General features: G+C 37.1%; 3 protein-coding genes and 3 pseudogenes across 5 annotated transcripts in view; 4 read left to right on the top strand and 2 right to left on the bottom strand.

Annotated features, from left to right (window-relative positions):
- The window catches only part of LOC143538585 (AMSH-like ubiquitin thioesterase 1), a 3,416-nt pseudogene extending 455 nt beyond the window's left edge, over window positions 1-2,961 (top strand). The window contains exons 3-14 of the transcript XR_013136271.1: window positions 1-4; window positions 96-171; window positions 257-513; window positions 673-778; window positions 861-907; window positions 998-1,268; window positions 1,533-1,622; window positions 1,688-1,750; window positions 1,813-1,887; window positions 2,161-2,223; window positions 2,559-2,611; window positions 2,707-2,961. The exon at window positions 1-4 is cut by the window's left edge and continues 61 nt beyond it. The product of XR_013136271.1 is annotated as an AMSH-like ubiquitin thioesterase 1 (transcript). The remainder of the gene's footprint in view (window positions 5-95; window positions 172-256; window positions 514-672; window positions 779-860; window positions 908-997; window positions 1,269-1,532; window positions 1,623-1,687; window positions 1,751-1,812; window positions 1,888-2,160; window positions 2,224-2,558; window positions 2,612-2,706) is intronic.
- A 553-nt stretch (window positions 2,962-3,514) lies between these two features.
- Window positions 3,515-5,415, bottom strand: LOC143538586 (uncharacterized). Its single transcript, XM_077032103.1, has 5 exons — window positions 5,335-5,415; window positions 4,381-5,115; window positions 4,110-4,310; window positions 3,845-4,040; window positions 3,515-3,770 (listed from the first exon to the last, which is right to left on the bottom strand). The coding sequence occupies exons 2-5, from the start codon at window positions 5,110-5,112 to the stop codon at window positions 3,586-3,588; spliced, it is 1,314 nt and encodes a 437-aa protein (XP_076888218.1). The 5' UTR covers window positions 5,113-5,115; window positions 5,335-5,415; the 3' UTR covers window positions 3,515-3,585.
- Window positions 5,416-24,952: 19,537 nt separating this feature from the next.
- LOC143538587 (sucrose synthase-like) lies at window positions 24,953-28,742 on the top strand. The gene is made up of 9 exons (XM_077032104.1): window positions 24,953-25,113; window positions 25,232-25,706; window positions 26,229-26,834; window positions 26,929-27,045; window positions 27,123-27,289; window positions 27,368-27,592; window positions 27,668-28,231; window positions 28,315-28,453; window positions 28,538-28,742. The coding sequence occupies exons 1-9, from the start codon at window positions 25,016-25,018 to the stop codon at window positions 28,568-28,570; spliced, it is 2,424 nt and encodes an 807-aa protein (XP_076888219.1). The 5' UTR covers window positions 24,953-25,015; the 3' UTR covers window positions 28,571-28,742.
- A 5,212-nt stretch (window positions 28,743-33,954) lies between these two features.
- Window positions 33,955-34,296, bottom strand: LOC143538562 (auxin-responsive protein SAUR77 pseudogene; annotated as a pseudogene).
- Window positions 34,297-39,453: 5,157 nt separating this feature from the next.
- Window positions 39,454-40,460, top strand: LOC143538563 (peroxiredoxin Q, chloroplastic-like). Its single transcript, XM_077032092.1, has 4 exons — window positions 39,454-39,645; window positions 39,713-39,850; window positions 39,934-40,023; window positions 40,111-40,460. The coding sequence occupies exons 1-4, from the start codon at window positions 39,454-39,456 to the stop codon at window positions 40,327-40,329; spliced, it is 639 nt and encodes a 212-aa protein (XP_076888207.1). The 3' UTR covers window positions 40,330-40,460.
- An 11,039-nt stretch (window positions 40,461-51,499) lies between these two features.
- Window positions 51,500-56,196, top strand: LOC143538564 (auxin response factor 19-like; annotated as a pseudogene). The gene is made up of 12 exons (XR_013136265.1): window positions 51,500-51,622; window positions 52,028-52,116; window positions 52,193-52,288; window positions 52,384-52,440; window positions 52,510-52,665; window positions 52,737-52,821; window positions 53,435-53,525; window positions 53,616-53,780; window positions 53,847-54,042; window positions 54,096-55,696; window positions 55,772-55,962; window positions 56,055-56,196. The product of XR_013136265.1 is annotated as an auxin response factor 19-like (transcript).
- Window positions 56,197-60,948: the final 4,752 nt, after the last annotated feature.

Here is a 60,948-nt window from a genome sequence, read left to right on the forward strand (position 1 = left end):
TAAGGTAACTAATTACCATTATTATTATTTTTATTATTATTCCATTCCTAGTTCGATGATTCATTAGTTGATATATAGTTTTCATTTCATTTCAGTTTGGCTACAGAAACAATACCCTCTCATCGAGATTTTAATGCCTCTTCTCAGAGGGACAAGATTAACCTCAAGAAGGTACTGTATTTCTTTCTTTCTTTCTTTCTTAGTTTTAATCATGCCGCCACCACCAATCTCTATTTTAATAATGAATGAATCTCAGAGATCATTGAGTGCTGTAACTGAGCTAGAGGAGTTGAAGCCTGCTGTACGACTCAAGATTCTTGACTTATCATCCACAAATAATCCTCCTCCTGCTCTTCATAAGGTATTATTATGCTTAACAATATTATTTGATGCATATAACAACAACAACCTCGTGTGTGTATTTTCTCTATAGCAGCAGGCACCCCCACCACAAGTTAATGTTCATCAACATCATATGCACTCATCTCCTTATCTTCAGCAGACTAGCCAATTGTAAGTGTTTTCACTTCACTTCTCTATGTGTATTATATAAATCAGTTATATATAGTATTTACCACATTATAAGTTGTTTAGAAATGGCAAATTGGATTTTTATAATCACAACTATCTGTTATTACTTGTTTATTTATGTATGTTTTGTTGGTGCTCTAGATATGTAAATATTCCTCGTGCAAAGGAAGAAACTCTCTCCAGACATTCTATTTTAGGCCCAAATGGACTTTCTAGGCAACGCCAACCCCCTATCATCAATGTTGCAGCGGTATCCCTTCTTCAACTTCTTTTCTTATATTTCTTTTTATTATAAGCTAAAGAGGGTTTCATTCTTGTATGTATCGCAGGTTCGTTATCCAAAGAATATTGATTTGACACCTGTGGAATTTCTGAGGTAACTTCTTTACAAAAAGAATTTTCATGTCACTATTGCATTTTAAGTTTTTAACCATACAATTTTTGGTATTTTGATTTTGCTTGCTAGTGAGAAAAAGTTGCTTTCCCTGGAGCATGAAAAAGTTAGTAGCAACTTGGAACATGAGAAATTAAGTATAGAATCAGTTGACAATAACAAGCCAGGAGTTGATTCCTTGATTTCTTTTGAAGAGATTCCGTCTGATATTATAAGACAGCCTTCCCCACCTCCTGTTCTAGCCCAAGTCCAAGATTTGGTTTCACCGGATACAGGGCCTGGACCTGGGCCTGAAAAATCCACTGATAGTGTCTGCTCGGAATCTCCCCTTGAGTTACACATTGTAAGATTCCAGTCTTTATTAGGAAACAGAATAAAATGATTAATTTATGTACCAGTGATCTTGTCGAATAATATTTATATTTTTGAATGCTATCGTTTAGGTTTTCTTCTTTAGAAATATCTTTTCCCTTTTAGCTGCTGCTACTTTATTTTACCCGTTGATCTTTTAGAGATGAACTGTAACATGAATGGGTTGTTCAAATATATATTTACTTTGTTTAGCAAAGGCAAAACAAAACACTAACTATGGGTGGGTCTTGTGCAGTCGTCGAAAGTGATGGATCACTTCATGAAGGTGGCAAAGAGGAATACGGATAAAGATTTAGAGACATGCGGTATTCTTGCTGGGTCACTTGTAAGTGTCGTTGGTTTCTATTATTTGTTTTTCAGTATCTGTCTAATTGTTGGTTATTTTGTTAGAAAAATCGAAAATTCTATGTTACTGCACTCATCATTCCAAAGCAAGAAGGAACAGCCAACTCGGTAAAGTATTATTCTCTTACTTTTTTTATGAAGACTTTCTTATGATCTTTTGGTAAATACAGTGTCAGGCTATTAATGAGGAGGAAATATTTGAAGTCCAGGACAAACGATCTCTATTCCCTCTTGGATGGATACATGTGAGTCATATATGAAAATTAAACTCCAAATAACAGTCTTAAATTTGTATCAGCTTTCTGGATGTATGTGGGAATTTGTGAAGGAATTGGAATGTTTATGACAATAATTATAGTTTTTATTTGAACCTTTAAGCTAAACTAACCTATTTGACTGATTCGAGATAAAGCATAACTCCAATTGATCATGTTGTGTGTAAATGTGTTGGAGTGATTTCATCATCCTTTGTTCATGCTATTATTTACTTCATCCTGATGTTTGTTTGTATCTTGCAGACGCATCCTACACAATCTTGTTTCATGTCATCTATCGATGTTCATACACACTATGCATATCAGGTAACATTTCCTCTGTGCTTGGTTTTTATAATTATATAAGGAAAATGTTTCTTTAGTGCAGGCCAAATAGATTCACACAACTCGAAGTAATTACCATCAAAATTTGTGATAATCCATTTAGGAAGTTACTCTAGGCTAATGGCTTCTATTTGCAGAACAATAATTTTCAGTAAATGGGGAACTCGAAAGTAATAAATAAACATAAGGTTTAGGATAATGCTATTACGCCCTTGAAGAAATATCTGCGTCTGCAACTATATATGTGTTTACAATCTCGGTTTTTTGTTTGAATGTTGAATTATATCAACTCTCAGCTTTGCTTGTTTGTTTTCCAGATTATGTTGCCCGAGGCAATTGCTATCGTCATGGCACCAAGAGATAGTTCAAGGTTTATTATTTGTACACTTCATGAGGGTCTATTAGTTAGTTATATATCAACTGGATGATCTGATTATGATTTACGATTATTATTATGTTTTACAGAAATCATGGCATTTTCCGTTTGACTACACCTGGCGGTATGGGTGTCATAAGAAACTGTCCTCACCGGGGTTTCCATGCACACGATGCACCATCAGATGGTAGTCCAATTTATAAACAATGTACAGATGTTTATATCAACCCCAAGTTGAAATTTGACGTCATTGATTTGCGGTGATGCAAATGCTTACTTTGTATATACTCAAGTAAGATGCAAACAAAAAAATTCCCATTTAAGGAGCATCTTTTATTGCACAAAACCTGTTTACTGTAATTTAGGTTTATTGGTTTTAAATTGGCTTGTTTGATTCACAAATGCAATGTTTGTATGTTTGACCACTGTGGTTGATTTAACTTTCTCAAGGCAATGTATCTTTGGGTTTGATTTTGGAGATGCTATTGAGTTCATGCAACTATCATATACGCTCATAAGATCAACTGAGCAACCATACTTTGAATATGGATGCAAATCAGATTTACAGATAGTGTAATGCTATGTGCTAATTACATAAAGACTTAGCTAAGCTGTCCTGTCGGGTCGGACATTCCACCCATGTCAAAACGAATGTGGGTCAGCACAGGCCAAACACTAGAGATTAGAATCCAACTTTTAGCCTCTTTAATGCAGTTCGGATCAGAATCCTCTAATTGGATGTAAACATTTATTCCTCTACTAACATGTACAAAATCACAAGGCCAAATTTAATTTAAAAAAAAAATGTTTACTGTAAACATTTAGAATCCAACTTTTAGCCTCTTTAGCATGTGTTGTAACAAATTTACAAGCAATTGAAGCTTAGAACACTGGTGAAGCTTGACAAGTGTTTTCAAGTATTATTGGATTTTATGTACATAAGAGTTTGATTACAAATGAATAGAAAGCTAAGAGACAAGTCTAGAGTAAAGGTCATGGAGAGCAGAATACAAGGGTTCAGCAGCCTTTGGTCTATCCACAGTCCCAAGAAGTATATCGGCAGTTGTGAGATATGGATCGCCATAAAAGTGAAGATTAGTGTCCATCCTTGTTGCAACAATGTTCCCTTCCAAGGACACTCCAACAAAAGCACCTTTTAGAAAGAACAGCACTCAATTATTATACACAGTATTCAGTTGTTTTGTAATAAAAATGAGAAATACCTACCTTTGCTACAACTGTAAGTGTAGCACATGCCAGAGCCTTTATCACCAGCTCGAAGATCAGCTTCCAAAACTCTTCCAACAGGCCCCGCAGCAGCACTGCAACCAGCTCCAAGAGAAAAATGCAGGCGACTACAGAATGTTTTCACAGCTTTAAAGTCATGAAGTACGATTATGAAGTCCATAAGCTCACCTCCAACCTATCAAAACATTATTTAAACAAGTATATGTATGGGTTTTTAATAATTTTAAGAGAAGGATAATTTTACCTGAGGACCCCATCCTAGACCAGCTGAAACTATAGCAGAAGGTGCAGACCAAGAACCATCTGCTCTTCGAGCCATTACCAAACCAGTACCAAGTTTGTATGTAAGTAGCATCCCGACCTTAGCAACAGTTAAGATAGCCAGACCTTTAGCGCCTTTCATAACTGCTGCAGGAATAGACCTTTCAGGATTTAACCTGGCAACCTGCATAGATGATCACATAAAATAAAAACATAAACATATCATGTAGGAAAAGACCCTGAGAATCAGGTACCTGACAGTAATTCCTCAACGTATTAGAAGATTTATATATTTCGTGTTCCATAGACAAACCAACAGGAAGATTTAACCATCCCCTTGTGCAAGTCCAATCGGTGACATCATGCTTGGCCACCTGTACGGCGTTGCTGATGGTGTTGATCAAAACACCTTGCAACGGGTCGAGCATATCATAGCAGGTGTCACAGACCCTCTGTGGATTCCTGTCTCTAAACTTAACAGGTAACAAGCATCTTCCCATTGAGCAAGCCCTGCAAAAGATTCCTCCGCAGAATCGACAATGATGTCTGCCACGTGTGAGGGCAGTGAAGGGAGCATTGCACTGCATACAGACTTTGGTAGTGCTGTCCCGAAGCCACTCTGGGGGTTCTGCTTCCAAGACTTGTTTGTAAGCATTATAGTTAAGTGGTTCAAGGAGGGGCGGGGCACTAGGAGTGTAGACAGATGGGTGCAAGTAAGTATTGTTCCCAGACGAGCCGATAAAGGCAACGTTTGAAGAAGCAGCAGGAACAGTAGTATCATATTTGTTGTTGTTGTTACGACCGGTAACGATTGCAACAATCCCACTCAATACATTTTTCAAATTGACCTCAGGAACATCATCAGTAGCAGTAGCAGGAGGTTGGTTGTAAGGTGCTGTAGGGTGGTGTTCTGGAAGAGCAGTCCATTCAGAATCGTCATCATCAATGAAGTATTGGTTGCCGTTGTTCTTCTCCATAATCACCATCAGCTGTTTAGTTTAGAAAAATAAATAAATCCATATATTATTATTATTATTAGAAGAAGAAGAAGAAGTAACATCTAAATAATATTAGTTGGAATGGAAGTCGATCGATTGTGAATAATAATTAATCATCATCATCATCATCATCAGCCTAGGTGGTTTAGGGTTTAATTGAAAACCTAATTACGGAATGAATAATCGAAAGAAAGGAATGAAATTACGTACCTAATTGAATTGATTGATATCTTCTTCTTGTTCGTAGGAAGCGTAGCGTGAGCTGCTAAGGATAAATGACGACTATCTTGTCTTTCCTTTCTTTCTTTCTAAAATCAACAAACCACAACGCTGCTCCTCTTCTTTTTCGAGTCTATTTACAATAATGCTCCCTCACTTATCTCTTATCTAACATTTCTTACTAGACCCTCTTTTTTCAAAATAAACGTCTCAAGTGGGAAACAAGCCAAGTCCGAGCTTTTTCCAGCTCTACTTGAATGAATTTTACCTCGTTTAGACTTAAATGTATTGATTTCAAACCGTGCATCCGAGCTCCATTCAACAAACAATGTGACCTAAAATAATGGACATATATCTTGATAAAATATCAAATAATTTGAATTAAAACTACATTCTAACACCCTGTTCTTTCTGTATTAGCATCGAATTAAACAAATTACAAACTACTTAAAACATCTAACTATCTAAACAATCAGTAATCAAAAACAAAAACATATATAGAAATTTATTGAAGCCGAATAATCATATCAACCGGCCAAACTTAGTTATTACAACATTAATTGTGTCTCTTAAACCAAACACGTACAGATAGTTTCAAGCCATACAAGGACACACTTTTTTGTTTCAAGATTATATTTTGGCACACTAAGGTGTTTTGTACTCTTTATCATGTATACACATGCACTTTCTTAACCTATATATTAATTCTGTTGCATTTCATCTCTATATTATAGCATGTGTTGTTATATATATATGTTTGTGTATTTTGATTACTCTTAGCTGTTTCTAGTGATTATGATGAGAAAAGTTCAAAACATCATCATACTGAGAGAGAATCCCTTGTAAAAGAAATGATCCTATTGAGGAAGATGACATTTTTATAGGAAAAGGAATCGATGATGTATATGAATCAGAGCCCTCTTTCACAAGACATGGAAGAATCTCCACCAAGGAAGGAGGAGGAGAGAGCTTCCTATTTTGATGAACTTGTTGTTTAGAACGGATATGACGACGCAAATAGGCTATCAATCCTGAACAACCAAACATAAAGATGGTAACAGTTGTTAATGACCCAAAGATCGGTTCAGTTTTCAAGCGAGATGACGTGAGAATGCTATTATGGCTATCAAGAATACAATCATGAGGCTGTGGATAGTCATGATTGTAGGAACCGTTCGGTATAAAATAAATAAAACACTTTTAATACGATTACAATACAAAGAATGAACAAACAACACCTATCTAGAAAGCATTAAATTACAGTACAATTACAACGGAAAGAAATCAAAGTACAAAGAATCGGGTAGAAGTAGAAGTTGGTGACCGAGGATCGTGTTGAACTCGGGGCCCTTAAAACAAATTCCAAGTCTCTCCTCGTTTTGTTTCCTAGGGTACAACGGCCGGAGCAGTATGTACTTCCGGAGTTGACTATGCACCCGAATTGGATCGGTTCGTACCTTCTTGGTTGTGTTGGAGAAGATGAAGAAATGTTGGAGAATTTGCAAACTCTTCAAGTTGCAAATGGTGTGTCTCAAACCCAAGTCTTGCCTTGGTATTTATAATGGAGCTAGGATCAAAGACTCAAAACTCAAATTAAATGCATTAAACGTTTTTAATGCTTTTTATTTTGACTTTGAATTCAATCCGTAACTCCCATTGAAAAATAAATTGCATTAAACGTCTTTAATGCTTTTTATTCTTATTTCGATTTTCCAACCACTCATCTTTGAGCTTCGATATCTCATTCATCTTAGCTCGGTTTTGGACATGGTTTGACTCGTTGTGATGCTCTCACATAAAGGATAACAAACCCGTAAATAATTATTTATAATACGCAAATATAAATTTAATTATTAATGTCCAAAAATGAGCAACCTCATTTTTTGCTAACATTTTTCCAACAATGATGAATATGATTTGTCCAAAATGGACATGTAAGTGCTGGTTGGCTGTCTGTGTTTCTTTCTCTAAGTTTTGATTGGTATATGAATATTTGTGTTGTGTTTTAGGCCAAGGTGGGACTTTTAGACAGAAGAGGAGTGGGCGACATACAACGAGTAGAAGGAAGCGATGCCTAAGGCTGCATTTTCAGTTTGGTGTGAAGATGCAAGACGAGAAAGCAGAACGATACTGGCCAAAAAGAATATGCACAAAGGCGATGGCGGTAAGAAGCCCAGGTTGTAACCCCACCCCTTTTATCTTATCACATACGTACTTAAGCGTTCTCCTTTTTCATGTAATGGTTTATTACTTTCTTGTTAGTATGAGTAAACTCCTTGCTTGCTAATCACCAGTACCATATAATATAGCTTGCTGCTGTCCTAAGTGATTTTGGGCATGTGTGCGTAGATTATTGTCTGTTTGTTGGTTTTAAGATGTTCAATTTTGTAACGAACGTTATCTAGTTAAGTTTAGACCAAAATGCCCTTTATATAAATTAATAAAAATAAAACTAAATTTCAATTAAATTATTATCGGTTGATAATAAATGAACTCTAGAACGCAGTTCTTTTTCATCTTCGTTAGGGATAACAAATGGTGCCGGGTATCAGTACCAAAATGATTACCGTTGGTACCAATTCGGTACTAACTATTTGATGTTTCGTGATCGATATAGTACCCGTATTTACCGAATCGAGTATTTTCGATACCAATACCAAGTTTTCAAGAAATTTGGGATCGATACCGTATGGCACTAGCTCATCTCTAATCTTCATCACTTTCTCTTGTAACACATGAACTTTTGTTTCTTTACTACCATATGAACTATAAATCATCCAGATACATATAAACATTCCACCTAAAATGACATGAACAGACATCAATAAATTGTAAGATCATGTGTAGTGGATGAAACCTCTACGGGGGCGGTATGTGTCATGTGACATCACGTCACCATAGGGGCTTTATATCTAAAATAGGTGTAGTGGATGGAGCCCCTTTCAATAATTACCTCATTATTTTTTATTTTTTTATTTAAAATAATGCAAATAACATTTCATTAAATAAAATTATATTAAATACAACCATAAGAATAAAACTTAAAAATTATAAAAGATAAAGTTTAGGTAAAGTTTTTAAAAATTATAAATTTAAGGGTAAAAACTATAAAATATTTGGTTCAAATAAAAAAGAGTTTGTTAATGTTTAACCATAATTCTCTTCTTCAGCTGCCTCCCTCCATCATCTTCTCCATCCTCTTCTCCATAGATTCTTTTGGTAATTCTCTTCTCAATTTTTGATTAAAAATAGCCCTGCTTGCGGTGCGCACATATGATGTATATATGTGTGAACCATCGGGTGGGCAAAAGTGAAATTGCACTAATTTTGACGTTATTTTACTAATCTCGTGAAAATAACGTTAAAAGTGACGGACGGTTAATCAGGCATCATGTAGTGGCGTTGATAGCTGAAAGATAAGGGTACATGCACCGATCAGCCGGTGTCCCGATGATTGAGTGCTATGTGCCTTATGTCCAAGGCTTGATGCAAAACTACTATCGAGCCGGGGGTCTTACCGGAAGCAGCCTCTCTATCCCTATGGGGTCGAGGTAAGGCTGCCTACATCTTACCCTCCTCAGACCCTACCATAGTTTTGCTATTGGTGGGATATACTGAGTACGATGATGATGATGATGATGATGATGATGAATTTTTGATTAAAAGACATAATTAAACATAATTAACCAACCAATCAACCAAAGACAGAAACAGGAAAAATTGTTAAGCACAAGAAGACGTGTATTAAGAATCAACACGCATTCATTCCTTTTGCTTTCGATACATTTGGGTCTCTTGCCCCAGATGTTGCTACATTTCTGAAAAGAGTTCAGCGGGTCGTGCACAGTAACTCAACGACGTCGAAGAATGATAACTTTGTTTTCAGTATGATTGGTTTTGTCATTCAAAATGGGGCGGGTAGCGTAGCTTGTTGACCACTTATCTGCTTCAATTGGATCATTTAATTATTTTATTGGGTTTGTTTTGTTTAAAAAAAAACTTTTAAGTATGCAAGCTAGAGACTTTATAAGATTGTACAATTTGTTTTACTTAAAACTCTTATATATTATGTAAAATTACTATTGATATATGTTACATTTTAATATAAGGAGTTAAGTGGAGAGACATACAGATGATGAGTTTTATTTGTACATGTTCCTGTTGGTCTTTCTTTGTTTTCGAATGACAGTATAGTTCGTATAGTGTGGATGGTGGTGTTATGTTTGGTGTTGGTCCATGTCATGCCATCTCATGGCACTTTGTAGTGTTTCAAAAGGAAGGTTTCAACTTAATTTCATTTTCAAGAACAAGATGTTTGGTGCGTAGTCAATCAACGCAGGTACATGGCCCTTTTCAATTACCATACACGTACTCTTAACAAGAGAACATGTACATGCTCATGTTATCCAATTAATGTGCCTGCTTAGTCTAAATTCATAGAAAAACCCAATTTGATACAAACTTTAACTGTTGCTAATCACTTTGTCGTTTTCGCTAATAAATCATATCTATTATGTACTTAGCGAGAAAAATGGGCACCTCTATTTTAGCAACATATTTAGCTCTAAAATTTTGCAGCTGATTTAGCTCGGAAATTTTACTACATAATTATTGCTATAATGGCTACATAGTTTTTTCTACTCTACTATGAAATTAATTAGCTACTTTGCTACGGATTTTGTTACAAATTTAGCTACCAGTTTTTGTCTAGAAGTTTTAAAAATTACCTTTTAAAAATTACCTTTTAAAAATTTTACTACATAATTATTGCTATAATGGCTACATAGTTTTTTCTACTCTACTATGAAATTAATTAGCTATAACGGGCATTCTCAGCTCGTTTCCAATAAATAAATATGTGAGTGGGTTTTGTAAATCATATGCATGGTGTCGTTATGAGCCATTGTTAGTAGAGTAGAAGAAAAATGTTTTGTGAGATTGTTGTGACTAGATAAGAGAAAATAATATAATGAGAAAGGTATAAAACTTACAGTATTATTTAATTAAAATTAAATAAAATAACTTTTACTATAATTATATGGATATTGATAAAAAATCAACCGTGAATGCTCTTATTTATGTTTCTTTCATGTGAACAATGTATTTAAACTCCCATGAATATATAAAAAATCATCTCTATTAAAGTACCTAACAAATTAGAATAAAATATAAAGATATTTACAAGTAATACAATAAATGATAAAGAATATATATATATATATATATATATATATATATATATATATATATATTGTAACATCCTAAAATTTTTATATTGATAAATAAAAGAAAGTTATGTTTAGTAAATTCACGTTTTAGTTATTTAATGTCGAGTAAGGAACGGGTCTTGGGCTTGGTTATTTTATGAACTCGGCCTGTCTCGACCCGTAGGAAGCCAACCCGAGCCTAACCAAACCCGTAGTATATAAACGAAAGTTCTTGACACTTCCACCATTTTTCACCATCTTCCTTCACTTACACCCACCCAAACACTCTCATTTCTAGAGAGAGAAGCTAGAGAGAGAAAGTTCTCAAATCACAAATCCGAGTCCACAATCTTGTTCCTAATCGTTTTTGGTAAGTCCCTCTCGAAAATCATCCGTTTTCATAACCATTTCGGCCTCAAATCGAGCAAAAACGTAACTTGAGTTTTCGGGTCAAAAACCGCCTTGTTTTGGTGTCAAAATGCAAGCTTTTGTGTTTAAAAGTACTAGGAATCGATAGCCCTTTCAATCCCGAGCATTTCCATGTCAAAAACTTCGATTTTGGGTCAAAAATCTGGAAAATCTGGAAAACCCGTGGGTTTCTCCGTCGCCCAGCTTGAAGGAGTCGAATCAGACTCATTCGATCGAACCAGTCGATCGAATCAGTCCATTCGATCGAATGCGTAGATCGAACAAGTCCAGTCGACCGAATAGGGAAGCAACCGAATGGTCTCCAACTCATTCGATCGAATGAGTTTTGTATTCGATCGAATGAGTGTTGTATTCGATCGAACGTGTTCCTATTCGATCGAACGTGTTCCTGTTTGATCGAACGTGTTCCTATTAGATCGAACGTGTTGTATTCGATCGAACGTGTTCCTATTCGATCGAACGTGTTCCTATTCGATCGAATCAAGCCAGAACCAAGCTGTTTCCAAGTTCGCCTAAGGTTTAACTTCGCCTGAAGCGAAGTTCGTCTATAAAATAAATTAAAAACCTAATGGAAAATGTGTTAAGGCAGTTATCGAAAATAAAATTTTTCCAAGCTGACCTGGCAGCTTAACCCCAGCCAGGGGCTCTGCCCCTTGGACCCCGCTAGGGGCTGCCGCCCCTAGAACCCCGCTGCCAGGGGCGCTGCCCCCGGACCCCCGTTCGTTGTGGGTCATATATAGATAGAAATACAAACGAGTAGCAGTAGTTAATTGATATGTGTAAATATTATACAGTTAGCCGAGCCCAGTTAAAGAAAGGAATTACGATCAACGGCGAGCGTAACAGGATCCAGGTGAGTTTCTAGCCCCATTCCTTGTTATGTTTTCGGGGCTGTGTGCATACTTGATGTGTTGTTAATACATTTATCCAAAGTGATAAGTGTATGCCATAGGTGATATATGTGATATGTATGAATGATTGCTTGATGGTTCGTGAACGATCTTCGGATATTGCACGTACTGTCAGGTTGTAACGTTATAAATATGGCAAGTATGATATGTATGTTTATGTGTATGAACGTAAGAAAGTTAATAAAAGAAGGAAATGACGGTTGTATGGTTGTATGGTTACGAAAGGGGTACCGAGCCCTAATAATACTCGAGGTATGATGTATGGTTGTATGGTAACGAAGAGGGAATCGAACCCTACTAATATTCGAAAACATGGGACCAGACCCTAATAATATCTGTGATGTTAGGGACCAGACCCTAATAATATCTGTGATGTTAGGGACCAGACCCTCATAATATCTGTGATGATAGGGACCAGACCCTTATAATATCTGTGATGTTAGGGACCAGACCCTTATAATATCTGTGATGTTAGGGACCAGACCCTTATAATATCTGTGAGGTTATAGGGCGAAAGGCTCTTTAAAACGTATGATTATGAATGTAAAGAAAGTATGTAAGTAAGAATGAAGGTATGAGTACTTATGTGTGTATGAAAGAAAGTTATGAGGTTAAGTACGTATGTATGTAACAAGGTATTGCATGGTAGTGTATGATTAACTAGAACTCACTCAGCGTAGCTGACTTTTAGTATGCACGCAGGTGAGTAGGTTGAGACAGCTGGCTTGAGTGGAGGACACATGGCAGAAGACTAAAGCCTGGCATCTGAAGATCCGATATGTTTTATAAGTTACGTTTTGATTTTGAAAGACATGAGGAATGTTTAAAGACATGATTATGAATTGATATGTAATGTTTTATGAAAGTTTTATATTCCGCGTAAAGTTTTTAATTAACTCTGATATTTAGAACTGTGTTTATGAGTAAATCCAACACGAAAGTAGGGTTACCGGTAACGGGGCCTTACAAGTTGGTATCAGAGCAAAGTTCGAGAGATTTAAGCATCCTACATGCTTAGACTCGAACAGAGAATGGGATTTAAGTAAGAAAGGAAAGAAGATGCCAGTTCAAGAATGCCATGTGTCGCTCAAGCAAGATCAGTAAAGGTAAAGTGCATGATTAAATGATGTATGTTAATAAGGAAGAAAGGATATGTGAACGATAGGGATAGGAATAATTGACTGTTTAAATTGACAAACTGCTTAAGTAGAACCAGCACAAATAGACTCATAAAGGGAAGTGTATATGACACGGAAAGTAACGTGATCAGCTAATCACAACTGGCCACTGTTATTACCTGTTAGCCTTACTATCCTTGTACTAGATAGTTCCTTGAGTGATGATGTTTGTGTTTTCTCATATAGGATACTGATGGCTGGAGCTGGAGAATTTGTTGAAGCTGGGGGTCGCACTGGACGTCGTGGCAGGCCTCGTCTTGTCCGGCAACCCTCGGTAGAAGAAGCTTCCCACACCGAAGATGAAGGAAGCGCAGCTGGGGGAGACCAGAACAACAACGAGGAAGTTCAACTTAGTCCTGCAGTTCAAGCAGCCATTGTTCAGGCTGTAGTTGCTGCTGTGAAGAACCTGAATCCCGAAGGATCTGCTGGAAGCCGTGAACGAACTGCTGAAGGGGCGGGTGGTGATGGTAGAAAGGATGGGGAAGGTGAAAGAGGGGCCTCGAGTGGGGATAAGTCTGTGAAAGTCGATGATAGGAGAGGAGGACAAGGTGGGTGCAGCTATAAGTCCTTCAAAGGTTGTGACCCGCCTAAGCTGACTGGTTTAGGAGACGCAGTCGCTACTCTCCAGTGGATAACCGCTATGGACAAGGTTATCCGCATTAGCGAATGCCGTCCCGACCAAGCTGTGGGCTATGCTACTCAGTCATTCGTAGATGAGGCTATGTATTGGTGGGAGAGTGTGGAGCAGAGGAAGACCCGTGAAGAGATCAAAGAGATGAAGTGGGAAGATTTGAAAGAGTTGGTAATGAAGAAGTTCTGTGCAGATGCCGAGGTTGAAAGAACGGAGATGAAGTTCCAGAATTTAAAAGCCGGTATGATGACGCATCGTGAGTATACCACGGAGTTCAACCGACTATCTAGGTTGGTGCCTGACATGGTTGACACTGAAGTCAAGAGAATCAAGTGTTATGTGAGGGGGTTGCCACAAAAGGTCCGCATGTTAGTCAGGGCGGTTCAACCTGCTACTTTTGATTCGGCTGTTGGACTCGCGGAAATGGTCTATGCTGACGTGGCCGCGGATGATAGGGTGGAAAGGGACGAAGAGAAAGAGAAGAAAGGGGTCACTCCTGCTAAACGACCCGGTACTCAGTTATGGAACTCCAGGGATAAGAAACAGAAAGTGTGGGAGAAGAGATCGTGTAAGACCTGCGGAAAGAGGCATGGTGGTGAATGCAAGTGGGGTAAAAATTCTAATGTTTGTCTCAAATGTGGAAAGGCTCATGGTGGAGAATGCAGAATGGGGTCGAATGCCTGTTATAAGTGCGGGAAGGTAGGGCATTATGCCAATGAGTGCAGTGCGAAGCCAACATGTTACAAATGTGGCAAGACAGGCCATATGTCAAGGGAGTGCACTGAAGGTGCAGCTGGAGGTAGTGGAAAGAAGGATGCCGATCAAGCTAGGCCCAGAACTAGAGCCTACATGCTGACCCAGGAACAAGCCAGGCAGATTCCGGATGTCGTCACAGGTACGTTTCTAGTGAACGATGTTTCCGCTTCTGTATTATTTGATTCTGGTGCGAATAGAAGTTTTGTAGCTACGACGTTTAGTAAACTAGCTAAAATGAAAGGCTGCCGAGTGTCTGAAACTTTTGTAGTAGAAACCGCAAGTGACACTTCGGTGAAAATAACAAAAATGGTGAAGAATTGTAAGATAGAGTTAGAGGGACATGAGTTCCCTGTTACTTTGTATGTTATGGCCTTAGGAGGGTTCGATGTAGTCTTGGGTATGGATTGGTTGTCGGAGTTTGAGGCTCAGATAGTATGTAAAAGTAAGATGATAAGGTTAAAGTCATTGGATGGTAGTGCGGTGACGGTTTATGGTGATAAGGAGAGTTATGGACTTAATGTCATTTCGATGATAAAAGCCGAGGGTTTGTTAAGGCGAGGGTGCGGTGCCTACCTGGCGTATGTTGTCAACGCTACGGCCGAGACGAAAGAAATGAAGAATGTTCCTATTGTGCGCAACTACCCAGAAGTATTCCCTGAGGATCTTCCGGGGTTGCCACCTGAGCGAGAGATAGAATTTCAGATAGATCTAGTACCAGGAGCCCAGCCCGTCGCGAAGGCGCCTTACCGTCTAGCACCGTCCGAGATGAAGGAATTGATGTCCCAACTGCAAGAACTCCTCGACAAGGGTTTTATCAGACCGAGTGTTTCTCCGTGGGGCGCACCGGTTTTGTTTGTGAAGAAAAAGGATGGAAGTATGAGAATGTGCATAGACTATCGTGAGTTGAATAAGCTTACGGTAAAGAATAGATACCCCTTGCCTAGGATTGACGATCTGTTTGACCAACTGCAAGGTTCGAGTTGGTTCTCACGAATAGATCTCAGATCAGGCTACCATCAGCTGAAGGTGAAAGAGGTAGACATCCCTAAAACAGCGTTCCGAACGCGGTATGGACACTACGAGTTCCTTGTAATGTCATTCGGTCTAACAAATGCTCCTGCAGCATTTATGGACATGATGAATAGGGTGTGTCGACCGATGTTGGATAAGTCGGTTATCGTCTTCATCGATGATATATTGATTTATTCAAAGAGTGAGTCTGACCATGCCGAGCATCTGAGAGAGGTATTGGAAGTTCTGAAGAAAGAAAGGTTGTACGCCAAGTTTTCGAAGTGCGCGTTCTGGTTAAGAGAAGTGCAATTTTTAGGTCATGTGGTTAATCCGGAGGGGATTACCGTGGACCCAGCTAAGATTGAAGCGATAACGAATTGGAAGACTCCGCAGAATCCGACTGATATACGAAGCTTCCTAGGGTTAGCTGGCTACTATAGGAGATTCATCGAAGGTTTCTCCAAGATAGCCGCACCGCTGACCGGTATGACCCGAAAGTCGATAGTATTCAGTTGGGGAAAATTTCAAGAAGAAGCCTTTGAAGAATTAAAGAGAAGACTCACGCAAGCTCCAATCCTTACTTTACCCGATGGTGATGAGGATTTTGTTGTTTGTGCTGATGCCTCGCATCAAGGGTTAGGTTGCGTGTTGATGCAACGAGGGAAGGTGATAGCCTACGCGTCTAGACAGTTGAAGGTCCATGAGAGTACTTACCCGACGCATGATTTGGAGTTAGCAGCTGTAGTGCATGCTCTTAAGATATGGAGGCATTATCTGTACGGCACTAAGTGTACTATCTATACCGATCATAAGAGTTTAAAGTACTTCTTCGAGCAGAAAGAACTGAACATGAGGCAGAGAAGATGGTTAGAATTGATAAAGGATTACGACTGTGAGATTAAGTATTACCCCGGTAAAGCTAACGTGGTCGCTGATGCGTTAAGTCGGAAGAATGAGGAAGTCCTTGCAACAGTGAAGTCATACAAGTTGATCATGAACCCGAGTCTTTTTGAAGAAATCATCAAGGTGCAGTCAGAAGTGTTAATAGATGAAGGGTTAGTAAAGAAGGAAAGGATTTATGGCCAGCAAGATGAGTTGATGGAAAACACTCATGGAGTTAAAACTAGATTTGACCGTATGTGGATTCCACGCCATGGTGATCTTAGAAGTCGAATCTTAGATGAAGCTCATAAGTCAAGGTACTCAATCCATCCTGGAGCTACAAAGATGTACCAAGACTTGAAAAGAGATTACTGGTGGCCAGGAATGAAGAGCGATGTAGTGGATTATGTTGGTAAGTGCTTAACTTGCTTACAAGTCAAAGCCGAACACCAAAAGCCTTGTGGGAAGATGCAACCGCTAGAGATACCTGAGTGGAAATGGGAACACATCACCATGGATTTCATAACTAAGCTACCTCGTACAGCTAAGCAACATGATACCATCTGGGTGATTGTGGACCGTTTGACCAAGAGTGCTCACTTTCTGCCCATACGAGAGGCCATCTCGTCAGAAACGTTAGCAAGCTTGTTCATTAAAGAAATTGTAACCAAGCATGGAGTACCGTTATCGATCGTGTCTGATAGGGATACACGGTTTACTTCGAGGTTCTGGAAGAAATTTCATGAAGCTATGGGGACGAGGTTGAACATCAGTACGGCGTATCATCCTCAAACCGATGGACAGTCTGAAAGGACGATCCAAACCCTTGAGGATATGCTACGTGCTTGCGTTTTAGATTTTGGTGGAAGTTGGGATGATCATCTGCATCTGGCAGAGTTCTCCTATAACAACAGTTACCATTCGAGTATTGGTATGCCACCGTTTGAGATGCTGTACGGTAGACGATGTAGAACCCCGGTGTGCTGGGGTGAGATTGGTCAGAAGGAAATGGGAAGTATAGAAGTGGTTCAAGAAACGTCTTCAAAGTTCGATCAGATCAAAGCAAGAATGAAAGCCGCTCAAGACAGACAAAAGTCTTATGCGGATAAGCGGCGACGACCAATTGAGTTTAACGTTGGCGACTATGTGATGCTTAAGGTCTCGCCTTGGAAGGGGATTATCCGTTTTAGGAAAAGAGGGAAGTTGAGTCCGAGGTACATTGGACCGTTCAAGATTGTAAAACGTGTGGGTGAAGTAGCTTACAAACTGGATTTACCCGATGAGTTAGAAGGAATTCATTCAACCTTCCATGTTTCTCATCTGAGGAAGTGTCTAGCTGATGACACGTCTCACGTGCCCTTAATGGACATCGAGGTTGATGAACAATTGAACTACATCGAGCAACCGATAAAGATCGTTGATCGCAAGGAGAAGCAGCTTCGTCACAAGATTATACCCTTGGTCAAAGTGATATGGAAGCACCGCAAGGGATCTGATGCTACTTGGGAAGTCGAGGATGAGATGCGCAAGTTTTACCCTAGTTTGTTTATGTAATAGTTAGGTTTCGGGGACGAAACCTCTTTAAGGGAGGAAGACTTGTAACATCCTAAAATTTTTATATTGATAAATAAAAGAAAGTTATGTTTAGTAAATTCACGTTTTAGTTATTTAATGTCGAGTAAGGAACGGGTCTTGGGCTTGGTTATTTTATGAACTCGGCCTGTCTCGACCCGTAGGAAGCCAACCCGAGCCTAACCAAACCCGTAGTATATAAACGAAAGTTCTTGACACTTCCACCATTTTTCACCATCTTCCTTCACTTACACCCACCCAAACACTCTCATTTCTAGAGAGAGAAGCTAGAGAGAGAAAGTTCTCAAATCACAAATCCGAGTCCACAATCTTGTTCCTAATCGTTTTTGGTAAGTCCCTCTCGAAAATCATCCGTTTTCATAACCATTTCGGCCTCAAATCGAGCAAAAACGTAACTTGAGTTTTCGGGTCAAAAACCGCCTTGTTTTGGTGTCAAAATGCAAGCTTTTGTGTTTAAAAGTACTAGGAATCGATAGCCCTTTCAATCCCGAGCATTTCCATGTCAAAAACTTCGATTTTGGGTCAAAAATCTGGAAAATCTGGAAAACCCGTGGGTTTCTCCGTCGCCCAGCTTGAAGGAGTCGAATCAGACTCATTCGATCGAACCAGTCGATCGAATCAGTCCATTCGATCGAATGCGTAGATCGAACAAGTCCAGTCGACCGAATAGGGAAGCAACCGAATGGTCTCCAACTCATTCGATCGAATGAGTTTTGTATTCGATCGAATGAGTGTTGTATTCGATCGAACGTGTTCCTATTCGATCGAACGTGTTCCTGTTTGATCGAACGTGTTCCTATTAGATCGAACGTGTTGTATTCGATCGAACGTGTTCCTATTCGATCGAACGTGTTCCTATTCGATCGAATCAAGCCAGAACCAAGCTGTTTCCAAGTTCGCCTAAGGTTTAACTTCGCCTGAAGCGAAGTTCGTCTATAAAATAAATTAAAAACCTAATGGAAAATGTGTTAAGGCAGTTATCGAAAATAAAATTTTTCCAAGCTGACCTGGCAGCTTAACCCCAGCCAGGGGCTCTGCCCCTTGGACCCCGCTAGGGGCTGCCGCCCCTAGAACCCCGCTGCCAGGGGCGCTGCCCCCGGACCCCCGTTCGTTGTGGGTCATATATAGATAGAAATACAAACGAGTAGCAGTAGTTAATTGATATGTGTAAATATTATACAGTTAGCCGAGCCCAGTTAAAGAAAGGAATTACGATCAACGGCGAGCGTAACAGGATCCAGGTGAGTTTCTAGCCCCATTCCTTGTTATGTTTTCGGGGCTGTGTGCATACTTGATGTGTTGTTAATACATTTATCCAAAGTGATAAGTGTATGCCATAGGTGATATATGTGATATGTATGAATGATTGCTTGATGGTTCGTGAACGATCTTCGGATATTGCACGTACTGTCAGGTTGTAACGTTATAAATATGGCAAGTATGATATGTATGTTTATGTGTATGAACGTAAGAAAGTTAATAAAAGAAGGAAATGACGGTTGTATGGTTGTATGGTTACGAAAGGGGTACCGAGCCCTAATAATACTCGAGGTATGATGTATGGTTGTATGGTAACGAAGAGGGAATCGAACCCTACTAATATTCGAAAACATGGGACCAGACCCTAATAATATCTGTGATGTTAGGGACCAGACCCTAATAATATCTGTGATGTTAGGGACCAGACCCTCATAATATCTGTGATGATAGGGACCAGACCCTTATAATATCTGTGATGTTAGGGACCAGACCCTTATAATATCTGTGATGTTAGGGACCAGACCCTTATAATATCTGTGAGGTTATAGGGCGAAAGGCTCTTTAAAACGTATGATTATGAATGTAAAGAAAGTATGTAAGTAAGAATGAAGGTATGAGTACTTATGTGTGTATGAAAGAAAGTTATGAGGTTAAGTACGTATGTATGTAACAAGGTATTGCATGGTAGTGTATGATTAACTAGAACTCACTCAGCGTAGCTGACTTTTAGTATGCACGCAGGTGAGTAGGTTGAGACAGCTGGCTTGAGTGGAGGACACATGGCAGAAGACTAAAGCCTGGCATCTGAAGATCCGATATGTTTTATAAGTTACGTTTTGATTTTGAAAGACATGAGGAATGTTTAAAGACATGATTATGAATTGATATGTAATGTTTTATGAAAGTTTTATATTCCGCGTAAAGTTTTTAATTAACTCTGATATTTAGAACTGTGTTTATGAGTAAATCCAACACGAAAGTAGGGTTACCGGTAACGGGGCCTTACATATATATATATATATAACTAGTTCGCTAAATTTGCTAGATTTGTAGCTAACCATTTTGTCATTTTGCTACGAAAACATATTTGTCACGCATTTAGCGAGAAAATTAAATTGCCATCGCTATTTTAACAACGGATTTACCTATGAAATTTTGTTGTTGATTTAGCTATGGTCATCGATATTTAGCTGTGAGATTTTGATGCTAATTTGCTATGTATTCTATTAATTACTTCAAAATACTTATTTTAGTTGAAATTTTAGGATTCCAAACTAATGTAGGTTTTTATTCTGATGTTTTCAATCTCAAGTTTCTTTTGATAAGGACTTGAGTATTAAGAATTTTCTTTTATCGTTACTAATTATGTTCAACACACTAGTATATATACCTTATCATTACCTATCCTACACAATTGTCCCTTCAAGGTTTAGTATTTATTATAATCACAGTAATAATTGATTGATGTGGATAAATAATACATGGTGGATAGTGCGGTAGCTGGCTGGGGCATGTCATAAAGAAGCTTGGAATTTAAGCTTCATTAAAGCGAATATCCATAATCTGGTAACCACTAATTAAGAAATTACAAATTTGGTGGCGCCCCACAATCCTTGATTAGTGGTCATTTAATCAATAGTTAATACTTGCTTTACAAAAACATTATCCAGCGAAATTATACGCGTATCTTTATTCTTTTTTACCTTTGAAGTTATACTTATATACTGCACCATCTGATATTTTCAACTTCTATTCTATGTACTTCGAACAAAAAGATAACATACACCAAACATTCACCTTTCCCCTCAATAGTTGCTTGCTTCGCATCAAAGAATCAAATCACGCAATTATATAATCTTTTTAACCACATATACATCCATTTACAAAGAAAACTACTTAATCAGTAAATTGAAGGTAATACACAAAGCTGCCACACTTTATTGACACAATAACACAACGTACGTTGTACGAATTAATCTACTTTTAAATACTCCTATATGAAGGATATCTTGATTTAACATATGAACGGGGTTAAATATGAACAAACGAGAAGTATAATGTGTTAATTGAATAATGAATTTGAAGATAAAAATTAGAGTTTAAATTAAATATTTTTATTTGAATAAAATGAGAATAGGAAATAAGTTAAGGTTAGTATAATAGAGATGTGGGGTCATTGAATTTGTGTCGTTTTTATTTATAATAACATATTGAAAGAGTCAAACAAGTTGTGTCAAATATTTTGTGTTGTTCAAGTTTAAGGCCTCATATGCATGTGATTTAAACTCCTCACAACCATGCTATGTTCTTTGGGGCCAAGTGAAGCATTAATTGAAAACGGACTTTAGAATTTATTAATTATGAAATTGAAATTGTTGGGTTTATTGTATTATATGTAGACATTTGTTAGTGGTCATTATTGGCAAAACAGAAGAATTTATGACGTTTGAGGTCATTTGTTGTTTGAATTGAGTAAACCATTTTGTAACAATTAAAAGCCAAGTAACTTAAAAGTTACCTAATTATCCATATTGTAAATTAACCTATTTCATATTCATGTGTTAAAAGTTACCTTAATATCTTTTTTTTAAAACTAAAAACTTCAAATGATTGGGACGGTTGAAATCATGTGAGATAGACATTAAAAAAAAGTCGCTAAAAGAAATTTAATTGAAAGCATGTAAAAGCACGTACGTAGGGGTTGTGCAAAGAGTACGTGGATGATCCATGATTTATGATTGGGCAAAGGAGTTGCAAGAAGCCACACGGCATTGCATGCATAGACTATACATGTGGCATCCACTGTTGAAAACATGCAAACCGCCACCTGATAAGTATTCATGGTTTTGGGTTCAATAACAAACAAACCGCACTGTGGGATGGTAAAGGCTTTGGCCTTTGGGTAAGAGGTCCAGGGTTCGATTCCTGGCATTGACGATATAATGTAAATAGTAGGAGGAAAGCTTGAACATTCAAAAAAAATAAAAATAAAAAAATAAAACCGCACATGGTTTTCGCCCTGCCCAACATAGTCAACACTTGTACTTTTATTTCTGCCTTTTCTTTTCACACAATTTATTAATTTTTCTTCTTCTTATTATTGTTACTAATATAAAGTTCAAAGTTTGAATTTTTTTTATTGTATACTAATATAATGGATTGCGATGGAAAAAAAATAAGAAAGAAATCATTTGATTTGTCAATTCAAAAGGTGGTAATTCTTATCGCATAGCATACACTGTGTACAACAAATAATTAATTACACATATTATTACAAGTGCATAAAAGTATATATTTAACTCTTTAGGTTTGAAGTGTTTAGAAGAAATGATCATCTTTGTAAAAAAAGCCGGATATAGTTATTTAGATAAAAGATAGAATACGGTAATCATTAACGTATCTTAACGTACGAGAATACATGTATTCACGAAATTGTTCCTTGAAATCACATCACAAGATCTCAGAGTAATCAATTATACATACTCAATTAATCATCGATTCAGCGAAAAAGAAACAGATTTGATCGTTAATCGATCACTTTTTTACTTTTCTTCACAAAACTCTTTTTGAGCATATTATGATTTTCTTGAACGTTTTTGTATTTTGTCTTTGAGTGTTTTTGTATTTTTGGCTTTGAGCATTTTGTTTTTGGCTTGAACGTAATTCGCGTACGTTTATGTTAACCTAACTCTAGTTATGAAAAAAATATATACAATAGATGGCATTTAAGATGAATTGACTAAAACGAATATCTAATTTATTGTTAGATAAGATTTAAGATGAATTGATAAACACGTATTTTAAGTTAGTTAATAAAAAAAACATCAGTTTTGTCCTTGTTACGCATGCACCGTTGATTTGCAAAACCTGTACATTGATGACAAATCTATAATATATAAAATGAATAAAACACTCGTATCCACTATTTTAAAAATAATCCATGACCTGATATATTTATTATCCTATAACACAAGTCTTAATTAATTGTTTAACTTGATATAAAAACTTTTTTAAATAAAACATATATTATAAATTTATCATCCTTATTTTTTGTTAGTTATTTATCAGCCACTTATACATGATGCAGGTGTCCTTGTAGTTCAAGTATAGGTATGTACATTGAAAATTAAATATTAAAAAACAATGTTAGAATTTATAGGATAGGACTGGTGGGTCATTTCATTCAATTTGTTTATTATTTTCTTATTATTTCTTCCGGTTTCTAATTAAACAAGTCAAGTGTTTCTTTTTACCGTCTAACAAAACCATACCTGCCACAGGTATTAACTTTGAAGTCGATATTTACAAATATTATATTTTCTTTCTTATCCTCAAAAAACATCAAATTCTGGAATATATTTTAAATTTTTAACGAATAATATATTTTCTTCTGGAATCAAAAGTGATGGTCAAAAATAGTTGTTCAAAGCGTAGGAGTAACGGCCACGTGTTTTTGGAATCAGTGTACACAATTTCTTTTGTTAACAAAATTTTTTATTTTTTTTAAATTGCTTTATTTTTTTTCTTATTTGACTTTTAAAAAAGTAAAAACTACTTTTTAAAATCTCCAATTTAAAGTTGTACATGAGTTTTGTCAAATATATTTTACTTTTCAATCAGCAAACAAACAAATAAACAAGTTTTAAAAGCTTATCCAAACACTCAATAAATAACAACATGCTTAATTACTTAAATTTATTTTAATATTAAGAATTACACAAACATCCTACCGCCGATAAAAAAAATTACACAAAAACCTATCATAAATTAATTTCATGAAAGCAAATTCTTATGAACATGTATTTCACATTTTTATTCATTTACTTACTACGTGTTTAGCACATATATATTTTTAATGTAAGATAAATTTGCCTTTCAGACCTGGGAATATAATTATAATAACACATTTTGTAACCAACTTGTTTCTATAACAACATTAACTACTTTCAATATTCAGCTTTAGCACCGGATCGAGAAATAGTGGACTGCCATTTAGGCGACCATGAAATCAAGTTGTTGCCAAGGTGCATGCAATATCCTTAAATGGATCGACGTTTGGAAAACCTCCCAGGTTGGCGTCAAAGTAAGTCGTGACGGCAGTGAATGTATGGTTGTGGTGTGGTGGGGGTTGTTAAATTTGTATGTATTTCAATTTCAATAAAAAGTTTTAACATTCTTTTGTGATTTGATTTGAGGAATTAACTAATTTTGTGAATTCATTTTAACTTTCTAAGAAAAACATGTGACGATGACGTATAAACAAAAAAATTGAATAAAAAAGTACAAGTGATAGTAGAGAAAAGCAAAGGTGGCAGGAAAAAGTGAAGAGTGCGTGTTATCCACTTTCTGCTTTGCGTTTGCCTATTTAAACTCATCGTCCTACATCTCATCTCATCTCATCTCATCTCATCTCATCCCATTTCATTCTTCTTTCTCCCATCCTCTGTTTCGTTTCGTTTCGTTGTTTTTCTTATAAACCCACCCGTGATTACTACTCAGGCAAGTATAGTTATTATATTCATTTTTCTTTCTGCATATTTTAACTTGATGTTTCTAGAGAAATAATTTAGCTATGCATTCTATTTTACCTAATAAATAAAATAAAATGTTTGGTGGATGATATTACAATTACATAATAATAATAATAATAATAATAATAATAATAATAATAATCATATATTGACTTTCGTTTTGAAAAATCAATCAATCAGTCCATCTAGAAACCACACTAACAGTTCCGTGCACTTATAAACATACTCTTGATCGATCCGTAAACCTCCTCTGTTATTCTGCAGTTGAATATTAAAGAAGAAGATGGCCGAACGTGTACTGACTCGTGTTCACAGTCTTCGTGAGCGTCTCGACTCTACTCTCGCCACCCATCGTAATGAAATCCTTATGGTCCTTTCAAGGTATGTATGTATGTATATTGCTTTTGTATAGGCTTGATGAGACGGCCTTCAACACTTATATATTATTATTATTACTAGATATTAATTATCAGAGAATATATATATATAAATTGTTTAGGATGGAAAGCCATGGAAAAGGAATACTGAAACCCCACCAGGTGATGTCAGAGTTTGAAGAGATCTGCAAGGAGGATCAGAGCAAACTCATCCACGACGGCGCCTTTTATGAAGTCCTGAAGTCGACTCAGGAGGCGATTGTGCTGCCCCCATGGGTGGCCCTTGCTATCCGTCTCCGACCGGGTGTATGGGAGTACGTTCGAGTCAATGTCAACGCCCTCGTCGTCGAGGAACTGAGTGTTCCCGAGTACCTTCACTTCAAAGAGGAGCTCGTTGATGGAACCTCCAACGGCAACTTCGTTCTCGAACTGGACTTCGAGCCGTTCACGGCCTCCTTCCCACGCCCCACCCTCACCAAGTCCATTGGGAACGGGGTGGAGTTCCTCAACAGGCATCTTTCTGCTAAGATGTTCCATGACAAGGACAGCATGCACCCGTTACTTGACTTCCTCCGAACCCACCACTGCAAGGGCAAGGTATCATCATATTAATTAGGGGCTGTTTAAAACTTGTTTATTTTTATTGCTTTTTTAAAAGCAAAATGTGTTTGGTAAACCTCCTCCAAAAGTTTTATAAGAAGTTGTTTTTGCTTTTCAAAAAGCAAATAAGCAAAAAAAAGTAATCATAAAAGCTCCCCCAAATACCCCTCAGGCTATGTGTATTGAAGGTGCTACAAAATGAGTCGTTTTACGCCTTGTGATGTCCAGTCAGCAAAGAATAGGTTTTTGTGTTTGGGGTGTAATAGTGTTGTATACAATATACCTATATGTATACAAACACATATATATATATATATATCTCACACGCACCTATATATAATAATATTAAACATACACACACAACAGGCGACAACTATTTGTAGCCCCCACATTTCGCCCCGAAAATCGTCCGGGCGGTGTTCGCGTCCCAATTCGCCCAATTTCGCCCTTTATCGCACACCACTACCAATGATGTTGTGTTTTGCTTTCTTTTACAAACAATGTATTATTATTGTGCAGACAATGATGTTGAATGATCGTATTCAAAACCTGAATGCTCTCCAATCTGTGTTGAGGAAGGCCTCAGAGTACCTATCAACGCTGGACGCATCGACTCCATACTCTGAGTTCGAGCATAAGTTCCAAGAGATTGGGTTGGAGAGAGGTTGGGGCAACAAAGCCGAGGGCGTGACGGAGATGATCCAGATGCTGCTGGACCTTCTGGAGGCCCCAGACGCCTGCACGCTCGAGAAGTTCCTTGGAAGAATCCCGATGGTGTTCAACGTCGTCATCCTTTCTCCCCATGGTTACTTTGCTCAGGAGAATGTATTGGGGTACCCGGACACCGGTGGCCAGGTGGTTTACATTCTCGATCAGGTCCCTGCCTTGGAGAAGGAGATGCTGAAGAGGATTAAGGAGCAAGGCCTTGATATCGTTCCTCGCATTCTCATTGTCACAAGGCTCCTCCCTGATGCGGTGGGAACCACCTGCGGGCAGCGTCTTGAGAAGGTGTTTGGAGCGGAGCACTCTCACATCCTCCGAGTCCCCTTTAGAACCGAAAAGGGAATTCTTCGCAAATGGATCTCTCGCTTTGAAGTGTGGCCGTACATTGAGACCTTCACCGAGGTAGTAGCTAATTCATTAATTCAATGTTGCTTGTTTGTTAATTAATAAATAATCAATCAATCTCTAAATGGCTTGTGTGTGTGTATATATATAGGATGTTGCTAAGGAAGTTACAGCAGAGCTGCAGGCAAAACCAGATTTGATAATCGGTAACTACAGTGAGGGCAACTTGGTTGCCTCTTTGCTGGCTCACAAGTTGGGTGTCACTCAGGTACATATTGTTGCTTGCTTGCTTGCTTTTTAGATCATATATAAATAAGAGACTAAATTAGTTAATTTGACATGCAGTGTACCATTGCTCATGCCCTGGAGAAAACCAAGTACCCTGATTCTGATATCTACTGGAAGAACTTTGACAACAAGTATCATTTCTCTTCTCAGTTCACAGCTGATCTTATTGCAATGAACCATACAGACTTCATCATCACCAGTACTTTCCAAGAGATTGCTGGAAGGTAATAAATACATACATAGTTTTCAAATTGCTATTGCTTACCATGTGCTGATATATGTATATATGTTGTTGTTTTCAGCAAGGACACAGTTGGACAGTACGAGTCTCATACCGCCTTCACAATGCCTGGGCTGTACAGGGTGGTCCATGGGATTGATGTTTTTGACCCCAAGTTCAATATTGTTTCCCCTGGTGCTGATATGGGGATCTATTACTCTTACACTGAGAAAGACAAGAGGCTCACAGCCCTCCACCCTGAAATCGATGAGCTTCTCTTCAGTTCTGTTGAGAATGAAGAGCACCTGTAAGTTACTTAGTTAGTTAGTTGGATGATTCAATATTTACTTGAAACATGTGATACTAATGGAATGGAATGCAGATGTGTGTTGAAAGACAAGAGTAAGCCGATTCTGTTCACCATGGCCAGACTCGACAATGTGAAGAACCTAACAGGACTGGTGGAGTGGTATGCCAAGAACGACCGGCTTCGTGAGCTGGTGAACCTTGTTGTGGTGGGTGGTGACAGAAGGAAGGAGTCTAAAGACCTTGAAGAGCAGGCGCAGATGAAGAAGATGCACGAGCTGATTGACAACTACAAGCTCAACGGCCAGTTCAGATGGATATCTTCCCAGATGAACAGAGTGAGGAACGGGGAGTTGTATCGTGTGATCGCTGACACGAGGGGAGCGTTTATTCAGCCTGCGTTTTATGAGGCCTTTGGGCTGACGGTGGTGGAGGCCATGACCTGTGGGCTGCCCACATTTGCAACACTTCACGGGGGCCCTGCTGAGATCATTGTTCATGGGAAATCTGGGTTCCATATTGACCCGTACCATGGGGACCAGGTCACCGAGTTGCTTGTCAATTTCTTTGAGAAGACCAAACAAGATCCTTCGTACTGGGAGACCATTTCCAAGGGCGGCCTGCAGCGTATCCAGGAGAAGTAAGCGAGCGATTAAACCTACTTACACATGATCTTTTAGTACCGTAAACGTAAACATGTATGTGTATGTGTTTGTTTTGTAGATACACATGGCAGATCTACTCGGACAGGTTGTTGACATTGGCAGGAGTTTACGGATTCTGGAAGCATGTGTCAAAGCTTGACAGGCTTGAGATCCGTCGTTATCTGGAAATGTTCTATGCTCTCAAGTACCGTAAACTGGTAATTAGCAAGGCCCCAGATATTTAATCAATAATATGTAAGTATAGTTAATTAAGCAAGGCATGGTGATTTGTGTGTTTGCAGGCGGAATCTGTTCCTTTGGCTGTTGATGAGTAAGCAAAAGGAGGAGGGGCTGGGGTGGTTTGTGGTCCATGATAACATAAATATAATAAAAGTGGAGCACAAGAGAAGAGAGCATTTTGAAAGGCTTTTTGTTATGATGAGTTTGATTTTGTGTATTTGTGTGTTTAATTTCCTTTTCATTGCCAGCCATTTGTGTAATTGACTCCCAAATTGGAATTTCCTTATGAATGTTTTTTCTAATACTTATTCTCTCTTTCACACCTCATTCCTTAGTACAACAAAACAACAACCTCTCATTTAGAATAATATTAGAGCCACTATATATGCCTCTCTTTTTTTTATATAGTAGCTTTTTGCCTTATATTAATTTAATTGCAATTTGAAGTATGTAATTATAATTTACTTCAATTCCTCCCAACTTGAAATTTAATATCTCTGCCTTTTACATTTCCAAGCACCAAGGGGACCTTTCAGGACATGTAGATATACAATTAAGAACAAAACAGTAAGTAATTATTAATCAATCCTTTTGCATAACATCTATCAAGATAACATCAAATAAATAAAACCTATGCACCCTGGATAATACATACAAATAAATACCCAAGAAGAGAATGCATATACTTAACACACCCAAACAGCCGATTTAGTTACACACACTACTCAACTAAAACTTGACAATATTTAAATATCGAAAAGCAAAGCCATGTGATATAAAATGAAAGTGAAAGCTAGTAATGAAGATTAGTGTGTGTTGTGTTGTGTTGTGTTGTGTTGTGTAGACAAGATAATGAATTTGTAGTTTTAGGTTTGTTGAATCCAACTGCCCTAAGTCATCGATAGAGAGAGAGAGAGAGATTATTGCCCAATTAAACTTAACCCACCGAACATTATTATGATAAATACTAAAATATATATCTCGATAGCTACTGTGTCGGTTACTTTACCGAATTTACTATAAATAATAATTAAATAAAGCCAGCATTTAATATATCCCATATTTCTACTTTATAATAATAAAGTACAGACACTGAGTGAGAGAGATTAATGGCTCAATGTAAAAAGACTTTGATCATTATGATCTTTAGTTTGATTTTAACGATGTTAGGGTTTTATAACATGTATGCCTTTGTGTTGGTCGATTTTCCACGAAACTGGAGATGACTTGATAGTGCTTAAGGGTTCCGTATGACTGGCGGTAACCTTTTGCCATTGAGTAATCCTGTACACAATACCTAGACAAATTATTTGCTTGTTGACCGTTCAAAAGAAAAACACGTATCTAGCATATGCATATTGCTTTCATTCCGCATCAATAATGATGTACTTATAGACAAAAACAACCATAAAGAAACTCTAAACATAATGTTGGGGGTGAAAAAAAAACATTAGCATTGTGAAGATGGATGAAGTGAGAAACACAAATTAAAAAAAAATGTATATAAAGAATTAAGATATTAGTGTTTGCAATCATATTCTCATAGTAGAGGGCATAAATTTTTCAAAAAAAAAATAAAAAAAAAAAAATGGATGTTAAGTTGAAACGAGACTCGATTGTGAATGGATTTGTGAAGAAGGTCGTCAAATTGAAAAATATATCAACAAACGTTCTACTCCAAAAACTCGAGGACGAGTTCTTTTCAAGCGAGTGAAAATAATGGTCGACTTATATAAATATGGTAAAATATAGCAAAGAGACATGCCAAATTGCCAACAACTCTAAAAAGGAATAACCCAACTCTCATTCATAATACCCAAATCAAATTAACCAACCTAAGATCATTGCATATTTATGCCCGTAGTTATTGTGCCGGTTACCTAGACCAAGTTTAATGTTTAGGGGCTGTTTGGCAATTGCTGAATCATTAAGTGCTGAACCATAAAGAGGTCTGAATGGTTAAGAGAGTCTGAACCAGTAAGATCTGAACAAGTTAACGTCTGTTTGGTTGGACATCTGAATAACTATACAAAATGACTATCTTACCCTCTGAACTGTTTTATGCTGAATGAAATGTATATGTTTGTTTAGAACTCCGAATGATAAATAAGTATAAAAAGAAAATACAAAACATCATAGAAAATCCAAATTACACATTATTACTCAAAATCCATGGAAACATATTAAATCCAAATACAAGTTAATACTTCGTATACAAAATTAATTTAATTAATTTGAAATTAGTTGAGTAGCTACCTCGTCACGCAAAGTAGTCATATACTCAATGCCTTGTGAACCACATTCTATGTCGTGAACGAATTGACCGGTTTGGGCGGTTTCACGGTTTCAAACCGAACCATGAACACCGGTAAAAAGCCATGCATATGAAATTTGTCTATTACGAAAAATTACTCTTGTAGTTTTATGTTCTTAAATTTCTTAAGAAACAAAAATATGCGTCAATAGTGTTTAAAACCGAACCAACCCGAATCGGTTGGCCTTTTAACACACATACCCATACAATAAGCTAACATTTTAGACCTGTTACACAACCGACCAACCTGTGACTCTTGTCTGGTATGCCAAAACAAACGTATGATCTTCAAAGGGTCAAATATGAAGTAAAAGTTCATGGTAGTGTGTATGTAGCATATCTTTACCTCACAAAGGTGTTTGATATTATAATCATAAACCAACATATTAAACACCTCATTATAATTAAGTATAATACATACATTAACATAAAAATGCTAATTTGGGATGAAGAAAAATGCTTGGTGTGAATTATGAAATATTTATTATATTTAATAGAAATGAAACATTTCTGTTTGCAAATGTTATAGATACATAAACAAATAATACATATACATCAGAATCATAAATAGCAAGTCATTAAATTAACAATTAAGTAATTGGGTTACGAAACTAACATACTCCGTAAACCTATAATGAACCTTCGGTCTCTTCAGATCATAAACTCCATCGGCTATAACCTGGATCACCTTCTTGAAAGCAAAGCGCAGACAACTCGAGAATACAATCCACCAAACACTTTCGTATACAAAATCAAAGGTTGGATCAGATGCCTAATTTGGCAACGAATAGCACCATTTAAATATGCGTTACAAAATCCATTTTAAAGATAACAAACCTTGTCATAGAGAGACCCATAGTTAAAGTAGATATCAGGAAACGAAAGTGTGCCACTAAAATAACTAATATGACATCCACACTTGCATATACAACATGAAAAATATAAGTTAGAGTCGTTAGACTGTAGAAACGAGTAAAGAAAATTAATAGATGAACACATAAACAACCAAAGAAAAATTAATATTCATGGCCCAAGTTCACACACAAAAAATATATTATAGCTAATTAGTTTTGAGAAGGGACAGTGACCTTTGTAGTCAAGTATTCAATAAAATTTTGTACACGAAAGCATTAAGTAAAACATCACACCCAATCAAACTACTAAAACGAGAATGTAGCGCCTAAGCGGACACATAAACAGAGCTGTTTCATTTTATACCGCCATATTTTGACCCATTTCATTTATGTATACATAGTTTGGCCCGTTTCAGCTACACATACATGTTAGACTACACCTAACCTTCATCAATCACTTAATTTCCATATGAAAAACACCTAATCAGTAATGTATTAATTATACATAAAATAGTCTGCAGCACTAATTATGTTTATTATCAATAACCAAAAGTAAAACATGCCTTTACATCTGTATAAAATTTGGAAAGCAATTATGAAATTCAAGTCAAATTCAACATTCTAGCCTCATGAAGACAGATGTAAAACATTCTACAACACTAATTATGAGAGACCAAGAATATGCTGTGGCATAAAATGAACTTTGAAAAATTTAGGTACCGCAAGCTATTAACTAAATTAGCCACTACCTATCAAATTTCTAGCAATTTTTCAGCAAACAAGTGTAATTACAACAAAACCAACACTAATTATACAAAACATTTATTTCTAGTCACATATGCAAATAATCGTAATCTATGGCATTCAATTAAATATTCTAGGTTACATCTTCTTTACTTTAAAGATTAGAGTTTCAAGAAGACGTGCCTCATTTTTTTTTTTTATCTCTAACTACATATTAGGCATTCGAACCAAATTGTCAAAATAAAATCAAGATTCAACCAAAATCGAACATCAATTAGCCATTCGAACTATAAACCCTAGCTTCTAGGCCTAGTTATTCGAATCCTGAAGAGAAATTGACGAAGGTGGGGGAAACATAAGAGCATAAATCGAGTAGGGAAACAAATATCATAGCTTGGAATTAGGCTGAAATCATGTGATTTTAGCAAACCAAACATGATGGATCCAGATTTCATTCAGAGCCTAAGCCCCTTAGTCTAGTATATAAATATTTATAGACTCATTAATTTGTAATGGTTGGGACAATTTTTGATATATTTGGGTTTTCTAGAAATGCTTGGTAGAACGTATCTAGCACATTCTTAGCACCTCCGCACCGGGCCAAAAACTTAAGGACGAATTCTTTTTTAACTGAGGGAGAATGATTACTAAAATAGTCAACTTGTAAAATAATTGGTTTTGGTTTTGGTTTTGTTATTTATTTCAACTAAGTCTAAATCTAGAATGTTAGTTTATGTTTACCAAAATTAATATTTCGTTTACATTTGCTTATTCATTTAAGTCTCTTGTTACTGTGTAGACTAATGTGACCGAAATTAACGGATTAATCAGTTTCGAGAGTAGCAATAAAATTTCTCTTATGTGTTACATCTAAATATTCGCTAGAACGTATTTCTGCATCATTTTCGTGCCACTTCGACATAGTAGTATACACAAAGAAACATCATGCATGTTGCAGCAAGGGAAGCATGAAAAAACATCACAAACTATTCCTAGTTGTGTTCACTCCACGTCCAAGTGCAATTTCTTTAGGTAACCATGAGCAGGAGAACAATATTAGAACATATCTTGTTCTTTAAGCAACATCAATTATTGTTAAAAGCCATTGAGCTACAAACCTAATCATTTTTATATTTTTATTCTCAAACAAGCCAAAAGAGGCACACACAAAAACCATGCAATTAATACATGTGTATAGCAGCACTGTGTCAATAAAACATTAATTGTATATGTATTATATATCTCTTCATGTGCAACTACTATGGATTGTGAAACCTCAACCAAGAAAGCAAAAGTGTTGGAGATACAATTATGTTAATTTAACCCCTCAAAACAATTTACTTGTCCCAAAAGTAAACTCTAAGCAATTAATCTCTTTTGAAATAGGATATTAATGGCTGTAAATCTACAAAGTGTACACCATACATCCACAAATGGGAAGCCCTTGCAGCTTACAAATTAATACAATTAGCTAGGGGTAACAGAAAAAAAAAATATTGTATGTAGTATAGTATGAGAATTTGAAAACAAATTAAGCCAGCCAGCCAGCAACAAATAAATGAATTAGCTAGCAAGCATACAAGTCCACGAGCTCTTCTAAAGAGTCCGGTTGGGGGTCCGCGTTTTCAAGCATCCATAAGAGATGTTCGAAGAGAACCACCTCACAATCCACCGTGTCCCTGTCACCAGAACGTTCTAGCAGCTCCTGGAACACCGGGTGCTCCGCCACCTCTGAGCTTATATAGTAGCGGCGTCTTGACTTGCCAACATAGACCGCATGGCATTGATTAGGGTTATGGTAGTTGGCCACAATGGCACTATTGCTGCTACTACTGCTGCTACTAGGCTTACCGAAGGAGTGCCATTTCTTGAGCACCGATTTAAGCTTTGTTAGCTTACCTCTAGCCATCTTAATATTATATATATGGATGAGATGAAGATGAAGATGAAGATGAATATGAATATGAATATGAATATGATGAGCAAAAGTGGGAAGGAATTTATGAGAGAAATATTGGGTTGTATGCTTGACATTATATATGTGTGTACATAGGATAGAAAAAAACAGCATGTTTGGGGTGGTGGGGACCATGCACATTGTTGTTGAGTATGGCTGGCTGGCAGGCAGGTTGGTGACACTGACAAGTTGGAGGATATACCCATTTGAGATTTGGTCTGGTCTGGTCTGGTCTGGTGTCTATTAGTTGTTGATTAATATTTCATTGACTGTATGTAGCTAGTTTTTGGATGTTGGGGCACAATTGTTGGTTGTCTCTTCACAATCATAAAAACCTTCCTTTTTTTAATAAATATTATATGTAGAGCATGTTATATTTTTTAATTAGTTCCATCTTGTGATTTAGTAAACGATTGAAACCTTAAAATAAAATAAGAGAGACACAAGTATGATTAAAATCAGGCTTAGGATTTAGTAAATGATTGAAATCTTAAAAAACAAAAAAAATAAAATAAAAGAGACACATTATAATTCACGTCTGATTAAAATCATGATAGGAATCTATAACGAAAATGGAGAGAGATTGAGACTAAGATAAGATAAGATAATCTCACTGGGCCTCTTCTAAATTCTAATAGGAGATGAACATAGACAAAACCCCAGGTTCTTCACATCTTTTTGTCTTTTTATTTTTTCTTCTTTTCCTTAATAAAGAAAGGGTAAGCAATAGGTTCACTTCACTTAAACTCAAGAAATATTAATAATCGCCACTCTTGTTCAACTCACTGGAGTTAGACTAGACACCATAACTCTAATTTGCCTATCATTATATATTGTGCAAACGTCCCACTCCGTTTTATCTAGTGAATTTCAGTTGCTACAAACTATCGACTCATATTTGGACCAACAAGAATGTGGAGGGTAACGGGTGGGTCAATAACACAAAAGATATGTGAATAATAACCAACATATAATCTCTTTCTAATATTTTGATTTTATTAATCCAAACTATCACTTGTTGACCAATAACAATTTATACTTACACTTTGGCTAACGATAATCTCAATTGTCAGTTTTGTTGCAAAGAGCAATCATGGTAGCATAGTTATTCAAGATTTTACTTTCAATTTACATTTAATGTTTGATTTCGCTAGCACGTTTCTCCATATCATTCAAAATCATTATTGTGAAAGATATCCAGTGAAAATTAAGTATAAATATATGACATGTATGCTACCAGGATTGTTATTGTTAACAAAAATAAAAGTTATAATTATTATTAGATAAAATATAAGTATTGATTAATATCAACCAATAGGTTTGGTTAAGCTTATTAAGATATATTTGTTCTTTTTTTTTAATTAAATTAAGAGACAATAAAGTTAGGGCTATGTAAGGTAGGGGGGGTTTGATATTTTTTATATGTTCTAAGGTTCATGCATCAATAGGACTAGAATGCGACAGCCATGTGCGAGAGATAAATATAAATCGTTTACTTTGTCTTCTTCCTCCACCATATGATTTTAAGTTAAAATAAAATAATTTATTTGTTTGTCAACCATACCATTTGTTAATCAAAGAAACGACCACTACCAAACAAATAACAAATGAGCCAAGAAGAGGCGTGTTGCTTGTTTACGAACAAATACATATTTTCAGTGAACAATTGCACACCAAACATTTTATGGTTGTATTATATAATTCCTAAAACATAATTATATAAAGGCAAATTAGCTTCATATAATTCAGACTATGTCAGACTGACAAATACAAGACTTACTATGGAAATGACAAAAAATAATCCCAACTATACATGTGAGTGTTAACTTAACGTAAACTTAACCATAAGTTTGTTTTTAATGACGTAACCGCTGAGTTATCTCTTAACCAGTCCTACTAATATAAGTGAAGTCTAAAGAGTATATATATTGGGTAAAATAATCATGACGACTAAGCGCCCATGTCACCAAAACACAAACATCAGGTTAAGTTTTCGTTAAGTTAGAACCCGCATACGTAGTTGGAATTAGTTTTGCCATTTCCATAAGTGAGACTTGTATTCGCCAATCGAGCATAGTTTGAATTATAGGAAGCAAATATGCGTTATATAAAATATAATCACACAATTCCATCAATAAATACAAACTCTATGATAGTTGTTAAAAAATCAGTGGAAATTGTATCGATTAACACCGAATAACACAAACTCAACATCGATTATGAGCTAGACAAATACACCATGAATCCCAAATTGAATTAGGGTTAACACATTTTTGTTGAATACCAAAAAATGAAAGAAACTAGAATGAACCGATACATAAGTGAAATCAAATTGAACGAATAAAACAAGCCCTTGCATATCCTAGCTGCCTGTTGTCGGACACTAACAAACTATTTTTCAGGAAGTACAAAACACCCCCCTGAAGTTTATTCCCCATAATGAACAATTAATCAAGAGTAAAGTCTCACATGTAGTACAACAATCTGAAAAACAAACATTTCATCTGTAGTACACAACTCCTTACATAGTTCATTCATCGCGTAGTACTCTACTATTGCGGAGAAGTACATATTAACCAACTCCAGAGAAACCACACTTTGTTAAACAAGATGTTTAACTACGAAGCATCACTTCCAAGTTCCAACAATGGTTTATACACGCCCTATTTCATAACAATGATTTTAAAATGTTCTATTTATCCATTGCTATAAACAAAGACTATAAAGATCAAATCTATTGTTTCTTTTAAGATTTATGTAGAAAATAAAAAGGGTGAACGAATTTCTTAAAAAAAATTAATTATTTGTTTGATTATGGAATACTCTTCTCCTTTATCCTCCAGTCAAGCAACATGATTCACTAGTTGTCTCTGTAAATGGCAGAGACCACCGTCCGATGGCATACAAACGTCTCACTAGTGGTGTACGTAGGTGGTGATACCTTATAAATGTCTTACTAAAGCAAGGTAATTATTACCTTAAATTGGTGTATTGGTCTCACTAAGGTGGTGATCACCTTAATACAAGAATTTGCAAGGAAAATCACGAAAGTTTTTAAGTTTCTCTCTTAGTTGTCTTTTGATCTACTTCAACTATAATATGGAAGAATGAGAGAGATCAAGATATATAAATTTGTCGAGTTTTAGGTGATGTTTGTTTTTGAAGACAAAAATTGTCTGCAATCTGATTTCATCTGATTTAATGTCTGCAACTGAAGATGTGATCTGAAAGTCTGCAATCTGAAAATATAATACTGTTTGTTTTATAAACTGGATATTGTCTGCATAAGCTGAAAAGTGGATACCTATCATATATATAACAGTAGATAAAAGTCATTTAATGTTTATAGACTGCTAAAATAATTAGTAGTGGTGTACGAACTATGGAAGTGGGTGGTGGTAGACAATTGTGGTAGGCGGTGAACGGTGGGTGGTGGTGATGGACGGTGGTGGTGGTGGGGGTGGGTGGTGGACTAGGATGGTGGCCGACAATGGGTGGTGGTGGTGATGAACGGTGGTGGACTATGGTGGTGGTGGATGGTTGTGGCGGGGTGGTGGTGGTGGCGGACGTTGGGTGGTGGTGGTGGCGGGTGGTGGTGGATGGTGGTGGCGGCGGATGGTGGGTGGTGGCGGTGGCGGGTGGTGGTGGATGGTGGTGGCGGCGGATGGTGGGTGGTGGCGGGTGGCGGGTGGTGGTGGATGGTGGTGGCGGCGGATGGTGGGTGGTGGCGGTGGCGGGTAGTGGTGGATGGTGGTGGTTGTGGCCGGAGGGGGTGGTGATGGTGATAGACGGTGGTGGTGGGTGGTTAACGGTGGTGTGGTGAGTGGTTGACGGTGGTGGTGGCAGACGGTGGGTGGTGGTGGCGGTGGACGGTGGTGGTGGCGGCATGCGGTGGGTGGTGGTGGTGGATGTTGGTGGTGGATGGTGGTGGCGGCGGAAGGTGGTGGTGGGTGGTGGTGGCTGCGGACGGTGGATGGTGGTGGTGGTGGCGGACGGTGGGTGGTGGTGGTGTTGGACATTGGGTGTTGGTACTTGGTATGATGTTAAGAAGTGTGAAGATGTTGAAAAAAGCTTATTTTTTAAGATCAAATAAGCAGTTTTCAGATTTTTTTTTTAAACAAACAGTCTTTAAGAGCTTATGTCTGCGCGCCTGAGCTTATGTCTGCGCCCCACAGACATAGGCTTCTTGAAGACCTTATAAGCAAAAACAAACACAACCTTAGTAGTATTGTAGGAGATAAGTAATAAGGGTGGATAGAGTGGGGGCTCTGGACCCTCTTGGTAACGGGATGAAAACTTTATTTATTGTTTATTATTTATTGCTTTTTATTTAGTAATTTTTTTTCATATATCTTGCGCTTTCAAGTTTTTTTTATTGATAGGGTATAATTGGTAAGGTCATGTTAGTAATTTTATATGTAGTTAACAAAATTTTTTAACATTAGTTAGAGCAGAGGACGTACGTGTAGTGTTATTATTATTATTATTATTATTTCTGAAAGGCCGTATAGTGTTGTTATAAACCCTTTAGTTTAAAATTTTCTAGTGTAATCATAAAGATTAGAAACGTAATTGCTTGACACTGGGAATATACAATGTATACATAAAGAATGAAATTTGTAATTTACTAAATATGCTTTAATTTGGTTTCTAGAATACATGTTTAGCTTTTTACTAGAGTCATCTTTGAATCCTTAGATTTGGTTTCGTTTTACTTAACTTTTGAGTTGTCAAACAAGTAACATTTCCTATCCAGATAGAATTAAAATCTTCACAACAACTAAAGAGATAAGCAACTACTAACATTTTGTCTTAATAATTCTGTTACAGCTCGATCATGTTAGATATGCAAACTCATAAAGAAGCTAGTTTTTACAATTAAGAAGCTAATTTTTGAGTGACAGAAACCTGTTGGGCCAGGCCCATTCAGTTAAGAGGTATAGTCTAGTTCTAGATTTAGTTGGATGAGATGCATCCACGTACGTGACTTAAGTCGGATGAAACTAGATATGGTGTAGTGTCCTGTCCTCATTCACCCTATCATCATCATCATCATCCAGATTCTTCATTTCATATGCCAAAAAAGTATAGTAAATTAAGTTATAATTAATGGCGTCTTTGGCAAAGGCCCTTCTTCTTCTTCTTCCCTCTGTGCTCCAGAGTAATCGACAACCACCTCATGTTAATGTTGTTTCTTTCGAATCCAACTTCCTCCATGGCCAAAACCTCTCACTTTCATCATCATCATCATCTTCTGTTACTTGTTTAACCAAGACATCCTCCCTCATTATTTGTGGAAAGGTAGGTACATTAACACCTTATAATATTAATATATATATCCTCACACTTAACTATAATATTTATCCAGGTGAACAAAGGGTCTGTGCCTCCATCTTTCACACTTAAAGATCAAGACGGGAAGAATGTGAGCCTCTCCAAATTCAAAGGCAAGCCTGTTGTCGTCTACTTCTACCCTGCCGATGAAACCCCTGGTTGCACCAAACAGGTCACCCTGCCTTACTTAATCATTCCCTTAATTAATTTCCTAGCTGTTATGAGAGAGATTAATTAATTGGTGCAATCCCTCAGGCATGTGCATTCAGGGACTCTTATGAAAAATTCAAGAAGGCTGGAGCGCAGGTTGTTGGGATCAGTGGTGATGATGCAGCATCACACAAGGTATAAAATATGAATGAGGATATTGGATATATATATATATATGGTGTTTATTAATTAATCTTAATATTACTATTACTATGCACGCAGGCATTTGCCAAAAAATACAGGCTCCCGTTTACATTGCTGAGCGATGAGGGTAACAAAGTGCGAAAAGAGTGGGGAGTCCCGTCTGATCTTTTCGGTACATTGCCTGGCCGACAGACGTATGTTCTTGACAAGAACGGGGTCGTTCAGCTTATCTACAACAACCAGTTTCAGCCTGAGAAACACATTGATGAGACCTTGAAGTTGCTTCAGACTCTTTAATTCATTCAATCAAACCTTTTGTAATCGATCTCACTCAGGTAGACATGAAAACAACAAGTCTATCATTCGTTTGTTTACACAATGTCTTTCTTTCTTTAACATATATATAAAAGTGCTCAATATTTGATTTAGTTATCATGGAATTCATTCAAATGTTTAAATTATCTTATATAGTTCAAATCGGCTAAATGAACGAGTAAATTTGGAAACAACAGAAGAGATGTGTTTGGATATTGATTCAGTACACAAATTCAAAGGTTCAAATTTAGTGATTACTGTCTCTCTTTTTAAAACAAGTATATTGTGATTGAGAAATACCTTGCTTAAATAATATAAAAGATTACAAATATAAGATTAGTTTAAAATTACATATAGTATGAAACAAAACTAAAAGTCTAAATCTTGTATAGTGTACTTAAACAAAACTAAAATCACTTTAATTTGACAAACTGAATAGTGTTTTGTGAGTATGCACCATCATGACAAATTATATTAGTACCGGTCATTGTTAGGTAGTAAATAATATAGGGACTAAACTGTAAATGTTAGATAGTGAAGGGTTATAGTTGTAATATGTTCATATACATAAGCAGGAGTCATGAATGAGAACAGTAGCTCTGTTGATTTGAGATATCATCTCCTTCTTCTGTGATTCTTCTTCTTCTACAATTCTTTAGCTCGATTACGGTTTGTATCGTAACAAGTGGTATCAAAGCAGTTCTTCCTCGGACCGGGCTCGATTTTTTTTCAAAAGTTCAGATCTTGTTGATTACGTATGCAATTCAAGAACAAGCGAAGCCATCTGCAAATTCGTTGCAGTTCAATTGGGTAATTCGCTCAATCAACAGTTAGTGTGCAGATTTTACAACAACAAACGAGAAATACCAGTAATTCATATCAACAGCAACTCAACAAGAAATTCAACAATTGGGCATGAATTTTCAGTAGAATTCTTGGTGATCTCAAATGGTAATTCGTATGTGAGAAATTAAGGCGACAATCATTGGTATAACATCAGCAACTCGAATTGGGAAGTGGGTAACAATAATTCTTGGAGTGGTATTACGATTCTAACAATCAACAACAATCAGAATTCAACAGCATAAACAAATCAGTCATGGAAATCGCTTTGAAAAAGATTATGTCAATGTGGCAAGAAGGTACGGTCGTCGATTATTGTGATGAATTCCAATTTCTATTTGAATCATCCTATTTGTCTCAAGTCAAAAAAGTGGAATCTGCCCAACAAGTGTTTGATGAAATGCCTAGTAGGGTTGAAATTCAGTTTCAAGGAGCCATTGATCAAGATTTACATAATAATGAGGATTTGAAAGAAAATGAACATGAAATGGGTTCTTTAAGTCAAAAGGTCATGTTTAGAAATGAGATTCATGAATCAATTGATAGTGAGGATTCAAATGAAACTGAAAAAGACTATAAAAATAATCAGATTCATATTACCCTTTTTAGTGACATGATCGACATGGGGATGGTACTTTGAATCAAAATAAATGTGTCAGAATTGAAATGAGTGATCAAGAATTAAGGAAAGAGAATTTAGTGTCCTTGCTTTTGCTTGATATAACAGGTATTATTAAGGAAGAAATAGAGTTGAAGTCAAAGACAGATTACCGGAAGGTGCAAATCAGTCCTTGGTTAGATAAGCTCAGTTCCGAGTTAGATCTTCAGGTTAAATACGTTGAAAATGTTGGAATATTGGGTTCAATGAAAGAATTAGGTTCATGGAAATAGAATAAACAGTTAAATTGGATGGATACTGGTTGGGAATGGTTTCATGATCAAATACAGATTTCGGTGGTAAGATTAGTGATGCATATTAATGATAACAATGGTGAGTGGATCAGTAGTACTATGGTGGGAAATGGGAATCACTCCCTAGAAAATAATGCATTTGGATTATACTCTAATAGTATTAGAAAATTTGGAGGTGGGTCAGTGGAGCGGACATCGAAAGAGGCTAATTTCACTAATTGTGAATCACAAAGTGCAATTAATAATTCATTGCAGGTGAAAAATATTAATGATTACTCACAACAAGTTTATGCCTATCTAGTGTTAGCAAAGTTAGATAGGAAAATCGAAGTTCAGGCAAAATTAGTAGAGAAAATTGGTGGTTGTGATAAGAAGAATCTCCTTAATAAAAAATATGTAAAAACTATATGTGGAGTTGGAGATATATAATGTGTTTCGTGCCACACAATGAAGGTGAAAGTTCAATAGTTTTGGAATGCTGCATTTACAAGAAACCTTGATTTTTTAAAAAGTGTGGCTGCACAACTTAATGATGGCAGAAGATTATCACAAATGATGGCAAACATTCAAGAGCAAATTGAGCTCTGCAGGTACTTTCTAGAGGGACTAGAGCTTCATGTTGCGGAAAGAGGACAAACTGAACTTAAAAAGGATGAAAGTGATGCAGCTACACATGAAGCACAAGCATTGTTCCTATTTGATTTTGATAGTTTTGATTAATTTTTTTTTAGTATTCAGATTTTTTATTAATATATCTTATGAATTAAGACGGATATAGGCTTGGGTTCTTTCTCGGTGGTGGAGTTTGCTATAACATTTCTTATCGATTTTGGAATTAAAATCAAGTCTTCCATCCTAATCATCTCTCTCCATCATGTCATATCTCTTCTCCTCACCCGACTAGCCGGCTATATTATGTTCCTTACAAGCAATAGGTTCTAATTCTGGTAGGTATCGCTAAAATTTCAAATTAAGAACTAGAAGTTAAATACGCAAATTGAATACATTAATAGACACGTAAATTAGTTAATACAAAAATAAACGCACAAATTATGTTAATCAATGATGTACCCGTTTAAGGGTAAAAAGGAAAAGACTGAAAATTGATTAAATTTGTAAAATTCTCAAATGATGAAATCGAACACTTGAAGGAATTCAAGTATGGCAATTGGCCCTCCTAGCCAAATTATGTTGCTTTGAAGTTTGGACATTTTATGTTATGTTTTTCTTTACCTAGTTAATTAGTCCATATAAGAGTCAACCAAATCTATAAGGGTGTGCTATGGACGAGATGACATGAACATCCAGGATGATATTATGTATGGGAGCTTTTATTTTTAAGTTAGTGTGCAGATGTCTATCACTTGCTTATAGATTTTTTGGCCTGGTTTTGTTTGGCCATCCGGTGAGGTGAAAGAACAAATATATAATACCACAAATGGTTAAATGCATAATACACGAACCCTAACTCTACTAGTTTTTCAAGTTTTTGTAACCAAAAGCACTATTGAAAATATTATACGATATTCTTAAAATTAGACTCTTTCACATTTGTTTCAACATTTATTTCATATTTTCAATAAATATATTTTGTAAAGGGTATTATTCTATATAATTGTATAGTAATAAGAAAGCATTTTAATTGCAAAAAATTAATATTTTGTAAAGGGTATTATTCTATATAATTGTATAGTAATAAGAAAGCATTTTAATTGCAAAAAATTAATATTTTGTAAAGGGTATTATTCTATATTATTTTATAGTACTAAGAAAGTATTTTGATTGCAAAAACTTAATTTCCCCATCCATTCTGTTACACTGAGTCACTAGTATAATATTAATAATTATTATTGATGGGCATAGAAGTTTTGTTTTCAATCCTAAAAGGAAATTAATATTGCCGTTCGTACTAGATGCACGAAAGAGTTAAGATCGCTCTTCAGTTGTCCAATAACATGATTAACTTCCATGTTAATTATTGCATGCTAGCGACTTCCATATCCATAATCCATGGTTGATATTTATGTGGTGGTGCAGTCTCATGCCCCAAAAAAGATGATAGCTAGCAAGTGGTGATCGATGATAAGGCACGTATGTAGCTTGGACTTGATTGTTCATGTTAGTTTAAACTTGAGCATCACCAGCGCTGCCCCACTATTTAAAACCACGGCCCAATCCTAATCAATAAAATAATACTAAGCTCCACAACCCAATAATTCTAATACTTTGCATTTTTTTTTACTCTCAAATTCTACATTTTATTTTTCTTCTAACAGAACCAAAATTATAAATAACTAGTTGGTTATTATTATGATCTAGGAGTAAGAGAAAGTATGATTATATGAAATGATTTTGATTCCCATGTGGCTGAATAATTAGGACGTGAATGTTATATATATAATAATAATATATATAAAGGGAAAATATTTATTGTTTAATCGGGTGAGGTGTTGTACTTGTACTCAATGATGTAAATGTAGGATTATAAGGCCGAGTACTCTCCGAGTACTCGCTACAATGTATGTTGCCGAGGTTAGTTTATGTAAATCCGTCTAGTTACTAAGAATAGGTCAAATGTGGTCAACCTCAGCCATAACCACATCTTATCGGTGAACTTGGACCGATTTTGACTCAAAAAAATAAAACATTTTTCGTATTTCAATAATATTAACGAAAAATATCATTTTTTTAATTAATGATCAGTAACTTTTAGAATATTTTATTATTTAAAAATATATTTCTTTTATTTATATTGATATTCACCTATTTTGTTATAAATATTAGTAAACTTATGATATTTGACATATATATATAATACCCAAAAATTAATTTTCTTTATACTTACCATGTCCGAGTACTCTCCGAGTACTCCGAGTACACCCAACTCCCCAGTCGGCCGCCTACGGTCCGATTAGCGACTTTTGCAACCTTGCTTGTACTTGAGAGAATTTCATACATCCCTTAAAGTTTGTTAATTTCACATCTACCCGGCTAATTTTGAGATATCAGTATGTTATACTTAGTTCCAATACATATTATTTAGTTTGTGACCCATAGGGGTAAATTTATCTGTCCAAATAAGGTATCACAATTAAAACATCGTTTGCTTCTAATGAAAATCAAATTCAAACGAGATCTCAATACAACTAAAGTAATAGTCATGTTATTAAGGGAAACGATTTGTAATTATTGTAATTCATTGTATTTATCTCTTTCCTTGTATTTTTGATTGACTCTCCTTAATTACAGGAGATATCTTTGTAACTTTTATTATAAATATATGCTTCAATCCCTCAATCATTATTGAGGTTGATTTTCAATTCCTTACATGGTATCAGCCAGAACTCTCCAACCCTAATTTTTCTTTTTCCTTCCATCGCCAACTTCATGGCTGCCCCTTCTTCTTCTACCAATTCCGATTCTCTTCTCCCCTTCAACAATGTCTCTCACCTCACCCCAATTAAACTTTCTGCCTCCAATTATCTGGTTTGGCGTAATCATATGCGCCTCCTTCTTAACCTTCATGGCCTAAAGACACACATCGATGGCTCTGTCTCCCCACCGCCGTCGACTTTATCCTCCGACAATAAAACCGTTCCTAATCCGGAGTTTGTATCCTGGACTACCAATGATCAGAAAGCAGCCCTTCTTCTTCTCTCTTCTCTAACCGAACCTGCTGCTGCTGAAGTTCTCGGCTTGGAGAGTGCTCGAGAAATCTGGTCGGCCCTTGAGAACGCCTACAGCAATGCGTCTGTTGAGCGGGTTCAATCTCTTCGCGATTCTCTTCGCGCATTAAGCATAGGTAATTCTTCTGTAACTGAATTTTCTCGCAAGTTTAAGAATTTTTGTGACCAGCTTGCTGCCATTAGTCACCCGGTTGCTGACATTGATAAACTCCACTGGTTTCTTCGTGGACTCGGACCGGCCTATGAGATTTTTTCGACAGCTTTGCGTGCAACCAAGCCTGCACCGTCTTTTCAAGATTTAATCGCTCAGGCAGAAAGTCATATGATGTTTTTACAATCTCTTCATGGTACCGCTGCTTCTTCTGCTGCCTTTTATAGTCAAACTCGGCGTGAACATGGTACGAGTCGCGGTCGGGGTGCTTCAAACCGTGGCTCATATTCTCGTGGCACGTCTAGTCGTGGTTCTAGTCGTGGTCGTGGTGATAATCGTCGGCCACCGCACTGTCAACTCTGTCGTACAAATGGCCACTATGCATCGGCTTATCCAAATCTCCATACCTATGCGTCACATGCGAATGATTCTTTGGCACAGGCGTTTCACGCACAATGTCATGTAAACCATGACACTCCAGATTAGACAGGTGACACTGGTGCAACTGATCACATGGCTCCCACAGAGGAGTCTGTTCATCATTCTACTCCTTATACAGGTAATGATAAGGTTACGTTTGGTAATGGTATGCAACTACCAATTACTCATAAAGGTTCCTCTACACTTTGCACTAATATTACTGTTCGTGATGTTCTTGTTGTTCCTAATCTAACCAAGAAGTTATTATCTATTAGCAAGTTAACTGCCAATCATCCTGTTGATGTTCTCTTCTCTCAACATTATTTTCATATTCAGGATCGGAAAACAAAGCAGGTGCTCGCTAGAGGAACATGTGTTGATGGATTATATGTGCTTAAAGATGGACCGAAGACTTTTGTTGCTGCCATCTCCAATAAAGCATCCTATGAATTATGGCATTCCCGTTTAGGACATGTTTCGTTTAATGTTATTTCTTTTTTGAATAAGTCTGGTGCTTTATCTGTTACTTCTCTATTGCCTAAACCGGATATTTGTGTTTCTTGTCAACTTGCTAAGGGACAACGTTTACCTTTTATGTCTAATGATAAGCGTGCATCTTTTCCTCTTGATTTGGTTCATTGTGATTTGTGGGGACCCGCTCCTGTTGCCTCTAAAGATGGTTATCGATATTATGTGATTTTTATAGATGACTATTCCAGGTTTACTTGGTTGTATCCTCTCAAAACCAAAACAGGTTTTTACTCGGTCTTACCCGTCTTTATAAATCTTGTCCAAACTCAATGTTCTAGGAAAATCAAAGTTTTCCAAAGTGACGGGGGTACTGAATTTGTCAATCACACAATTAGAAGATTTTTTGAGGACAATGGCACTTTTCACAGATTTTCGTGCCCCTATACACCTCAACAAAACGGGCGTGCTGAACGTAAACATCGCCACATAGTGGAAACTGGTCTTGCTATGCTATTTAACGCCAATATTCCGGCTTCTTTTTGGGTAGATGCTTTTACCTCTGCGACATTTATTATTAATCGCGTATCATCTTCTTTGCTTGAGAACAAGTCACCTTTTCAGCTGTTGATGAAGCAAGTACCTCAATATTCCAATTTTCGGGTATATGGCTGCTTAGTCTTTCCATATTTGCGTGACTATGCCAAACATAAGCTTGAGCCACGAAGTCTTCCATGTGTATTTATTGGTTATAGTTCTTCCCACAAAGGCTTTCGTTGTCTTGATCCGATCACCAATCGGATATTTATTTCTTGTCATGCTCGCTTTGATGAAACCTCTTTTCCATTCAAAGGTATCAATGGCATAACGTCTCTTGATCGCTTGGTGCTTACCACTTTTTCTGATGAACCTACTTCACCACATGTTTCTGTGTCCACTAACCAGTCCAATTTGCCCAGCCCACTTTTCAACCCAAATATCCAGCCCAACACTCCTGATCCGTGCCCCTTATGTCCACCCTTTTCCGGCCCACTACATGTCCAACCGCCTTCCAGCCCATCTCCTACTTCTGGCCGAACTATGTCTACGGATCACCCAGCTGAGCCCAATCCAACTTCCACCTCTCTTCCTGAAACCGTACCTGCCAACCACCCACACCAGGATGTCGATTTCACTCCATTACTTGTTCCCGAACCTGCTCCTATACCCGATCCTGTCCCTATTCCTCAAAATACTCACCACATGACGACACGCGCCAAGGCTGGTGTTTTTAAACCCAAGCACCAAGCGGATCTTTCGTGTCTTCATTCATATGCCTTACATGTTGCTTTATCTTCTATTACTGAACCTCGTGGTTTCAAATCGGCAGCTAAGGATCCTTTGTGGATGGCTGCGATGGTTGATGAAATTAATGCCCTGCATAATAATAACACTTGGACATTGGTCCCGCGTCCATCATCGACTAATGTTGTTGGTTCTAAATGGGTTTTTCGTGTTAAGTATCACGCTGATGGTACTGTCGAGCGTTACAAGGCGCGTCTGGTGGCTCAAGGCTTTACTCAAATTCCAGGTTTGGATTTTTCACACACCTTCAGTCCTGTTGTTAAAGCTTCAACAGTTCGCATTGTTCTATCCCTTGCAGTTCTTAATAACTAGCAGTTGCATCAACTTGATGTCAAGAATGCATTTTTAAATGGAAATCTGGATGAAACTGTCTTTATGGAGCAACCACCAGGATTTGAAAGTTCTAAATATCCGAATCATGTTTGCAAATTATCTAAGGCGCTTTATGGTCTTAAGCAAGCTCCTCGTGCTTGGTTTCAGCGTTTAAGCACGTTTCTTCTTTCCTATGGGTTCACATGCAGTCGTTCAGATACATCTCTCTTTGTTCTTCGCAAAGACAGTCATATTATGTATCTCCTTGTGTATGTGGATGATCTCATTTTAACAGGTAATAATGAATCCATTATCACATCCTTTGTTTCTCATCTTAATAAAGAGTTTGCGATTAAAGATCTTGGGGCTCTCAATTATTTTTTGGGCCTGGAGGTTGTGTATACTACAACTGGTCTCTTTCTCACACAAGCAAAATATGCTAAAGATATTCTTCTTCGTGCAAACTTGTATGATGCTAAACCTGTTAGCACTCCTCTTTCTCCCAATGAGTCCTTTATTGCAGATGGTGTTCCATATCCTGATCCCACCTTTTATCGTTCTTTGGTTGGCGCCTTGCAATATTTAACTATTACCAGACCTGATTTGTCTTATGCAGTTAATCATCTTTCTCAATTTCTTCATGCTCCCACTATTACTCATTTTCAAGCTGTCAAACGGCTATTACGCTATGTTAAAGGCACTTTATCGTTCGGTCTCACTTATAGCCGTCCACACAAATCATCCATTGTAGGCTATTCTGACGCGGACTAGGCGCGTTGTCTTGATACACGACGCTCCACGTATGGGTATTCGATTTTTCTAGGTGGCAACTTAGTCTCTTGGAGTGCCAAGAAGCAGCCTACCGTCTCCCGGTCTAGCTGTGAATCTGAGTATCGTGCTATGGCAAACACTGCTGCTGAGCTTGTCTGGATTACACATCTTCTGCAGGAATTGTATGCTCTCCCTCCTGATCGTCCTACGTTACTTTGTGATAACAAAAGCGCCTTGTTTATGACTCAGAATCCCATTGCTCACAAACGTGCCAAACATATTGACTTGGATTATCATTTTATTCGGGAGTTAGTCAATTCTGGTAAACTATACACCAAATTTGTTTCTACCAATCTTCAGGTGGCTGACATCTTTACCAAAAGTCTTCCGCGTGCACAATTTGAAGTCTTTCGCAAAATGCTTCGTCTCGGACCGCCACCATTTCGATTGAAGGGGGGTATTAAGGGAAATGATTTGTAATTATTGTAATTCATTGTATTTATCTCCTTCCATGTATTTTTGATTGACTCTCCTTAATTACAGGAGATATCTTTGTAACTTTTATTATAAATATATGCTTCAATCCCTCAATCATTATTGAGGTTGATTTTCAATTCCTTACACATGTCACTACGTAGTGTGATTAACAACGCACACACCAAAGTATACTAAGTAATACATGTAGTGTAATCACCAATATATTTGCTAAACTGTTATCATTTTGCTTATTTGCGAAAACACCATCCGTTAATTTTATAAATTGCGTATTGTATCCATCAATTTCTTCTTTTTTTTTTTAGTTTTTTTACGAAATTGTATTTGCGGTTGCATCCTTTTTATATTTTCAATTGTTGATTTGCACATACTGTTTCACTGAATTACAAAAGTACCACACATCATGATATTAATTTCAAATCTTGCATATCAACAACATATGATTTATGATTTATTTCTTGTTTCAATTAGTATATCACCGTCTACTAATCATATTATTGGTGGATTAGGTTTAATTTTACATGTAATATATACTCCCTTCATCCCATTATAAATGTCCTAGTTTGGTTTTTTTAGTCTTTTTTGTTTAACTTTGACCAACAATATTTTTGTTTGTGTTATATAATACTTGATGTAAAATATATGAATGAATTAGTTTTTAAACGTATTTTACATTGATATAATTTTCATCAAGTATTATATGACACGAACAAAAATATTTACGGTCAACGTTGCAAAAGAAAGACTTGAAAATTCAAACTAGAACACTTATAATGGGACGGAGGGAGTATGTACATACATAATAGATGTGTTAGTAAAAAGTGTGACACCTGCTATTATGGAATGTCATGAGATGGGATGTGATGCATTCATTAGTGAGTGTTGTGGGTCATGACTCATGAGTGGAGATGAAGGAGACATGTGTGATATGTCCAATTCAACCCTATATAGGATAACTATTTGAATATCTAAAAACCACTTACATATATTGGTTAATTATGATTATGATGTAAATACAAAATTAATTCCAAGTGAAGAGTTATATGTTGTCAAAGTACGTACGTAGTCTAGCTGTTTCTATATATAACATTAAAAGATCTGTGACATGATATATTGAAATAGCAATCATGAGATTGAACTCTTATGCTCCAACCCTCATATATACGGTCACCCATTCAAATTATTATGATTGCTATTTATTTTATTTGAAGTGTGATATTTTAGATTCAAATATACATTAACATACAATTAAAAAATTTTAAAATAATAATAATAATAATACATACATACATACATACATACATACATAGGTTTATAACCTTTTAATTCTCATTATAGTGCAACCCTTCGTGAAAGATTATGACAGTTATAACTGTATTAATGGAAAATTCATCAGAGAGTTACCTAGTAGAACTGAGCATTGTTATCGTCGAACTTAAGTCACTAGTCACTACTCCTTGTACGTGAGCAAAGGTTTAATACACACACATATATGTGTGTGTAATTTTGTTTAATATTTAGAATAGTTATAAAAGTAAATTAATAGCTAGAAGTAGAACAAAAGATTTCTTTTTGAAGGGAATGAAAGAGTTTAATAATAATAATAATAATAATAATAATAATAAGGAAAACTAAAGGGAAAATGAGGACAAGTAAAGTAAGTTATAAAGGCAAGCAGAGAGTAGTGTGGTTTTGGAGATTCCTACACCAGCCACCACCGCCATATATAATATATTATATTTTACAAGTATAAAGCGACATCCACCTTAAGCTTCCCGGCTGCCACTTCTTTACTCTTTCACCGGTGAATTTGTAATCAATGAGTAAAGTTTCTTTATGCATGGCGTTTTGAAAATGAAAGCAGAGTCAAATGGTACGTACGTACGTTCGTTGTTTTCCGGTACAAGGTATATATACATAATATATACTGTAATATGTCCGGTACAAGGTATATATACTGTAACATGTTTCTTTCTTCAATTTCAATTTGGTTAGAATTAGAGGAAGATCATTTTTTACTTTCTGGGCAAGTCGAGTCCATGACTGCTGCTTCACATATTTGTGGCCGGGTAGGTCCTCGTCATGGCCATTACATATCTTTTGCATTTATGCTTTCTCTTATATCTTTTGCATTTAGCTTACCTGCCAGGAACCCACCCATCTTATATATATTTATAAAAAGTAATTTAGATATTGGTACAAATTGTTATCTGTTGTTTTTGTGTTAATTAATCAGTATCAGGAGGTATATCAAATAATTACAAAGTAATGCATTCAGAGTTGTGGCATGCTTGTGCTGGGCCTTTAGTCTCTTTGCCCCCAATAGGTAGTCTTGTGGTTTACTTTCCGCAAGGTCACAGCGAGCAAGTAAGACTTAATTTTCTTTCTTTCTTCAACACATGATCGAGAATATTCAACTGACTGGTGTTTTATTCTGTTTAAGGTTGCAGCATCCATGAAGAAAGATACAGAAAACATCCCAAACTATCCCAATCTTCCTTCAAAGCTCATATGCATGCTTCATAATGTCGTCTTGCATGTATTCATTCATTCATTCCCCTTATCTTATATTATGCAATAATATAAATAGTAATACTTGCTGTTTCGACATCATTGATTGCTGCTTTGGTTTAGGCTGATGCTGAAACTGATGAACTCTATGCACAAATGACTCTTCAACATGTAAATAAAGTAAGTCTGTTGGATGCTTCTAAATATGTTTATGTTGATTCTTGACATTAAAGTAGTGGAATTGTGCAGTATGACCAGGAAGCATTGCTCATGTCTGATATGGGTCTAAAGCAAAGCAAACAGCCTGCAGAGTTTTTCTGTAAAACTCTTACAGCTAGTGATACAAGCACCCATGGTGGATTTTCCGTACCACGTCGAGCGACTGAGAAGATTTTCCCACCTCTTGTATGTCAAACAACAATAATATAACTGCGTTGTCCATTTATTAAGATTTCACCCTGCACATGTTTTTATAGGATTTCTCTATGCAACCTCCAACTCAGGAACTTGTAGCTAGAGATTTACATAACCAATCATGGACATTTAGACATATTTATCGAGGTTTGTAAAAATATTTTTGTTGCCCGGATCGATTATTCAATTATAGGATTAATTAATATTAACAAGATGAATATGCACATGATGCAGGGACTCGAGACACAATGACAAAAGAAACATACACTAATATTGTTGGTAAAATGGGTGGGTATTTGTACCTATAAAAATGACGATTAAATAACCATTTTTAACTAACTAACTAACAGGCGTGTATCTGTTGTAAAATGTCGGGTCGTAAATCTGATTAATTTACAGCAGTTTGACTTTTTATTTGACTTCTAAATTACATAGATTCCTTGATTAAAGCTAGGTCTTAAACTGTCTTTCTTCCTCTATTCATTAAACTATATTTAACTTGTCACTTTGGCACTTATACATTAAACAAGTAGTTCGATTTTGGATAGATTATGTGTATTTGCATCCTCTTGCAAGCATTACCTAACTATAACTGTGTTGGATGCATACTTAATGCTTTATAATAATAGTTTTCTATATTCAATAGCTTAAGTAGACTTCAACTTTATGTATGTTGTCCTGTGATGTTATTTAGATTTCTATACTGATCCAAGGTAAACCTTTGAGCATATTAACAAGCTGTTGCGTATCTTGGTTTCAGGGAAACCGAAGAGGCACCTGCTGACCACCGGTTGGAGCGTGTTTGTGAGCTCTAAAAGACTTTGTGCGGGAGATTATGTTCTTTTCATACGGTAGGCATTCGCTAGAAGCAATAAGGTTGTGTAGTGCATGAATATATATCCTTTCTAACTTTTTCGGTATGCTTACTTGAACAAATGTAGGGATGAGAAATCACAACTTATGTTGGGAATTAGGCGGGTTAACAGACAGCAGCCTGCACTCTCGTCATCAGTTATTTCCAGCGACAGCATGCACATTGGGATTCTTGCTGCCGCCGCTCATGCTGCAGCAAATAACAGGCCATTTACCATATTTTTCAATCCTATGTTGGTTGGAATCTTACTATATTATTATAAGTATTAGGTTGAAAACATCAAAAGTTGCGTGTACAGGGCAAGTCCTGCTGAATTTGTTATTCCACTAGCCAAGTATAACAAAGCCATGTATACTCAAGTTTCACCTGGGATGCGATTCAGAATGATGTTCGAGCCCGAAGAGTCAGGAATAAGAAGGTACATGGGAACCATAACTGGTATCAGTGATCTCACTCCTGCACGCTGGAAGGGTTCACAATGGCGCAATCTTCAGGTACACCTCAACCTTTGCTATGTTTTTTTTAAGAAATATAATGCAAGTGGCAGGTTGGATGGGATGAATCAACAGTTGGTGAACGTCCAAGCCGTGTTTCAGTGTGGGAAATTGAGCCCGTTGTCACTCCATTTTACTTATGCCCCCCTCCCTTCTTCCAACATGCACAACCACAACCAGGTAAACTTAAAGCTCGTGTGTCAGTGCAAGGAACATGTTACATATATTTTGACATTTTCCTGTTGCATAGAATGTAACAGAAATGCCGTGGGTTGATATGAAGGATGCCTCAACCCCCGTCTTCCCTGGTTTGAGTTTTGTCCAGTGGATGAACATGCATAATCATAGCAGCAACATCTTCCCTCCCACCTCCAAAGATTCTTCCAAGTTATTAAACTTTCAATCTGCAAATTCCTTTACCCCACCCTCTAACTTCAACAAGCCAAACCAACTACAACCACCATGGACTCAACATCATCTGTTACATACTAACCAAAAACAGCAGCAACCTCAACAAGTACAACAACAACAACATATACACATTCAACAACATAATCCCGTGTACACTAGTCAGCAACAACCACCACCACAACAGAAGATGCATCAACAAGAGCAACACCAACAACAAAACACGCAACAACATGCAGGAAATCCCCGACTTCAGCAAAACACTAATTTAGCTAATAGTAGGGGTTTGATTCAAGCTTCGCTCGTGTCCCAGGAGTTACAATTTCAGCATCAATTGGAACAACCAATTTGCAACCTCCAACAAACACAGTTGCAACATTTGATACAACATAACTTGTCACCAAGGCAACAAAGCCTCTCAGGGCAGCAGCATCAACTACTGCAAAAGGCCTTTGTATCATTAGTAAGTAACGCAGAGCCTCAGTTTCCCCTCCAGCAACAAACTCAACAACCTAGACAACAATCTTTATCACACCAGCATCAGCAGTTTCATGGTAATAACAACTTTTCAACATCAGTCCTTCCTGCAAACCAAGTTCAAAGTCAACCCAAAAGCCAGCCTATACCAATAAGAGTTCATTCTAATGGTGTTGATGCCCCCACCTGCTCCACCTCCCCTTCTACAAGCAACTTCCAATCAAACCTCCTCAACAACAACCAACAAGTCTTTGTGAATGATTCCATGTTTAATCCTGATTTAAAATCTGCTCAAACTCCAACCAAAGATAATTCAAGAGTCAAACATGAGTTAACCAATGTGAAACTACCAGATCAACCTAAACACAAAGGCATTGGTAATCAACAGTTGGAAGCATCCACAACTGTGACATCATACTGCTTAGATGGTGGAGGTCTGTCAACCCCAAACTTAGGGGTGGATGGTGATATCATTCAACCAGAAAACAATTTTCATTTAGGAGCTAATATTATCGATAGTTTTCCACCTGATGCTTTATTGTCGAGGGGTTTTGATTCTCAAAACTTACTTTCCATCTTTTCTGGCGCTCCTAGAGATATTGAGACATAACTGTCAAGTGCTGAGATTAACGCAGACTCATTTGGGATGCTACCTGATGTATCATTCAAGCCCGGTTGTTCAAATGATGTTGTTGTTAATGATTCAGGTCTTTTAGGAAACGGGATGTGGGGTAATCAGAATCCACAACGCGTACGAACATACACAAAGGTAATTAGCATCATCCTTTTACTGTCAGTCTTCTTGGTTGAAATAAATAGATATATTAGTTTGAGTTGGAATTAGGTTCAAAAGCGTGGATCAGTAGGAAGAACAATCGATGTGACACATTACAAAGGGTATGAAGAGCTAAGGTGTGATCTTGCCCGCATGTTTGGGATTGAAGGTCAACTAGAAGACACGCAAAGGACTGACTGAAAGCTTGTTTATGTTGATCATGAGAATGACATACTACTTGTTGGAGATGACCCATGGGAGTAAGTCACTAGCTAATGGCTAAACTGGTACAATATAATAATATGGTGTATATGTTTGACAACTACTTTTTAACTTAACATGTTTGTTCCAGTGAATTCGTCAGTTGTGTTCATAGTATAAAGATATTATCATATTCAGAAGTACAGAAGATGAGCTTGGATGGGGATTTAGGTAACAATCAAGCTTTTAGTGGGAATCCATGGAAAGAAGACAACTCAGCTACATCCTTTTAACAGATAAAAGGTTTATGGGTGAAGAGTTTGTAAGAACACGGTATATATAGTTTCATGAATGATTATAGATATTTTAGGTGGCTTGTAAATATGTTAATAGCAAGCAGAGTTCTAATATTAAGAGCAACATATTTTTTGCTTTCAATATGTGGATAGTGCAGATGACAACATTACCATTTATATTTCCTTTTCTTATAGGTTTAGCTAACGCCATGTAATGTAGTTTTTATAACAATTAATGTTGGGCAATGCAATTCCTTATACACCACAATAAAAGTCCACTTGAGGTACCAAGCCAAGTTCTAATGGGGCGACAATGTTACTAGTTTCACAATCGTGTTTATTTTATGTTGTTTAACATGTGTATTTATCGGTTTATACATATATGCATATGTTTTTAAGACAAATAGGTATAGTTTCCGTCTCACCAGGAAGATGCTTTGGTGGAGAAGGGGGGGGGGGGGGGGGGGGGGGGCGTCAGGGAACACCATCCCTTTCCTCGAGTGGATGCCCAAAGTGGAGTTGAGCATGAGATTCTCCACGCAAGTCACCCTTGCCAGTTTTGATTTTTCTTTAGTTATTTTATTATTTTTAAAACTAAAAGGTTATTGTCATTATTTTCTTAAAGAGTGGAGATTAAAGTATAATGTATTTCATTGATGGTGTGAAAGAGAGTGAAATATGGTATGTTATTGACATGACACGTGATAAAAAGAAACAATGAGTAAAGTATATTGAATAGTGTAACATTTCAAAATATGTTGTTTTTCATACTTTTTAAGTATGTTTTTGACTTCATTTTTGTTAAGTATAAAACAATGAATCATGGAATCCTTTTCTTTTAAATGGATATGAGTTAAGAGAAAAAGAAACACGAGAGTAGAGAAGCCATAGAGGTTTTTTATAGCTTTTCTTATAGTGGTTTCAAAATAAATAAATAAATACTTTTTTCTATTATGCATCAGTAACTAAAAAAAAAATCAAATAAGTAGGTTTTGTAAAAGGTTTGATCTAATTTATATGTGTGTAAGGCTCGATAAGATGATGCGTGGCCTAATCGAACTTTGAGATTGCAAGTGATCACATGTTAACTGATGAGACTTGATAAACACTTTTTGTACCACATATTTTTTGTTCACATTGTTTCAATGATACAGTGTATTAAGTAAAATTGTTCTAGGAGGTTCCTTGTTTTTTAATATACTTTAGAAGCAAGATTCAAGGAAACATATTTTATAATTCCATGGATCAAAACATGAAATGGAACTTTTTTATATAAACATATGTATTCTTACGCTTTTAAAATTTGTGTAAGTGGGGCCATATCCTTAAATAAAAGCTACAGGTGTCATTCATTACCAATTAAACTAGTATACCATGATTAAACATCAATAATAGACGTTCAAATTTATTAATAACTATTGACGCTACGCCTACATCTCTTTTTTAATAATAACTCCTTAAAAAGAAAACTTAATACGTTTTTGTGGCTAGCGTCCATCCATTATGGAAGTATATTGTAGAGGTAGGGTACCAAAAAGACCCAAATACCCTTAAGTACCACCCGCGGGTCACAAATAATCTTCTTATAAGCCACCCGAAGAACACATGGATCACCCGCATGTCACGAGTGAGGAGGAACATCCTCACAACACACGAGGAAGCATCCTGTCATCCTCAAAAGCCTTCCGCAGGACAAGACATCTGTCCGCCTAAACAACCGGAAGGCAATGCCAGCAGGACAGCTGTCATCACTCAAGTACTCTCTAGAAGAAGGTTTACGATTCTAACTTGGGGAATACGTGACATACTAACCAATGAATAAAAGACACCTGGCCAGGTTGTTATAACCGTGCACATGGCCAGGGTGCGATCGTCCTATCATTTGGTGACACGTGTCCAGGATGTTATACTCATGCACATGAGACATATAGCTCAACCTATCAAAAGAGGACACGTGTCCAGACGGCTATCAGAGATCTTCTAGAAAAGGACTGCTGCCCCAATCGTCTTCCTTCATCCTTAGGCTATAAATACCTTGTCAAATGGTATGAGGTATTCATTCACTCAACTATATTCTGACTACACTTAGTCTTTATACTTTAGTACTTTCTTCATTACGAACGTTACTGATTCTCACGCCGGAGGGTGGTTACAGGAAGACCCCCCCTCTTGTCATTCCTGTAACGAGACTCACGGTGTCTGTTTTGCAGGTTCCAGTCATTGGACTTTAGGAAGTCTTACTCATATCGTGGTAGTAATTATCGTATTGTACCATGTGGACTCATTGGATCCAGGACCCATACCCGGGGAGTGGATCCGTGTTTCTTCATTGGCGTCATCCGTGATTTGTGTTAGAACAGCAAAAGTTTTCGTTGGTTTTTTTGGTTCGTTTGATATGAGTAAACTTCCTGAAGAGCCGACGGGAACCCCTGCAACTGAGTCACGTGTAACTAACACAGAAGCACCTCCGGGTCTTAGTGTTTTTGCACATATCACGACTCCAAGTGGCCGTACTCTTGAGCGAGTCGCAGCTCCAAGGTCACGGAACATTGACATAACACTTGGGGGTTTTACCCTAGAAAACGTCACAATACCAACCGGTACCACCCCCCAGATATGGGACGGGCCTCGGCACCGAAGGGTTCTAATTTGGGAAACCTTAGACGGATTACGGAAGAAACTCGCCGAAAACGGTCAGTGTTGGATCTGGAAAATGATTCAGGCGATTCTGACATGGCGAGATCTCATCAATGTAATTCCAGATCCAGAGGAGCTTTAACTCCTGAAGAGTGGCTCCACGTGCAACAACAAAGTTTGGTGGCTAAATACGAGCGTAGAAAACGTAACGAGCGACTTCACGCCCGCACTTTGGATTATGAGGAATCCCCTAGGGGATCTCCTTCTCCTCCACCAACAGTGCGAGGAAGTCAAACCCGTTACAGTCTACAGACGGAACCAGAGTTTGGCGAACTTCCGAGGCTACGTCCTCGTCCTCGCATAAATATGCGGATGCCATCTTACTTAGATGAGTTTGATGGTTACGATTCATCCTATCACCCGAGAGACTACAGTATGTATACCGGGGACAGTAGGATGAGTTCTCAGGCAAAAAGCAGCCGTCAGCATGACATAGTCCGCCATACCGAATACCATAGTAATGCGGAACGAGACTTTACTAAACCATATCGCCCCGTGGATATCGCCGAGAAATCAAAGTTCATAGCAAGTATTGCCACAACACCCTTTCCTGTTAATGCTAAAATACCTACATCGGTAGGTAAGTATAACGGTATGACTGATCCAAGTGATCATCTCCAGAACTTTATTGCGGTAGGCGGTGTTAGTGGTTGGACGCTTCCTTATTGGTGTCACATGTTCGCATTAACACTAACAGGGGCAGCCAGAGAGTTGTTTGAAAAATTACCTAACGGTGAAATTTCTAGTTGGGACGATCTGGTGAAAAAGTTTTCACAAAACTTCAGCCAACAGAAAAAACATATGCGTGACCAATCAGAAATTTTGGATGTCGTCCGCCGCGATAACGAGTCCATAGAAGATTTTATCACCAGGTTCAATGACGAGAGCTTGTATATTGGAGGAATCAGTAAAGACATGCTTCGTGGTGCCTTCCGCAAAAACGTCAAATGTGACGATTTAGTCCGCACACTTACCAGAGATGGAATGCTAAAAGAGTGGGACGACCTGATGACTGCGGCAAAGGTGTATGCTAACACTGAGAAAACATTGAGGAAGGGTAACACGAAGCAAAAATTTAAAGTTGAATTTCAGAATCCGAGACCTAATAGACAGGCGAAAGGACCTATCTGGTCAAGGCTTCAGCCAAGTGTGGAAGTGTCAAAACCATTTGATGCAAGATCCCTTATAGGCAACAAGAACAAAGCAGGACCCGCAAGCCGAGGTCCCAACAATTAGACTCCTCTTTCAAAGACTCCCGCTGAAATTCTCACTACAGAGAATATAAAATTTAGAAAGCCACATCCACTAACAAGAAGATCATTTTTGGATGCTACCAAGCACTGTTCGTATCATGACGACATTGGTCATAATACGAATGAATGTAGAACATTGAAAATTGAAATTGAGACGGCTGTGAAATCGGGAAAGCTTAAACACTTGGTAAAAAATGGAAAACCGGATAATGGAAAAGCACTTGTTCGGGACATCCAAGGCTCGAGTAAGAAGCAAATTAAAGATTTGAACGTTCATATGATACATGGCGAGTTCCATACAGGGAATAAGAGAAAAGAATCCGATGATGAAGAATGGAAGAATGAGCCAGTGATCTTCCCTCGAATTTAAGGGGGTCCGAACAGTAAGAATCCCTTGATCATCACTGCTCTCTTCGGGAACTATCGTTCTTATTACGTCTTCTTAGACACCGGCAGCACATCAGATATCATGTATGAACAATGCTTTGATCAGCTTGACGAAGAAGATAAAGAAAGATTGAAACTCATTCATGCTCCAATATCGGGATTTGGAGGAGAAATAATGCATCCGCGAGGTGTAATTTCATTCCCAGACACCCTGAGTGATGGAATTCATTCGAGGACCGAGGAGGTCGAATTTCTGGTGTTGCCAGCAACATCAAGACATGATATTATCCTTGGACGAGAAGCGACTGGTGATTTCAATGCTCATCCGTCCACAGCACACGGTGCAGTGGGAGTTCCAACTTGTACTGGCATCGCAATAATTCATGTTAACAGGCACTGCTTCGCAACTGAG

This window comes from Bidens hawaiensis, unplaced genomic scaffold, assembly GCF_021521415.1.
Source record: "Bidens hawaiensis isolate Kalapana, Puna unplaced genomic scaffold, B.hawaiensis_p1.1 tig00011646_1, whole genome shotgun sequence".
NCBI lineage: Eukaryota > Viridiplantae > Streptophyta > Magnoliopsida > Asterales > Asteraceae > Bidens > Bidens hawaiensis.

Excerpts from the sequence above, each read along its gene's own strand:
- LOC143538586 (XM_077032103.1), bottom strand. The coding sequence starts at position 5,112 with ATGGTGATTATGGAGAAGAACAACGGCAACCAATACTTCATTGATGAT. Across the intron at positions 4,311-4,380 it reads CGTTGAGGAATTACTGTCAG|GTTGCCAGGTTAAATCCTGA; the intron begins GTACCTGATTCT and ends TCATCTATGCAG. Across the intron at positions 4,041-4,109 it reads GTCTAGGATGGGGTCCTCAG|GTTGGAGGTGAGCTTATGGA; the intron begins GTAAAATTATCC and ends ATGTTTTGATAG.
- LOC143538587 (XM_077032104.1), top strand. The coding sequence starts at position 25,016 with ATGGCCGAACGTGTACTGACTCGTGTTCACAGTCTTCGTGAGCGTCTC. Across the intron at positions 25,114-25,231 it reads ATCCTTATGGTCCTTTCAAG|GATGGAAAGCCATGGAAAAG; the intron begins GTATGTATGTAT and ends TAAATTGTTTAG. Across the intron at positions 27,290-27,367 it reads TTCCAAGAGATTGCTGGAAG|CAAGGACACAGTTGGACAGT; the intron begins GTAATAAATACA and ends TGTTGTTTTCAG.
- LOC143538563 (XM_077032092.1), top strand. The coding sequence starts at position 39,454 with ATGGCGTCTTTGGCAAAGGCCCTTCTTCTTCTTCTTCCCTCTGTGCTC. Across the intron at positions 39,646-39,712 it reads CCCTCATTATTTGTGGAAAG|GTGAACAAAGGGTCTGTGCC; the intron begins GTAGGTACATTA and ends ATATTTATCCAG. Across the intron at positions 39,851-39,933 it reads CCCCTGGTTGCACCAAACAG|GCATGTGCATTCAGGGACTC; the intron begins GTCACCCTGCCT and ends GCAATCCCTCAG.